We start from the raw sequence: 72,089 nt of genomic DNA, 5'->3' as shown, positions 1-72,089 counted from the left end.
CACAGGTCTGAACTCCATCCCTGCCTCCCTCCATCCCTCCATGAGAACTGGAATAGGATGGCAGGTGCTAGAGGTGAGAGGGCCAAGCAGAGGGAGCCCCAGAACCTGCATGCAGTAGGGCAATGGCTGAAGGGAAGAAGGTCTGTCTGCCCTTTGTTGAGTTAGTAGGGAGCCTGGCTTTCCCCAGGCAGCAGAAAGTCCAGGAATCTGCCCTTTCACGAGCCTAAACTATCCCCAGAAGAGCCTGACCATATGTCCCTGCAAAAAACACAGCTTGCTCTACCACAGAGCAGATGTTCCTGAGGGCTGAGCCATTTTAGTAGTCAATGGGCAGCCATAAATCATCAGCTAGAGCCACACAGAGGCTCCAGGGGAAGTGAGGCCACTTGGCTTGAGCCCCAGCATGAGAACTAGGTGTGAGCCCTGTTTGAGCCAGTGCACAGGTGTCAACCCAGATGGGGAAGGATGGGCAGGGCTCCTTCCCAAGCCAGTTCAGAGCTCAGGCTGCAGCCAACTTCCATGACCAGACATCCTGAGTCTGGGGCAACGGGAACCAGCCAGGGTCCCATTCACCTGCTTCAGTGGGCAGTCTGGAAAAAGAGCTCCATGCCCACTCCTTCCTACCCTCCTGCCCTCTTCTCCCCTTACAGTCCCTACTGAGGTTCTTCCCCAGGCACAAGGTGGCGAGCCCAGACAAAAAATGGGCCCCAAAACTTCAGGCCATTTCAGGAAGCCCAGGGAGCCAGCTGCCTAGGGAACAGCCTTCTCCAATGTCACCCCCTCAGACCTCCCAAGTGCAGCCTTCCCCATTTCTGACCTGGACCAGACACCAGATATCCAGCCATCCTCCATGCTGAGGCTCTGGTGACGTCCTCTCTAAACCGAGTCTCCACCCATGATACCCTCTGCTGAGTCTGGAGTTCAGCACAGAGAACTCCACAAACTCCAGAAGCCTTTAGGGCCAGTTCTCCAAAGTTTTAGAGAACAAGGTAAGCCTCAGAGAGGGGCTATGGGGTAATCACACCCTGGCCATTTGTCAGGAGGACAAAGTGGGAAATCAACGAGGACTTGACAGGGAGGGGAGTGTAACTAAAATTTTAAAAGAATTTAAATGCTGGGCTTATTAAATCCATAAAAAGATACCAAAATAAAAGTTTCAGCAGAAGAGCCTACAAAATAAAATTTGGCACCACTGTGAGCATGAGACCAGTCCCAATGTGCAAACCTCCAACAGTGAATGTTCCAGAACAAACTGCACCACCCTGGAACCTTTGGGCAGATCAGTAATACAGGAAGGTGACAGAGTTGTGGGGAAGGGCTCAGGATTTCTATGGAGAGAGCCATGGATGAGCTGTGATCTCACCCCTCTCCCACTTGGGGTTACCTTCTAAGCCAAGTCTGGTGAGAAGGGGCTTCTGGGAATTCCTCAGAAGCCTTCACTATGGCTCTGGCCTAAAGCCAATCTGGAAGACAGGAACCCAGTGCATGAGTCACTCCCAAGAAAGCAGAGATGCACTTGGCCTGGTGGAGGTGGATGCATCGAAATCCGGAAAGGAGCACATCATGACCCCAGGGACCGAGATATTAGCCCTGGAGAGAGGCATCAGTGGGGATGTCTTGCAAAAGCTGTCAAAGGAGTGTGCCTAAGGAGCTGAGAGGACCTACCCACCCACAAGAAGACAGGGGTGATGCAAGACCACCGAGGACTGTCTAAGGCAAGCGTCCCCAAACTTTTTACACAGGGGGCCAGTTCACCGGCCCTCAGACCGTTGGAGGGCCGCCACATACTGTGCTCCTCTCACTGACCACCAATGAAAGAGGTGCCCCTTCCTGAAGTGCAGCAGAGGGCTGGATAAATGGCCTCAGGGGGCCGCATGTAGCTCGCGGGCCGTACTCTGGGGACGCCTGGTCTAAGGAGCTGCAAGCAGCCACGTACAGGGCCCGTCTGTGAACATAGGCAGAGACATGACAGACATTGCCTTGCCATCCACGACATGCTCAGTGGCACTGCATGATAATTTCCATGTGCTGCCCCTCATATGCAGTGCACAGGCCCAGGTGCCAAGCAAAATGTCAATAAGAGTACTTTGTTAACTCAGTGTTTCCCATTTCCGTCCATCTCCTCATGCTGACGTTTTGCCTTGGATTATTTGCACTTTTGATTTTCACCGAAGAAACCAGCACTTTGACCATACGCATAACAAAGTACTCAGAAGGATTAGATGATTTTTCACAAAGGGAAATAAGATCGTCTGGATCTAGGTTTCCTTTTCACGGTCCCTGTATACTAAAATACAGCCCTGGGTCAAGGGATCTGCAGATGGGAGCGTGCTGGGAATCTCTGAAGAACACACAGTGCCCAAAGAAGAGAGTGCCCTGCACACCCAGAGAGCAGAAATCCACGTGGGGCCTTCCCTAATTCCTCTTCTCCTCTCTGCTGCTTCTCATCCCTCCCACCACCTCCCTCCCACTGCCAGCTCAGGGGCATCCCACCTAACACTCACTCAAACCCAGGGAGGAGAGGAGAGTGAAATCTAGTTCCAAATGTTTATGAGCATCTTGCATTGGACATTGCCATTTCTGAACCGAGATTAGGGACTTAAAGATGTACTTGATGTTTCCTTCTAGGGTGTGCAGGCAATACTGCACCCACTGAATCATTTTAAAGGAACAGTGAGACAGAAAAAAAATATAAAATTACATTTTGATCATGCCATGAGCAGTATGCCCTCAAAGTTATCTAGTACAGAGGCTGTGGTGGTTAATTTTATGTGTCACCATGACTAGGCTAAGGAATACTCAGACAGCTGGTGAAACATTATTTCTGGATACATCTGTGAGGGTGTTTCCCAAAGAAATTAGCAATGGAAGCAGTAGACTGGGTAAAGAGGATAGGCCCTCACCAATGTGGGCAGGTGCCATTCAATTCATCCATTGCGGAACCGAAAAAACCAAAAAGGCTGAGGAAGGGCAACTTTTCTCTCTTCCTTCTTGAGCTGGGATACCCATCTCCTCCGGTCCTTCAACATCATCTCCTGTGGTTCTCAGCTCTTCCTATTTGGACACTCCATATCTGAGTCTCCAGCTTGCAGGTGGCAGATCATGGGACTTCCTGGCTTCCATAATTGCATAAGTCAGTTACCATAATAAATCTCATATATTTATGACACAAATATAGAGATAATATCTATAGATATAGCTATAAATAGATATACCTATTTATGGATTATATTCATATTATATTATGGATATAGCTGTCTATCTATAGATATAGATATCTTAGCTATTGTAGCTATATCTATAGACAGATACATAGCCATAGATAGATAGATAGGTAGGTAGATAGATAGATAGATAGATTTTTTTCATGGATACATAGATATATAGGGTAGATAGAGACATAGGCTAGATAGATACATATATCCTATATATCTATTTATAGTATTTTTATATGTATCTACTTATAGATAGATTCATATATAGGATATGGATCTATAGATAGATGAATATAGGAGATATATATATATATATATATATATATATATATATATATATAAAATATCTGTATCCTATATCTATCTATCCATAAATGGCTATATCTATAGATATCCTATATATAAATCTATCCATAAATAGCCATATCTATAGGTATCATATACATATATATTATACATACATATATTTTATATATATATATGTATTCATAAATAGCTATATATTTACAGATGTTTATGGATGGCTATCTACCATGGGTTCTATTTTTCTGGAGAACCCTGACTAACACAGAGGCTGTGTATTGAGCACTTACCATGTACCAAGCATTTCCTCTGCAGCCGATTATTGTTACCTTCACTTCATAGCTGAGGAAGCTGAAAAGGTTAAAGAATCCTCCAGGTGACCCACAATTACAACTGGAGAAGCTGAGGTTGAACTAGCATGTCTCTAATCCAAAGTCCTTGTTCTTCCTCTCCTCAAATTCAACACAATTCTTTCTGCCTGTGGGTTCATCTCAGATTCTAAAACACAGAAATGGGAATCAGGGAGGACTCCCTTGTTTGTTCACATATAGCTAAATTTCCTAGCGACTTGTAAAATCTGCAATTCATGTCTGCAGCACTAGCACAAGCCCCAGGTGTGGCCCAAGGAGAACAATCGGGCCCTCGGCTCCCCGCAGCCCAAGCCCCTTCCCCGGAAGGAGCAGGCCTCACACAGACAATAGTGTGCAAGGGAGCTCTCAGCCCCACAGGCACAGAGATGTGAAGTAGGAAGAGTTTTCCTTTTTGGTCTTAACCACATGCTCTGCAGTCAGACTGCACTTTAAAGTCAGTATCAGATTGGTGGTGCTGGTCAAGGTCCAAGACAAATGTGTGATGTTTGTTTTTAAACCAGGCCTCCTAAGCTGCAAACCCTGCAAGGGAAACACCTCCTTTTACAGGCATTCATGGGCACTGCCAGACAGCTCCTTACATGAAGGAAGATTTTTCTTTTCTAGAAACATTTCAGAGACTCGGGGATACAAACTAAGTCAAGTACAAGTTTGAGTGGCCTGTTCAAAACAAGTCTAATTTCCTGTGAGGCAAACAGATAGGGCAGATCTCATCCACAGGAGAGATTGGAAGAAGGGTAGAGATGGCCCTCAGATCCTGGGCACATCTTGACCCTCTAATATCTTCCTGGAATAGTGGCATCCTGACAGGTGCCAAGGATCACAGCAAGGAGGATTCTGGCCAAGCCACGTAACTCCTTTAGTCAATAACCCATTAGCAAGCCAGCAGCCGGCCAGGCCTCCCACCTAGAAAACACAGTGATGAGAATCTTGGGCTTTGAATCAGATGCAGGTTCAGAGCACAGCCCTGCCCTCACCATCCGTAGTGCTCTTAGTAACCTTCTTACCAAGACCCAGTTTCCTGACCTGTAAATTCGGGGCAATGGCAATGCCAAAGAGGCTGATTGTGAGGATGTAATGAGATAACATTCGTAAAGCAGCCTGCACAGTTCCTGGCTATTAAATCTTAATATTAAGTGTTAAACACATGTACACTTAATAAAGTATAAAAATAATTATGCTGTTTTATGATAGTCTTGGGGGAAAAATTAAATTAAAAAATTATAAAGCTTCCCTTCCCCCAGGATTCCAAGCCCTAATTTAGATCATTGTGATAACTTTTGTGAAGTTTCAAAAGGAGTGCTGAATTTACACTTTATGGAAAATATGGTAGTCATACTTTTTCCTATTCCTCCCACTAAGTACAACTAAAAGCCCTGAGTACTCTGTGTGAAACAAACACAAGAGAACTCTGAAGCTGGAAAGAAAAAGGCAGATCAGCTAGGAATCTTAGGACCCAAGATCATCAGTGGTGAGCAACCTGGGCTTTCTTTTTGCTTCAACTATACCACAGTTGGAACTGAAGAATACAGCCAACAGAAAAGAAGACAGGCAAGCCCCACACAAAGCCCTGCTCTCTCTAGCCCAAGGAAAGGAGCAGCCTAGCAAGACCAAACAATTTTAGAAAATAACTCTTCTACTCCAGCCAAACATCACAGAAAAAACTGTAACCCCCCTCACACCCACACTAGCAAAGGCCAGAAGAGAGCTACTCTCCACCAGTCTCACCAGACTGAAATCAAGAACCCCGCAGGGTGCAGTCACAGAAGGCCAAGAAAGAAGTTGGGACTTTTATTTTCATTGGATAATTACAAGACACACTCCCTCAGAGTGTAGGTGGAGACCAAAAAGAGACCTAGAATTCACATCCACGTAGCAATAATGAGATGCCCCTCCCTCATTGTGCAGAGTTTTATGTCAGAGCAGGCAATATGGAAAGCAGTAACAAGGCATTCCTACCCCTCCCAGATAAAAGGTGAGGAGCTGAATATCCCACCCCGATTCAGCCATAATGAGGATCCCTCTGAATTAGTCCATACTCACACTACTGTGAAGGAATATCAAAGAATGGGTAATTTATAAAGGAAAGAGGTTTAATTCACTCACAGTTCCACATTGCTGGGGAGGCCCCAGGAAACTTATGATAGTAGCAGAAGGCAAAGGAGAAGCAGGCACCTTACCTTCTTCACAGGGTGGTGGGACAGAGGGAGTGCAAGTAGGGGAAATGACAGGTGCTTATAAAACCACTGGATCTCATGAGACTCATTCACTATCATGAAAAGAGCATGGGGAAACCCACCCTCATGATCCAATTATCCCCACTCGGTCCTGTCCATGACATGTGAGGATTATGAAGATTATAATTCAAGATGAGATTTTGGGTGTTGACACATCCAAACCATATCACCCTCTCTCAGGTGTCCTTGGTGGTCAAGTGAGCAACCAGGTCTTCTGCTTCCACATGGCAATAATTAAATGCCCTTCTCCTGCTGGAATAGTGTTTAAGAAGTGTATTAGTCAGTTCTAACACTGCTATAAAAAAACTACCTGAGACTAAGTAATTTACAAAAAGAAGAGTTTTAATTGACTCACAGTTCCACAGGCTGTACAGGAGGCATAGCTGGATAGGTCTCAGGAAACTTACGATCATGGCAGAGGGGTGAAGGGAAAGCAAATAAGTCTTCTCGTGGTGGCGTGAGAGACAGTGAAAAAATAAGTGCTACACACTTTCAAACAACTGGATCATATGAGAACGCACCCACTATCATGAGAACAACAAGGGAGAAACAGGGTCCATGAACCAATCACCTCCTACCAGGCCCCTCCCACAATATTAAGGATTACAGTTCAACATGAGATTTGGGTGGGGACACATAGCCAAACCGTACCATTCCACCCTGGCCCCTCCTAAATCTCATGTCCTTCTCACATTTCAAAACACAATCATGCCTTCCCAACAATCCCCCAAGTCTCACCTCATTTCAGCATTAACTCAAAAGTCCAAGTCCAAAGTCCCATCTGAGACAAGGCAAGTCCCTTCCACCTATGAGCCTGTAAAATCAAAAACGAATTAGCTATTTCCAAGATATAAAGTGGGTGCAGGCATTGGGTAAATGCTCCCATTCCAAAAGGGAGAAATGGGCCAAAACAAAGGAGCCCCATGAAAGTCCAAAACCCAGCAGAGCAGTCATTAAATCTTGAAGCTCCAAAATAATCTCCTTTGACTCCATGGCTCACATCCAGGCCACACCGGCACAGGCCCCTCGCCTACACTGAGGTTTATAATTCCACATGAGATTTGGGTGGGGACACAGAGCCAAAAAATATCAAGGGGGAGAAAAGCTGAAACAAGATTTAAATAACATCTAGAGTTTCAAAATATAATATTCAAAATGTACAAGTTTTAATTAAAAATCACTCATCATACAAGAAACCAGAAAACAAGCTGAATGGAAAAGACAATTTGCAGACCAACACTAACATAATAAAGATGTTAGAATTGTCTGACAAAGCTTTTAAAACAGCCATCATAAAAATACTTTAATGAACAATTCATGAGCAGGCTTCAGACAAATGAAAAAAAAAAAAGGAAAGTGTAAGTAAAGAAATAAAAAGTTAAAGGAAAGAAATGATACATTTGTGTATCTTTCTAGAAGGTAAAAAGCCAAATGGAAACTTTAGAACAGAAAAATAAAACAACTGATTTGATGTACTCAACAGTGTAATAGAGGGAGAGAATCAGTGAACCTGACGACAGAACAATAAAAAAAAAATCATAACAACAGAGAGAAAACAGACTGAAAAAAAATGGACAGAGGCTTAAGGACATGTAGATTTTTAATACACAACAACAACAAAAAAAATCTAAAACTCATATCATCAGAGTCCTGAAAGGAGAGGAGAAAGACCACAGGGCTGGAAAAAGCTTTTCAAATTTAGCAAAAGACAGCAACATGCAGAAAAGAAAGTGAAGAAACCTGAAAAGGTGAAAAGGATAAACACAAAGCAATCTGCATCAAACACATTAGAAAAAAACTTCTGCACACTAAAACAAAGAAAATACCCCAAAAGAGAAAAATGACACTTTACATAGAGAAGAACAATTTGAATGATGGTGTATTCTCACTAGATACCAAGAAGGCCATGAGGAAACGGCTTAACATTTTTCAAGTGCTGAAAGAAAAGAATTGTCAAGCAAAAATCTATATCCAACAAAAATAGCCTTCTGAAATGAATGGAAAATGAAGACATCTCAGATGAAAACTGACATACCTTGCCACCAATAGGACCATAAAAGATTGGCTAAAAGAAGTTCTCCAAGCAGAAAGGAAATGACAAAAGAAGGAATCTCATAACATCAGCAAGGAAAAACAATGAAAAGAATAAAAATAGGGGTAAATATAATATAATGTTTGACAGATTAAGCAAAAATTCTAACACTGACGTGATTCTAAATGTATGTAGAGAAAAGATTTAATACACATATAATATAAATGAAGAAGGGTTAAGGTATATAAAAGGAGATTTCTACAAGCCACTTAGACTGATAAAATGATGACATCATTAGACTCTTGTAAGTTATTTATGTATTATTATATTACATTGTGTGCATATGCACACAATGTAATATCCGGAGCAACGACTAAGAATCCTATATTCAAAATACTATAGATATATCAAAATGGAATTATAGACAAAAAAAAAAATATGTTCAGGTAACCCACAAGAAGGCAGATAAAAGAAAACAGAAAGACTAAAATGAGAGGAATAAATAAATAAATAAATAAATAAATAAAATGACCGATTTAAGCCTAAATATATCAATAATTCTATTAAATGTAAATGGCCTAAATATACCAATTAAAAGACATATTGGCAGAGTGGATTTAAAACATGACCCAACTGCATGTTATTTACAACATACTTCAAATATAACAATATAGGCAGATTTAAAGTAGAAAAATGAAAAAAATATGCGTCATGCAAATAATCAAAGAAAGCATAACTGGTTACATTAATATCAAATAAAGTAAACATCAGAGCAAAGAAAATTGCCAGAGACAGACAAGGACATTATATAATAATAAAAGGACGTTATATAATAATAATTATTATTAGTTATAAATGTGTACGCAGGCCAGGTGTGGCAGCTGACACCTGTAATACCAGCGCTTTGGGAATCTAAGGCTAGAGGATGTCTCAAGCTCAGGAATTCAAGACCAGCCTGGGCAACATACAGAGACTCCACCCCCATCTCTACAAAAAGTTTAAGAATTAGCTGGGCATGAAATAGTTGTAGTCACAGCTATTCAGGAGGCTAAGGTGGAAAGACCACATGAGCCCAGGAGTTCAAGGCTGAAGTGAGCTATGATTGCACCACTGCACCCCAGACTGGGCAACAGAGTGAGATCAGAATGTCTCTAAAAATAAATAAATGAATAAATGCATATGCACCAAACAACAGAGCTTCAAAATACGTGAAGAAAAAAAACTGATAGAACTGAAGGGAGAAATAAACAAATTTACAATTACAGTTGGTGACTTCAACACTCTCTTTCAACAACTAATAGAAAAACTAGACAGAAAGTCAGCAAAAATAAAAAAGAATTTAACGCCACCATAACCAAATGGAAGCTAATTGACATTTATTTATAAGACACTTCCCTCAACAAAAACAGAATGTACATTCTTTTCAAGTGTTTACAGAACACACATCAAGATAAATCATATCCTAGGAAAACAAACCTTGACAAATTTCTTTAATTTAAATGATACAGACTCTATTCTCCAACAACAATAAAAATCAAACTAGAAACCAATAACAGAAAAATAATAGGAGAATAAATAATTCATTTCTAAATAATCTAGAAGTCAAAGAGAAAGTCTCAGGAAATGTTTTTAAAGACATTGAACTGAATGAAAATGAAAATGTAACATCAAAATTTGTGGGACACAAAGCAGTGCTTTGAGAACAATTTATAGAATTAGAAAAATAAAAGTCTTGAATCAATAATCTAAGTTCTCACCTCAAAAAAAACCCAGTGGGAAAAAAAGAGCAAAATAAACCCAAAGCAAGTGGAAGGAAGGAAATAATAAAGGGAAGAGCAAAAATCAATGAAATCAAAAACAATAAAAAATTAAAAATTAATAAAACAAAAAAGAGCTTATTTGAAAAGATCAATAAAATTGACCAATTTTTTTTCTTTGAGATGGAGTCTTACTCTGTCACCAGTCTAGAGTCTAGTGGCATGATCTCAGTTCACTGCAACCTCTACCTCCCAAGTTCAAACAGTTCTCCAGCCTCAGCCTTCCAAGTAGCTAGGACTACAGGTATGCACCATCACATCCAGCCAATTTTTGTATTTTTAGTAGAGATGGGTTTCACCATGTTAGCCAGTATGGTCTTGATCTCTTGACCTCATGATCTGCCCATCTTGGCCTCCCAAAGTGCTGGGATTACAGGTGTGAGCCACCACACCTGGCAAAATTGACAAATATTTAAGAAGACTGAAAAAGAAAATACAAATAAATAATATAAAGAATGAAACACAGGATGTCATTACAGAGCCCACAGATATCAGGAGAATAACATAGGAATATTGCAAACAACTCTTCTTACATAAATTTAAGTTAGAAGAAATAAATCAGTTTTTTGAAAGACACAAACTCATAACTCACACAATATGAGATAAGTAATTTGAATAATCCTATTAACTATTAACAAAATTAAATTTGTAACTTTAAAATTCCAAAAGAGAAATGTCCAGGCCCAGATGGTTTCACTACTGCATTCTACCAAACATGTAAAGAAAAATTAACACCAATTCTATACAGTCTCTTACAAACAGCATAGAAGTAGAAAACACTTCTCAATTCATATAAAGTAGTTAGCATTACATTGATACCCAAACCAGGAAAGGACAGTACAGAAAAAAAAAAAAAAAAAAAAAAAAAACTACACACCAGTATTCATCATGAAAATAAATGCCAATATCCTTAGCCAAATATTATCAAACAGTACATTATGTCTGACTATCCAGAAAAAATTACAAGGTGTACTAAAAGACAGTAAAAATAGTTTGAAGAGACAGATGAAGCATCAGAACAGATTTAGAATATGGCAGGGATGATGAAATTTTCAGACCAGGAATTGGAAACAACCACGATTAATATAAAGGGGCTTCCAAAAGTTCTTGAAGGCTGGGCATGCTGGCTTATGCCTTTAATCCCAGCTCTTTGGGACATTCGAGTGTGTATATCACTTGAGCCAGGAATTTGAGACAAGCCTGGGCAACATGGTGAAACCCTATCTCTACAAAAAAGAAAATTAGCTGGGCATGATGGTATGCACCTATGGTCCAAGCTACTCAGGGGTAGAGGGCTGAAGTGGGTGGATCGATTGAGCCTGGGAGGCAGAGGTTGCAGTGAGCCAAAATCGTGCCACTACACTCCAACCTGGGCAACAGACCGAGAGCTCATTAAAAAAAAAGAAAGAAAAGAAAAAAGTTTATGAAAAATATATATTAAGAAAAAACCATGAATGAATTTCAAAGTTGTCTACACCAAAATAAACTTGTACTAACCTGTAATAACATGTCTGAACAAGACCTAGTTTCAGGCACTAAAAAGGATAAGACATCAATTAGAAAAGAGCCCCTATCACAGCAACATGAAACTCTGCTCAAATTAAAGCAAGAATGAACATCGCATTTACAGTGGAGTTTATGTGAAAGAATGATGAAATCATTGAGGCTTTATAAAAGGTTGTAGGGACATCTCCTCAAATAAATCAGCAGTTTACAAATGGATAACTTGATAAAGAAAGAAATGATGTTGAAGATGAAGCCCACAGCAGCAGAGCATTCACATTAATTGTGAGGAATAAAATGTATCTTGTTTGTGCCTTAATTGAAGAGGACTGACAATTAATAGCACAAATAATAGCCAACACCATAGGCATTTCAGCCTACACAATTCTGACTGAAAAATTAAGGTCGATCACACATTCCACTCAACAGGTTTCAAAACCATTGCACCCAGATCAGCTGCAGACAACTGCAGTGCTTTCAATGGAAGTTTTAAACAAGTGGGATTAAGATCCCAAAATATTTATTCAAATAATTGTAACAGGACATGAAACATGGCTTTATCAGTATGATCCTGAAGACAAAGCCCAGTCAAACCAATGGCTACCAAGAAGTGGAAGTGTGCCAGTCAAAGCAGAAGCAGACTAGTTAAGGGCAAAAGTCATGGCAACCATTTTTTGGGATGCTCAAGGCATTTTTCTTGTTGACTTTCTGGTTGGCCAAAGAACAATAAGATCTGCTTATTATGAGAGTGTTTGGAGTTAGCCAAAGCCTTCAGCAGAAAAAGGCCCCAGGAAAGCTCACGCAGAGAGTCATTCTCCACCACAGCAAAGTTCCTGCTCATTCTTCTTATCAGACAAGGGAAACTTTGTGAGAGTTTCAGTGGAAAGTTATTAGGCATCCATCTTACTGTTCTGAACTTGGTTTCTTCTGACTTTTTTTGTTTTCTAATCTTAAAAAGTCTTTAAAAGGCATCCATTTTTCTTCAGTTAATAATGTAAAAAAGACTGCATTGATCTGGATAAATTCTCAGGATGCTCAGTTCTTTAGGTATGAACTAAATGGCTAGTATCATTACTTACAAAAGTGTCTCAAACTTGATCAACACTGAAAAATAAAGTCTATCTTTTTATTTTTGCCTTTTAATTCCATTTTCCACAAACTTGTTGAAGTCTCATCACACAGTAGAGACTCTCATGGATAAAATAAATAGCATGCCAGAACAGATGGGTAGTACCAGCAGAGAGACAGAAATTCTTAGAAAGAATCAAAAATGCTAAAAATCAAAACTACCATAACAGAAGGGAAGAATACCTTTGATGGGCTCATCAGTAGACTGGACACAGTGAAGAAAGAATCTCTGAGCTTGAGGATATCTCAGTAGAAATTTCCAAAACAAAAAAGCAAAGAGAAAAAACGACTGAGAAGCAAAACACAATAGAATATCCAAGAACTGTGGGACTACAAAAGGTGTAACATATGTGAGATGGAACACCAGAAGGAGAATGAAGAAAGGAAAGAATAGATTAAATATTTGAAGTAATAATGACTTAAAATTACCTCCAAATTAGTGACACCAAAATTCAGATCTAGGAAGCTCAGAAAATACCATGAGGATAAATAACAAAAACTATGCCTAGGCATGTCATATCCAAATTGCAGAAAATCAACTATAAGGTTAACATCTTGAAAGAAACCAGAGGAAAAAACATCTTACCTATAGAGAAGAAAAGATAAGAATTATATCTGAGCTCTCCTCAGAAACTTCTTAGAATAAAATGTACTGAGATGTTTAAAGTGTTGAGAGAAAAAAACACCAACCTAGAATTCTGTACTCTGTGAAATTATCCTTCAATAGTGGAGGAAAAATATAGACTTTCTCAAACAAACAGAAATTGAAAGAATTTGTTGTCAGTAGACCTGCCTGCAAAAAAAGTTTTAAAATTTTTTTCAGATTGGGAGGCCAAGGCAGGCAGATCATCTAAGGTTGGGAGTTAGAGACCAACCTGACCAATATGGAGAAACCCTGTCTCTACTAAAAATACAAAAAATTAGCCGGGTATGGTGGTGCATGCCTGTAATACTAGATACTCAGGAGGCTGAGGCAGGAGAATCACTTGAACCTGGGAGGTAGAGGTTGTGGTGAGCCAAGATTGCACCATTGCACTCCAGCCTAGGCAACAAGAGCGAAATGCCATCTCAAAAACTATATACACATATTTCAGAAAGAAGGATAATTATATATAGAACAGAAACTCAGATTTACAAAAAGAAAGGAGAATCATCACAGAAGAAACAGGTGAAGGTAAAGTAAAAACTTTCATTTTTCTTATTCTTATTAATCTTACAGATAACGGTTTGTTCCAAATGATAATAGCAACAATGTATTTGATTATGTATGCATATGTGTGTACATTTTAATATATATTATATGTTACATTTATAATATATGTTTTTATAAGAAAAATTAATAACAGGAATGATACAAGAAATGGGAGGAAAGAATTTTTCTTACTACAAGGTACTTGTCCTACCTGTGAAGCAGTATGGTATTATTTGGAAGAGGACTTGGATTAGTTGTAATGTATATGACAACTCTAGGGATACCACTAAAAAAAAAAAAAAAATTTAAGCATAACCTATGCTAAGAAATGAGAGTAGGTGGAATTATATAAAATGCCCAATTAAAACCACAAAAGACAGAGTGGAAGGCAAAAATAGGACCAAAGAACAAGGGTAGTAAATAGAATATAGTAGCAAATAGGATAGGTATTAACCCAAGTACACCAATAATTAAACATCAATGACCTAAATATACCAATTAAAAGGCAGAGATTGGAGACTGCCAAAGTGGATGAAGAAACAATACATAACTATATGTTGTCTACAAGAAACCCACTTGAAATATAAAGATACATATATATTAAAAGTAAAAGGATTGAGAAAGATATACCAACACTAATCAGAAGAAAGCAAGAGTGGCTGTATTAATTTCAAGCAGAGCAGACTTCAGAGTAAGGAAAGTTGTGGGGGCTAAAGAGGGGCATTACATATGTAATATCAGAGTGTCAAAATCCATGAGGCAAAATCTGATGGACCACAAGGAGAATCAGACAAACCCACTATTATAGTTGGAGACCTCAATACACTTGTATCATACATGTATAGATCCAGAAGACAGAAAATCAACAAGGCTAAAGCCATAGTTGAATTCAACAGCACCATCAATCAACTGGACATCTATGACATTTACTGATATCTACAACAGCAAAATATACACTCTTCTCAAACATAGAAGAGCATTCACCAAGACAGATCAAATTCTGGGCTGCAAACAAAGTTTAACAAATTTAAAAATGAAATCATACACTGTATGTTCTCAGTCTGTAATGAAATTGAACTAAAAATCAGTAACAAAATAATAGGTGAAAAATCCCAAAACACTTGATACTTAGAGGTTAAATGACACACTTCATTTTTTTGTTGTTGTCGTTGTTTGTTTGTTTGTTTGTTTTATGGAGTTTTGCTTTTGTTGCCCAGGCAATGGCATCATCTCGGCTCACCACAACCTCTGCTTCCTGGGTTCAAGCAATTCACCTGCCTCAGCCTCTGTGCCCCACACCCAGTAGCTGAGATTACAGGGTAATCAATTTTGATTGATCAAGGGTATCAATTTTTGTATTTTTAGTAAAGATAGGGTTTCACCATGTTGACCAGGCTGGTCTTGGACTCCTGACCTCAGGACCTCAGGTGATCCACCCACCTCAACCTCCCAAAGTGCTGGGATTACAGGTGTGAGCCACTGCACCTGGCCTACAACACACTTCTTATCAAAATGTGTGGAATGCAGTGAAAAAAGTGCTTAGATGAAAACTTATAGCATTGAATGCATATATCTAAAAAGAAAAAAATGCAAAAATAAATAAGATATCACCTTAGGAAACTGGGAAAGGAAGACCAAATTAAATCCAAAGTAAGCAGAAGAAAATAAATAATAAAAAATTAGAGTGGAAATATATGGAATTGAAAGCATAAAATCAATCTTTAAAAACAAACAAAACCAAAAGCTGGGTTTTTTTTTTTTTTAAGATCAATAAAATCAATAAGCCACCAGTCAAGATAAATAAGAATAGAGAAGAGAGACGATCCAAGATGGCCAAATAGGAACAGCTCTGGAGTACGGTTCCCAGTGAGAACACAGAGGGCTAGTGATTACTGCATTTCCAAATGAATTTTTACTGCCCACAGACCAGGAGATTCCCAGGTAGAAAAGCACCACAAGTCTCCAGCATGCCTGTTTCAGCTGGTGCAGCGGGTCTCCACACAAAAACTCGCACAAATATGGGCACCATTTCAACTCGTGCCTGGAACACCTGGGAGACAGAGTTGCCTATTCAACTGAAAAAAAGGGGGCTGACAAAGGGAGCCACGTGATCTGGCTCAGTGGGTCCCACCCCCACAAAGACCAGCAGTCTTAAATGTTAGAGATTAAGAGTTTCACAGGAAGCAAAGCTGGACCCAGGAAGGTTCAGCTCTGTGGGGGGAAGGGTGTCCACCATTACCAAGGCAGTCCACCACTACCAAGGCAGTCTGCCATTACAGAGACAGCTTGCCATTACCAAGGCAGTTCTAACTATGCCTCTATAAACAAAACTGCAAGGAAGTTCACATAGCAGCTGGGCAGAGCCCGCAGCAACTCACTAATGCCTCTGCTGGCAGACTGTGACTAAGCTACCTCCACACTGGGCAGGGCATCTCTGAAAAAAGGCAGCACATCAGGAACTTATAAATAAAGCCCCACGTTCCCAGGACAGAGCACCTGCAAAAAAAAAAAAAAAAAAAAAAAAAAAAGTGGCTATGAGTTTTGCTGCAGCAGACTTAAATGTACCTGCCCAGCAGCTCTGAATGGAACAACAGAGCTCATAGCTCAACACCTGAGCTCCTATAAGGAACAAACTATCTCCTCAAGCAGCTCCCTGACCCTGATATATCCCATAAAGAGACACCCCATAAAGGAGAGCTCAGCTGACATCTGGCAGGTATCCTTCTGGGACAAAGATAACAGAAGAAGAAACTGGCAGCAACCCTTACTGTTCTGCAGCTGCCACAGTAATCCCCAGGCAAGCAGGGTCTGTAGTGGACCTCCAGCAGTCCTACAGCAGAGGGGGCTGTTAGAAGGAAAACTTAAAAAACAGAAAGAAACAATGTCATCATCAACAAAAAGGATGTCCACTCAGAGACCACATCTGAAAGTCACCAACTACAAAGACCACAGGTTGATAAATCCACAAAGATGGGAAGAAACCAGTGCAGAAAGGATTAAAACACCCAAAACCAGAATGCCTCTCCTCCTCCAATGGATCACAACTCCTCACAGGAAGTGAACAAGGCTGGATGGAGAATGAGTCTGATGAATTGACAGAAACAGTCTTCAGAAAGTGGGTAATAACAAACTTCTCTGAGCTAAAAGAACATGTTCTAACCAAATGCAAAGAAACTAAGAACCTTGAAAAAAGATTTGATGAAATGCTAATGAGAATAAACAGCTTAGAGAAGAATATAAATGAATTGATGGAGCTGAAAAACACAACACAAGAACTTTGCAAAGCATACACAAGTTTCAATAGCCAAATCAACCAAGCAGAAGGATACCAGAGATTGAAGATAAACTCAATGAAATAAAATGAGAAGGCAAGATTAGAGAAAAAAAGAGTAAAAAGAAATGAACGAAGCCTCCAAGAAATAGGGGATTATGTGAAAAGACCTAATCTACATTTGATAGGTGTACCTGAATGTAACAGAGAGAATGAATCCAAGCTGGAAAACACTCTTCAGGATATTATCCAGGAGAACTTCCCCAGTCTAGCAAGGTAGACCAATATTCAAGCCCAGGAAATACAGAGAACACCACAAAGATATTCCTCAAGAAGAGCAACCCCAAGGCACATAATTGTCAGATTCACCAGGGTTGAAATGAAAGAAAGATTGCTAAGTGCAGCTAGAGAGAAAGGTCAGGTTACCCACAAATGGAAGCCCATCAGACTTACAGTGGATCTCTCAGCAGAAACCCTACAAGCCAGAAGAAAGTGGGGGCCAATATTCAACATCCTTAAAGAAAAGAACTTTCAACCTAGAATTTCATATCCAGCCAAACTAAGCTTCATAAGGGAAGGAGAAATAAAATCCTTTATGAACAAGCAATTATTAAAGATTTCATCACCACCAGGCCTGCATTACAAGAGCTCCTGAAAGAAGCACTAAACATAGAAAGGAACAACCAGTACCAGCCACTCCAAAAATGTGCCAAATGGTAAAGAGTATCAACTCAATGAAGAAACTGCGTAAACTAATGAGTGAAACAACCAGCTAGCATCAAAATTGCAGGATAAAATTCACATATGACAATATTAACCTTAAATGTAAATGGGCTAAATGCCTCAATCAAGAGACACAGTCTGGGATATGGGATAAAAAGTCAAAACCCACTGGTGTGCTGTATCCAGGAAACCCATCTCACATGCAAGGATACACATAGGCTCAAAATAAAGTGATGGAGGAAGATTTACCAAGCAAATGAAGAGAAAAAAAAAAAAGCAGGAGTTGCAATCCTAGTCCCTGATAAAATAGACTTTAAACCAACAAAGATCAAAAGAGACAAAGAAGGGCATTATGTAATGGTAAAAGGATCAATGCAACAAGAAGAGCTAATGATTCTAAATATATATGTGTCCAATACAGGAGCACCCAGATACATAAAGCAAGTTCTTAATGACCTAAACAGAGACTTCGACTCCCACACAATAATAGTGGGAGACTAACACTCCAATGTCAATATTAGACAGATCAACGAGACAGAAAATTAACAAGGATATCCAGGATTTGAACTCAGATCTGAATAAAGCAGTCTTAATAGACATTTACAGAACTCTCCACCCCAAATCCACAGAATATACATTCTTCTCAGCACCACAGCACACCTCTCTAAAATTAACCATATAACTGGAAGTAAATCACTCCTCAGCAAATACAAAAGAATGGAAATCATAACAAACAACCTCTCAGACCACAGCGCAATCAAATTAGTGCTCAAGGTTAAGAAACTAACTCAGAATGGCACAACTTCATGGAAACTGAACACCTGGTTCTTGAATGTTGACTGGATAAACAATGAAATGAAGGCAAAAATAAAGATGTTCTTCGAAACCAACGAGAATGAAGACACAACGTACCAGAATCTCTGGTATACATTTAAAGTAGTATCTAGAGGGAAATTTATAGCAATAAATGCCCACATGAGAAGCAAGGAAAGATCTAAAATTGACACCCTATCATCAAAATTGAAAGAGCTAGAGGAGCAAGATCAAAAGAAACTCAAAAGCTAGCAGATGACAAGAATTAACTAAGATCAGAGCAGAACTAAAAGTGACAGAGACACAAAAAAAAACCTTCAAAAAATTAATAAATCCAGGAGCTAGTTTTTTGAAAAGATCAGCAAAATAGACAGACCACTAGCCAGATAAGTAAAAAAGAAAAGAGAGAAGAATCAAATAGATGCAATAAAAAACGATAAAGGGATATCACCGATTCCACAGAAATACAAACTACCATCAGAGATTACTACAAAAACTCCATGCATATAAACCAGTAAACCTGGAAGAAGTGGATACATTCCTGGACACTTGCACCCTCCCAAGCCTAAACCAGGAAGAAGTCAAAACTCTGAATAGACCAATAACAAGGGCTGAAGTTGAGACAGCAATTAATAGCTTACCAACCAAAAAAAGTCCAGGTCCAGATGGGTTCACAGCGGAATTCTACCTGATATACAAAGAGCAGCTGGTACCACTCCTCCTGAAACTATTCCAAACAATCCAAAAAGAGAGAATCCTTCCCAAATCATTTTATGAGTCCAACATCATCCTGGTACCAAAACCCAGCAGAGACTCAACAAGAAAAGAAAACTTCAGGCCAATATCCATGATGAGCATAGATGCAAAAATCTTCTATAAAACACTGGTAAACTGATTGCAACAGCACATCAAAAACTTATCCACCAAGATCGAGTAGGATTTATCCTGGGGACGCAAGGCTGGTTCACCATACACAAGTCTATAAACATAATTCACCACATAAACGGAACCAAAGACAAAAACCACATGATTATCTCAACTGATGCAGAGAAGGCCTTTAACAAAATTCAGCAGCCCTTTATGCTAAAAACTCTCAATAAACTAAGTATCAATGGAACATATCTCAAAATAATAAAAGCTATTTACAACAAACCCACAGACAATATCATACTGAATGGCAAAAACTGGAAGCATTCCCTTTGAAATCTGGCAGTAGACAAAGATGCCCTCTCTCACCACTCCTATTCAATATAGTATTGGAAGTTCTAGCCAGAACAATCAGGCAAGAAAAAGAAACAAAGGGTATTCAATTAGGAAAGGAGGAAGCCAAATTGTCCTTATCTGCAGACAACATGATTGTATATTTAGAAAACCCCATGGTCTCAGCCCAAAATCTCCTGAAACTCATAAGCAACTTCAGCAAAGTCTCAGGATACAAAATCAGTGTGCTGAAATCACAAGCATTCATATACACCAATAACAGACTAACAAAGAGCCAAATCATGAGCAAATTCCCATTCACAATTGCTACAAAGAGAATAAAATACCTAGGAATACAACTAACAAAGGATGTAAAGGACCCCTTCAAGGAGAACTACAAACCACTACTCAAGAATATGAGAGAACACAAACAGATGGAGAAACATTCTATGCTCATGGTTAGGAAGAATCATTATTGTGAAAATGGCCATACCGCCCAAAATAATTTACAGATTCAACACTATCCCCATCGAGCTACCTATGACTCTCTTCACAGAACTGGAGAAAAAAAAAACCTTAAACTTCGTATGGAATGAAAAGAGAGCCTGCATAGCCAAGTCAGTTCTAAGCAAAAAGAATAAAGCTGGAGGCATCACGCTACCAGACATCAAACTATGCTACAAGGCTACAGTAATCAAAACACCATGGTACTGGTACCAAAACAGAGATATAGACCAATGGAACAGAACAGAGACCTTGGAGGCAATGCCACACATCTACAACCATCTCAACTTTGACAAACTGGACAAAAACAAACAATGGGGAAAGGATTCCCTGTTTGATAAATGGTGTTGGGAAAACTGGCTAGCCATGTGCAGAAAGCAGAAACTGCACCCCTTTCTGACACCTTACACTAAAATTAACTCCAGATGGATTAAGGACTTAAACATAAGGTCTAACACCACAAAAACCCTAAAAGAAAATCTAAGCAAAACCATTCAGGACATAGGCATATGTAGGACTTCATGATTAAAACACCAAAAGCATTGGCAACAAAAGCCAAAATAGGCAAATGGGATCTAATTAAACTCCAGAGCTTCTGCACAGCAAAAGAAACAATCATTAGAGTGAACCAGCAACCAACAGAATGGGAAAAAAAGTTTTGCAATCTACCTATCTGACAAAGGGCTAATGTCCAGAATCTACAAAGAACTGAAGAAGATTTACAAGAAAAAAACAAACCCATTCAAAAGTGGGCAAAGGATATGAACAGACACTTTTCAAAAGAAGATATAAATGAAGCCAAAAAACTTATGAAAAAATGCTCCTCACCACTGGTCATTAGAGAAATGCAAATCAAAACCACATTGAGATACCATCTCACACCAGTTAGAATGGCGATCATTAAAAAATCTGGAGACAACAGATGCTGGAGACGATGTGGGGAAATAGAAATACTTTTACGCTGTTGGTTTAAGTGTAAATTAGTTAAACCATTGTGGAAGATAGTGTGGTAATTCCTCAAGGACCTAGAAACAGAAATTCCATTTGACCCAGCAATCCCATTACTGGGTATATATCCAAAAGACTATAAATCATTCTATTATAAAGGCACATGCACACGTATTTTTGCTGCAGCACTGTTTACAATAGCAAAGACCTGGAACCAACCCAAATGCCCATCAATGATAGACTGGACAGGGAAAATGTGGCACATATACACCATGGAATACTATGCAATCATAAAAAACTATGAGTTTGTGTCCTTTGGTAGGGACATGGACGAACCTGGAAACCATCCTTCTCAGCAAACTGACACAAGAACAGAACATCAGACACCACAGGTTCTCACTCATAGGTGGCTGTTGAACAATGAGAACACATGGACACAGGGAAGGGAGCATCACACACTGGGATTTGTTGGGGCAGACTAGGCGAGGGACAGCATGGGGTAGGGAGTTTGGGACAACAGGGGAGAAATGCCGGATATAGGTGATGGGGATGGAGGCAGCAAACCACATTGCCATGTACGTACCTATGCAACAATCCTGCATATTCTTCACATGCACCCCAGAACCTAAAGTGCAATAAAATATATATATTAAAAAAGAAAAAAAAAGAAAAGAGAGAGGACAGAAGTTACTCATATAAAAAATGAGAAAGGGACTAACACTACAGATCACATGGACATTAAAAGGATAGCAAAGGAATGCTATGAACAACTTTATGCCCGCAAGTTTGCTAACCTTGAGGAAATGCATCAATATCTTTTAAAAATGCAATCTGTCAAAACTCACACAAAAAGAAATAAACATTCTGAATTGACTTATATTTATTAAAGAATCGAATTAACAATGAATATCCTTTCAAAACAGAAAGAACTAGGTCCACCTGAGTTTGCTGGTGAATTCTCCTAAACATTTAAGAAAAAAATTGTATCAATTCTCTGCAATTTCTCCCATAAGGTAGAATCAGAGGGAATAATTCATTCCTAATTCATGCTGTGAGGCCATCATCACCCTAACACAAAAACAAGACAAAGATGTTAAAAGAAAAGAAAACTACAGGCCAATATCTCTTATAAACACAAACACAAAAAATCTCAACAAAATATTAGCAAATCAAATCCAACAATGCATAAAAAGAAAATACACCAGATAAGATTCATCCCAAGTATGCAAGGATGATTCAACATCTGAAACTCAATTAACATAATCTGTCACATTGACAAGATAAAAATGAAAAATCACATAATCACATCAATAGACACAGAAAAAAGCATTTTACAAAATTCAACGCAATTCATGATAAAGACTCTCAGCAAACTAGAAATAGAGGGAAATTTCCTCAGCTTGATTAAAAAAATGCAAATGAAAAAACTACAGATAAGATCATACTTAATGAGGAGAAACTCAACACTTTCCCACTAAGATCAACAACAAGGCAAGAATGTCCCCTCTCCCCACTCCTTTTCAACATTGTACTGGAAGCCTTAGATAATCCAATGAGATCAGAAAAAGGAAATAAAATGTATACTGATTAGGAAGGAAGAAATAAAACTGTCTTTGTTCCCAGTTGTAACATGATTGTCTATGCAGAAAATCCAAAAGCGTTGACCAGAAAAACCCACCTAAGTGATTAAGCAAGGTTGTAGGAATCAAGGTTACCATACGAAAGTCAATCACTTTCCTATTTACCAGCAATGAACAAGTGGAATTTGAAATTTAAAACACAATGCCATTTACATTGGCACCCAAAATAATGAAATACTTAGGTATAAACCCACCAAAATATGCGCAAGAGCAATATGAAAATAAAGACCTACAAACCTCTAATGAAGGAAGTCAAAGAAAAACTAAACAAATGGAGAGATGTTCCACATTCATGGATAGGAAGACCCAACACTGTGGAGACATCAGCTCTTCCTAACTTGATCTACAGACTCAGTGCAATCCCAATCAAAACCCAGCATGTTATTTTGTGAAAATCAACATGCTAATTCTAAAGGTTATATGGAGAAGCAAGAGACCCAGAGTAGCCAACACAACATTGAAAGAGAACAAAGTCAGAGAACTGACACTACCCAACTCTAAAACTTCCTATAAAGCTCCAGTGATCAGAAGAGTGTTACATTGATGGGAAATAGACAAATAAGTGAATGAAATGGGATACGGACATCAGACATAGAGCCTCATAAAAAATGGTCAACTGACCTTTGACAGAGGAGGAAAGGTAATAGAATGGAACCAATACATTCCTTTTAACAAATGATGCTGGAATGACTGGACATCCACATGAAAAGAAAAATGAATCTAGATATGAACTTTAAACTCCTCATAAAACTTCACTCAAAATGGACCATAGATCTAAATGTTAAATGCAAAATCAGAAAATTCCTAGAAGTATATAAAAGAAAATCTAAATGACCTTGGATATGGTCATGTCCTTTTAGATATTACATCAAGGGCATGATCTGTGAAAGAAACAATTGATAAGCTAGACTTCGTTAAAATTCAAAACTGCTTTGCAAAATACACTGTTGAGAGAATGAGAAGACAAGCCACAGACTGGGAGGAATATTCACAGAAGATATATCTGATAAAGGACTACCATGTAAAATACGTAAAGAACTCTTAAAACTCAACAATTTAAAAAATGAACAACTCAATTTAAAAAGGGCCAAAGACCAGAAAGAACATCTCAGCACCAAAAATATACGGATAGAAAATAAGATATGAAAAATGTTTTACATCATATATCATCAGAGAAATGCAAATTAAAACAACAATGAGATATCACTACACACCTCCTAGAATGGCCTAAATCCAGAATGCTAATAACACCAAATGCTGGCAAGCCTTAGCTGGTTCTTCAATGCTGCCTTAAATTATCTGAGGTCCTTCAGTGGCCTCCATGAATTTCCTCCATTTTACATTAAGTTAGCTCAAGACAATTATTGTCCGTTACAAGTAAAAAAGTACTGCCCCAAATATCAAGGCTTGGGCTCTGTCAGTTTAAATACCATTAATTCAGTACAGTCATGAGTTGCTTAATAACGAAGGTACATTCTGAGAAATACATTACTAGGCTATTTCATCACTGTGCAAACATCCTAGAGTGTACTTACACAAACCTACATGCCTAGGCTCTAGGGTAAAGCCTATTGCTTTGAGGCTATAAACCTGGACAGCATGTTGCTGCACTGAATACTATAGGCAACTGTAACACAATGGTTAGTATTTATGCATCTAAACATATCTAAACATGGAATAAGTACTGTAAAAATACGGTATTAAAGATGTTTTTAATGGTACACCTGCATAGAGCACTTACCATGAATGAAGTCTGCGGTACTGGAACTTACTCTGGGTGAGTCAGTGAGTGAGTGAATGTGAAGGCCTAGGATAATACTGAACATACTGCAGGCTTTATAAACACTGTATACTTAGGCTACACTGGATTTTTTTAATTTTTTTCTTTCTTCAACAATAAATTAAACTTGGCTTATTACAACTTTTTTACTTTATAAACTTTTTTATTAACTTTTTAGTTCTTTTGTAGTAACACTTAGCTTAAAACACAAAAACATTGTTCAGCTGTACCAAAATATTTTTTCTTTATGTTCTTATTCTATAAGCTTTTTGTATTATTTTTTGACTTTTTAAATTTTTTTGTTAAAAACTAAGACATGAACACACACATCATTAGCCTAGGTCTACACAGGGTCAGAATCATCAATATCACTCTCTTCCACCTCCACAGCTCGTCCGGCAGCACGTCTTCAGGGACAGTAACAGGCATGGAGCTGTCATCTCCTATGACGACAATGTCTTCTTCTGGATACCTCCTGAAGGACCTGCTTGCCTGAGACTGATTTACAGTAAACTTTTTTTGATAAGTAGAAGGACTATACTCTTAACAATAAAAAGCATAGTATAGTAAATTCGTAAGCCAGCAACATCGTCGTTTCTCATGATTATTAAGCACTAATCACCGTACGTTATTGTATGTGCTAGATTTTTATTCAACTGGCAGTGCAATAGGTTGGTTTACACCAGCATTATAACAAACACCTGAGTAATGCTTTGCACTGCAACGTTCAGAGGGCAACGTCACAAGACAATAGGAATTTGTCAGCCCCTTTACAATCTTATGAGACCACAATTGAACATGCGGACTCTCGTTCAATGAAAACTTGTTATGCAGTGCATGACTTTAGTTGTCACCTAAGAACAAATTTACTCCAGCCTTCACTTGTTCTAAAGCCTTTGACAGGGGGCGGAGGGGAAGGGTGGGAAACAGAAGGGATGATTAAAATAGTAAAAATGTCAAGCCTCTAATCCCAGCATTTTGGGAGGCCAAGGTGGGTGGATCGCCTGAGGTCAGAATTTCGGTACCAGCCTGGCCAACATGGTGAAACCCCGTCTCTACTAAAAAAAAAAAAAAAAAATACAAATATTAGCTGGGTGTGGTGGCACAAGCCTGTAGTCCCAGTTACTTGGGAGGGTGAGGCAGGAGAATCCCTTGAATCCAGGAGGTGGAGGTTGCGGTGAGCCAAGATTGTGCCACTGCACTCCAGCCTGGGTGACAGAGCCAGATGCCATTTAAAAAAAAAAAAATAGTAAAACTGTCCAACTAAGTGAATAAAGAAAATCTCCCTCCCTCTGTCTTGATTTCATCCTCTGTCAAATGGGGACAACAGTAAGAATAAAAGATCCATATGTCCACTTGTTCCTCTCCTAGGATCAGTGTAAATGTCAACCATCTTCACAGTCTGTCCTCATTTCTTATCTTCAACCTACTCCTTCCTCCCCTCAACTTCAATAAATTTCATCTGAAACATTCATTCCCACACTTTTTATCTTGTGTTTTAATTAGACAAGCACTCTGATATTCCCTGTTAAACTGTAAATTCCCAAAAGGCAAAAGTGTGTGTTTTATCTTCATTGGTCCACAGAGGCTAGTATGTTACAAATAAACTGGGAAGTGAGCATTTGTTAGAAGAACAAATCAATAATAAATTAAGATGAGATATGAGGAAGCCCTTTTAAAAGCAGAAAGCATAAACTATAAAGTTTCCATGCCCTGCATATACGTAAGGTCTGATTCTCATCTTGGGCTAGCACTTTAACCCCTGTGGGTTTCTCACCAATAAGGGTCTCTGGACATGGGTCACAGGGAAGGCGCAGTTGTATTCTATTTGCTTTTGGTTTTAATTTCCCACTCTTAAGCTTAAAGAAATGAAAGTGAAGGGTGAGTACAATAAAATCTCCATGCCCATAAAGATAAAAAGGAGAAACTACAAATTATAAAGGAAATGGGGGAGATAAGTTAACTGGAATCACAGGTAAAACAGTTACTTAGTTGAGCCCTCAATTTAGCACTAAGCTTCCTGGTAGCCAAGGCAAAAAGCAAAACACGATGGTGTTCATAGTTTTTATTGTTAGAAAAAGAGATTATACCGCTTATCATAAAACACACACCCTTCCCCGAGCTGCCTTCTAGAGGGAATTATGGTGTCATTTCTTTAAAAAGGCCAGTAAATGTCACCATGGGCAGCATCCTCTGCTGTACCATGACAGAGTCAGTGAGGCCGCTGAAGAGCTTCTAATCTAGAGGAGCCCTGCTTCTGGGAAAGGGCCAGGAAGGACTTGCAGTAAGGAGCTAGGCCCCAGCCAACACCCAGCACCAAGCAGCTGCAGAAACTGGCCAGTCACATCATTATTTAATGTTGGCTGATTAGATGTAGGAACATGCCTGCCTAAAACAACTATTTTCAACCTGGCATGAGGTGGGGCTGTCCTCTCTGACAATACTTTGCCATTGAATTGAGGTCTTTACTAAAACAGATCATGACTCCTGAGAGCAAAGCACCGGCCACAATAAAACATAAGAACATAGGTTTCCTGTTTACTGCGGCAGAGAGGCACGTGATAAATTCATCTAAAAGGTCATCAACTGTTTGTAAGTTTTAAAAGGACAGTATTAGACAGGGAACGGGGGGCACGATGTTGAGGAAACAGCAGCAGCAGAGAGTGGGGGCTGCTTGAATCAGGGTGATGAGCGCCTGGTCTCTGGTTGTTCAATTCTCTCTGCTTTTGTATCTTTCAGTGTTGTATGAAAATGTCTTAAAACATTTCTTCTGCAGGCTTCTGAATATAGAAAGTGCTCTGGGCTCTGTGAAGCACTAACCGGGAATTACCAACTGCTCATGGCTGCCAGTGATTCTCCATGAGGCCCCACGTGGTTTTTCCAAGTTCACACATAGGCCTTGCCCTCCAGTCCTGACTGAGGGCACCCTGTGACCCCATGGATTTTGAATAATCCCAGAAGCATCTTCAACAATGAGTCAATTGTTCCCATTCCAGTGGCCAGGCTTAGCTCCCTCCATGCCTGCAATAAGAAACTTTGACCCTCAGTGGAGGTAGGGACTAGGGGTAGAACAGGGGCTCTGGCCCTCTCTAGGGTTGGGGACACAGAGTGGAGTGCTGGCCCTATGGACTGGTGGGTCTGGAATGGGAAGAAGGGAAGAAGGAAAGAAAAGGAGCAGGAACAAACAGAAAGGAGGAAACCAGAGGCCTAGGAAAGCCAAGGCCTCTCGCCTGGCAGACAGACGAGTTAGCTTTACAGCAGGGACTGCAGACACCATGGCATGAAGAGATGGCTCAGCCAAAGAGGAGCCTGTTGCTGCAGAGTCTGGGGCGGAGGTGGGGCTTCAGCGTGCTGGAGATGAATGGCTGTGACCCGGGAGTGAGGGGCCAATGAGGGGTGAACCCTCCCTCCAGAGCCAAGTTCAGAGATGTTGCCCACGCAGATCCCTGAGCTTGAGTATGCTGTTACAACTTAGTTCCACAGCGACTGGTCCAAGAAAGGGGTATGCCAGGACCAGAGGCTAAAAAGAGAGCACAGATCTGTCCCTGAGCTAGGCAGCCCCTGCCCGGAGCAGCAGCCGGCTTTGCCGTTTCCTCCCTTAGAAGAAAGCAGAAAGAGAACATGCTTTGATTGTCCTCAGACAAACACTGTGTTGAGTAAAGAGATAAGCTCAGGCTGGGTTGGTTCAGCCATCCCCAGGCAAGGGAAGTGACACTTCATATTTCCAACATGAACGTCCCAGCTGGGCTGGGTCTCCTACCCGGCAGAAAGCTGAAAGCCTGGGGCCCAGCACGAGAGGGGTGATCTACTGTGACCCGTGACAGCTGCAGCTGAGGCCCCTTTCTCTACCAGAGGGCCTGCGTGTCCAGAGCTTGTAAGATCCAACCCAGAAAGAGCCAGGTCCCCACCGAGGGGACTTGGGGGCTGACGCTCAAGGAGGTGCCCCCTTCCTCCTGGGGGGCGTTGGAAAAGTGACCTTGCTGGAAGGAACGTTGTCCTCTAAGAAGCTGCCTGAGTAACACAAGACAAGAGAGGCAGGAAGGGAGAAGGTTTGGGAGGCTCAGGAGGACTCCCTTTCCTGTGTCTACACACCCTGACAGCTGTTGCCCTCATCTGCACTGCACGCCTGGATGACAAGGACGCCAGAAACTCAGTGTTCTGCATGCCCTCGCCAAGCCTGTCAGCCAGGTACTGCCATTCCCTCCCTTTACAGAGGAGGCCAAAGCACCAGAGGAGCGACCATCACTGGAGAACATGCATAGTTCGCAGGGCCTGTAACTGGGGTTTGGACCTGGATCCTTGAGCTGAATCTCTGTACCTCAGCCTCACTCCCCAGATGTCCACCGCCTCCGACCGTGCACCCCTGCACGGTAGGACGCTGCCCTCGAGGCTCTCCCTGAGCTGGTTTCCCTTGATGGTGGGGTCCACCCAGGCCAGGGAGCCCCTCCCTCAGTCTCTGCTTCTGCGGCCCTTCTTGTGACCCTTTCCCCAGACTCCTCCCACCTCCCCACCGCTGGCACAAAGCCTGCAAGTATATGTTCCTCTCTCCTCATCTCTCACTGAGAAAGCCAATCCCACAAGACATCTTCCAAAGGAAAGAATAAAAAGAAGAAATAAAATAGTCCCCCATGCCTAGCCCAAATATTCTTTTTATTTCTTATTTTCAAGCTGAGCTTGCCAAGTCAATCTCTTCTGGTGAAGCAGAGGACTCAGGCGCAGCCATGGCCCAGGCAGGCTCTAGGATGCAGCAGCGAGCAGATGCCATCAAGGATGGACATGCACTGTGGACATACACCATGGGCACACAGACGGGGGACCTGGCCCACACATGAGACCAAGAGTACAGGGCCCAGGACAGGCCAGCACCATCACTACTCAGGTAGTGGTCACAGTGTCGCTAACCAAGTGTCACTGTGGGCTGCCAGGGACCCACAGAGAAAACTGTCAAGACCCAGAGACAAAGGACAAGAATCTACAGGTGCCTTTCAGAAATAATCCTTGCCACAGGGAAGCAAGTGCCAAAAAGAAGCCAATCTCTTGGGTGGGGACAATAACCTAAGAAGCTGTCCCTTGTCTCTGTGGCAAAGCTGTAAAGAAGCTCTTGGTCATCAAAAAGGAATAGCGAGGAGGAAACCTGTCAGACTCCCTCCTGGTGTTGCAGACAACACCTAGCCATGACAGGTATTCCTGTCTGCTTCTAGAGCTGTCTGGAATGAGCCAGTCTCTGCATGGCTTCAGGACATGTCCCTTAAGTAATTCTTCTTATATCTATAATTCCTGAGCTGCCTTCCAAATTTAATTTTCCAGGTAAAGTTTATTACAAAAGAGAGGTAAATATAACAACAAAAATATTGCTGTGTTGAATTCTTACTAAGATCTGCTTTACAAACATTTCCTCATTAAGCTGTCGCAACGCCTCTCTGAGTTAGGGTTATTTTACACACAAAGCTGTATCTGCCTACTGTTTTAATTATAAGTAATCATTAGTCCAACTACTTTTATTCCTCACCCCTCAGCATGTTTCAGTGCAGTGCCTTGCATAATCAGTAGACTCTCAATTATTTGTTCAATTTAATTGAACAAGGTTTAACAACACTCTGGGAATAGGAACACCACACTTCTTAACATAAATTGCCTATGAGAGCTTTCTTCCTTTTCAATTGCCTTTTCATGATAATAAAAATAGCTAATATTCATTGGTCTTATTAGGCACAAAGCACTGTGCCAGTGAATGAATTCTGTTCATTATCTGATCTGACTATCATTAAAATCTTATTATTTTCCCCATTATTAATGCAGAAACAGAGGTCTACAGAAACCCTTAAAAAACAGCAAAGTCAGAATCTGAGCCTGTATTCAAATTAAAAGTCAAACAATGTGACTCCAGGTGTGTGCTCTTCATCACTAAGCTAATATCAAAAATAAAACATACAATGAAAGAAATTCATACAATAAAGAAATGGAGGGAAATCACCAGAGTTCATTCCTACACCGCCACATCCCTATCACCAGCATGTCCCCCACTTTCTCAAGTTTTCCACTGTTAAACATTCAGTATATATCCTTCCACATGTTTTTGGTATATATATATATATATATATATATATATATATATATATATATATATGTAGGTTACATACATAACTGTTTTCAAAATGGTATCATACTTATTATACTGATCTGAAATTTATTTATTTTTAACCATTCTAGGCACCTATTCATGAGTATAGTTAGCTTGTTATGAACTTAATTGTGACCTCCCCAAAATTCATATGTTGAAGTCCTAACCCCCAACACCTTAGAATGTAACTGTATTGGGAGACAGATTTGAAAGAGGTAATTAAATTAAAATGAGATAATTAGGGCGGACCATAATCTGGTGTCCTTATAAGAAAAAGTGATTAAGACACAGACACGCACAGAGGGAAGACCATGAGAAAACACAGGGGAAGACAGCCATCTACAAGCCAAGGAGAGGCCTCAAGAGAAACCAGCCCTGCCGACACCTTGATCTTGGACTTCCAGCCTGCGGAATTGAGAAAACCCATTTCTGTTATGTGAACCCTCCAGTCTGTGACACTTGTTATGGCAGCCCTGGACAACTAGTACATAGCTCTGCCTTATTTCTTTTTAACTGCCACAGAGAATTCCATTTTATAAACATTCTATGACTGATTTACATAGTTCTCTTTTTAGTAGCTTTCTAAATCCTCTCTCTCTTTCCTTCTCTCTTGCTTTCTTTCTTCCTTCCTCCCCTTCTTCCCTTTCTTTTATCTTTCTTCTCTCATCTTTCTCCATTACAAACAATACTGGACTGAGCATTCCTATAGATGTTATTTTGCATATTCATGAAGGAGTGTTTTCAGAGGTTAGGTTCATAAAAGAGTTCTCATGTTAAATATGAAGCATATCTTATAAGTCAATGTAAGTCATGTTGCCTGGAAGCTTTGAGTTTTGCAAGCATACAGTTTGTTAAATAATTCATCATGGTTCTTTTCCTGTACTAAACTGTCTTCCTGTCCTCCTTTCTATGTTGCCTGTTGTTTGTTTGTTTTTTAAATGAATTGAATTTGACCTTTTTGAGAGAAGAAGAAGAGGAGGAGAAGGAGGAGGAGGAAGAAGAAGAACAAGAACAAGAACAAGAGGAGGAGGAGGAGGAGGAGGAGGAGGAGGAGGAGGAGGAGGAGGAGGAGGAGGAGGAGGAGGAGGAGGAGGAGGAGGAAAGAGTCATTCACATACCTGACTCTAGAAAATGACAGAACCTTCAACTCCAGAGAAGTCAACGAGCCTATTTTGTCTCCAGTTTCAGTTTAGGATGAATTATCTCTTGAGTTCCCTAAGCGATTCCTTAAACTTGTAGAGACCAACCTAGGAAGTCATATGACTGTCATTGCTACATATGTCATTGGTGTCATTGCTAAATCCCTCCAATCCCAGTTCTGAGTGGAGACTGGCAGTGGCATGGCAGTGCTGGAGAGTTCTCCATAGTTGGCTTCAAAGAGCTCAACCCATTAATGCAGAGATGCGTTACTGGCACTAGGCATATAAATCTATACTTCTCTCTCCTCTCATTTCTCTTACCTGAAAAAGTGAATACCACAGGATTTCAGAATACTATTCCCTTGCTTAGAAACTAGACTCTCCATTGTCAAGGCTTACCATGAAGCCCCAACTTTCTGGGCAGAACTGAAGCCCCCTGCAAGCCTGATTCTGCACCCTCTCCCCCACCACCTCTCAGGCACAGCGCCACTGCTCCAGGCTGGCTACTTCCTCCCCTGCAGAGAGGCTTCAGCTGTCCCTGCCTCGTGCCTTTGTTCAGATCAGCTGTACCATGTCAGCATTAGACTGTGAGCTCTCAGAGTGCATATTCTTTGTCTTATATTCCATTATTTCTGGAATATATTGAGAAAATAATAAACTATTGAAAAGAAAGAAGGAAGAGAAAAAGAACAGGGAAAGACACAGTCCTGTGTCAAGGCGAAAACTCCCATAAGTTCCTCTGCACCTCTCATGGCCCTCTTATCCAGCCTCCAAATCCGACCTGTGATTTCCTTTCCTGTTTCAACTCCTCCTCTCCGTAAAACTTTTTGGACTACTCTGTACTCTTTATTTACCTCCCAAGTGTATGCACAGTCCCCTGACCTGGACTATAGACCCTTCAAGGACATGGCCAATGCTTTGTGTTTCTTTCTTACTCCTCCAAGCATACGTCCAATTGGTAGTTATTGAACTAAGCTGAAAATACTATGAACCACCCAACCCGCTCTTCTCTGACAGTTGAGACAGAAACTTGCCTATTGAGAATCTCCGTGAGATCAGAGGCCCAGGAGGAACCATCTTACCGTCTCTAGCCCTAAACCTATCAAACCAGTTGTCACTTACCAACTTTTATAAACATCAGTTTCTTAATCTGCAATATGGGGATAATAATAGAATGTAATTCAAGTTCCTATGAGGACAGATAACTTATGGAAACACTTGAACCTATAAACACATATGACATGACACAACATACAATTCCTTAAGAGTGCCTGGGTGTTGAGAACCCTCCCCCTTGGCAACAGCAGCCTTCTTTTTATCCCACCTTCCACTAGGAGCTGAGGTCTCTTTCCCCAAGGCCCAGTACGAGGAAAACGCAGTGAAGAGAGCTACCCACCGGGCGGCAGTGCAGTGTTCAAAATGGATTTTATTTGCTAGGGATGGGCATGACAAGTACAGGGAAGAAAAAGAAATATTAAGTATCAGTTTTGTGGTCGCTGACATCTAAAACTACTTTAAAAGTCAAGAGGAGCTCAGGAAACTTCAGTAGATAATCTATATACTGAAATTTTGCAAATGTTTATTTCCCTTTGGAAGGCTGCCTACCAATGGAAGAGCAGGAAGACATTCCTTGGGTGAGGAATTTCCAAATAGGAGTGGGGAAGCATGGAAATGTTTGAAGTATACAGTCAAAAGACACATCTCCTTTTGTTTCACATGAAGTGGCAGACAAATTTTTTTTAATCCCCTTGGAGCTGAGATTTTCAATTTATGGAATCAATGTGTCTTAGAGCTTGAAAGGCAATGTGTCATTTATGATCAAGTTCAATGCCTCATCTAACAAACAGGGAAATGAACACCCAGAACACCAGAGTGACCTTATGCAAATGGCCCAGTGCTAAGAGTCTAGGCAGAAGCCTGGGTCTCCTGTCTCCCCGGGCTGTGATTGTCCAGGCCACCTTGTCCATGTTTAAATAAGAAATAAGGTGACCTTTGAAGAAATAAGACAAAAGTGAACTTGCCAAGACATAGTCCCCTGGACTCATGGGAACTAGGAGAAACTTTCCCATTCAGCAGTTAGGTATTTATCTGATTTCAAAGGCAGTCTATATATGCAAACTTTCCTGGAATGTTAGGGAAAAAAATAGCAGTGGCCTAAACCATTAGAATCTCTGTGTCAGATAGAGATCAGACAACAAGGAAATTTAGCCAGATTGCTTCAGGAAGCTTTTCTTGCCCCGGTATAACACATAAAATAAACCCCTCATTCAGAAGAGCTTTATTTTTTGTCAGCCTGAGTCCAGTCCACTTGCCAATCCAGTCCACAGCATGTTACACATTAAAGCCATAGGCTTTCTTATGGGTAACATATGTTGCTGAGACATGTGGAGCCATAATATCTCGTAATCCAGTGATACTGTCCCTAGAGTTAATATAACTCCACTAACATGTGTTTCTGCTATTCCCATCCTGAGATACCAGTATTGAAATATATTATGTACAATGTACAGTTAATTGAAAGATACAGGGGGTATATTAAAAAATAAATCCATTTCTATGACCTCTGCTGACATACATTTGAAATACCATATCATTGCTTTCACTCTAGTGTACATGAACTATCTGTGTTGGTTGTTCTGGTCTCTATTTTTTCCTTTCACTCACCCAGGTCTTCTTGGCGCCATGCTAACCACCTAACACTAAGGCTGGAGTTTGAGGGATGTGACGCTGGGAACTAAGGCAGAGAGTAAGGAGGCGTGGTTGGAAGTGAGAGCAATAGGAGAAAGTATCAGTCATCTTGTCCCTCTGGATCCTGGCAGTACCATATTTTAGAAACTTAATCCCAAGAGGAAGTCAAGTGTCTCTGCCTCTCCCTTGTCCTTGTTTCATGGTCATAACCATGTGTCAAGGAATGGCCTCATTTTATACTTCTTTTGTAAAGCGAAGAAGTCATGAGACGGAAAATATTAATCTGCATTTCCTCTGACACTTCTTTTATTGTCATCCTCTGCACAAAGCTAGCACTCAAGACCAGCTCATACTTCTCCTATATATTTCTAGAATTTATGTCATCCTCTCCAATCCACTTACACTGCCAGGCTTTCATGGTCTTAAATCTGGATTATTGCAGGAGACTCTTACTTGGTCTTTCTGCCAACACTTTTCCTATCCCAGCCCATGCTTACTACCAGCTCACTGGAGTGGTGAGCTGACTACAGTCTGATTTGAAGTCTTCCAATGGCTCTCTACTGCCTGTCAAACAAAGCAAAAACTCCCTAATGAGACACAGAAGGCCCTCCATGATCAGACCCCAGCCCAGCCCAGCCCAGGCTTCAAGCCCACCACTCTTCTCCCATGCATTCTACAGTCCAGCCATATCAAGTTGTTTTCATTCCTGACCTCCATGCCATTTCACATGCTGGTCACACTTCCAGGAATCTCCTTATCTACCCAGCACATTCTATTCATTCTTTAAAACACAGCTCAAGAGTACCATTTCCTCTGACTCCTTCCCAGGTCCACTCAAAGTGATTCCTGCAATTGCTTCTTACGTAATTCCCATAGATCTATAAGCATACCTCTGTTAGAGCATTTCTCATGCTCCATCACAATCATTTTCTCATGTCTGTCTCCACCAAAAAAAAAAAAAAAAATTCTCTCTTGAGTAGAGCAAGTGGTTCATTCTACAATTTATTCAGTAAATACACAGCTTGGAGTCCTGATGCTGCCATTTACAAGTTGGGGGAACATCTAAAGGTCCCTAACATCTTTGGCCCTCAGCTTCCTGATACACATGGAGGGGCAGAGATAGAATATAATTCATAATATTGTTATGAACAATAAATAAGATAAGAGAAGTAAAGCCCTTAACATAATGCTCATATACAGTTAATGCTGGGTGGTGGCTATTATCATTATATGATTACCGTGTGCCAAGCACTTAGTGCAAGGACAATTAAAGCCTGCCCTAGAGGTCCTTAGGGTGTAGCTAAAGAGACAGACAAGCAATTAGCTCAATATCAGAAGACGCAGAGGGTGCCATGGGAGCTCAAGATGGGGCACGTGCTGTTGCTAAATGTCACACCTGAAGGAAAGATTGAAAGTGGATGAATCTGAAACAAGGGAAACTAGGTACAGACTGCGGACATACTCCAGTGAGACGTGATGCTGGCCTGCCCTACAGCAGCAGCAATGGGAAGGAAGAAAGGGGCCGAGTTTGAAGACGTCCTGGAAGTGGAATCAAGTCATGTGACTGGATGAATAATGAGATGTTTTGGGGGGATCCATGTGGGGTTAGTGGGGAATCTGCGAGGGCACAGGTGGGCAGGAGGGTTCCGTAGGCAGATGCAGGATCCATTGATATGTTGGTTTTAACTGAGCAGTGAGAGAGCACGTGATCCCCAAGGAAAGCATATGAAATGCATGAGCCAAGCAGGGGCTGCGAGGAGCAGCAGCACTGCGGAGGTTGTGAAGGTCAAACAGGACCATGGACACAGACAGCACGGTGCCCGCACTGAGGAGTGTCCCCATAGTTCCAGTGAAGACAGGCTCCTCCATCCGTCTTGGTTTGGTGTGTGTTCCCCAGAAAGCCTCCATGTCACAAGTATTCATTAACCACTGACTGGGTCCCAAGCCCTGGACTCCAGGTGCTGTGTGGAACTGCAGCTTCGGAACCAGGTTCGCATGCACTGCAGTCTCAGCCCAGGGAGGGTGCTTGGAGAGGCCATGTTATCCTCCTAAACACATTCCCAGAGCACTCTCCAAGGCTCTTTTCTCAAAATGGTCAACAACAACAAAACCACATCAGGAGTATCTGCTCAATGACCCATGGCAGAGGTGGGAGGTGCTCTCTGCTGAGACCAGAATCCCAGTCCCTGAGGTCTTCTGAACTATTGGTCTGAAGTCTGGGACAGCAGTGGCTTAAGCCCCATCTGGGACTGTGGGACTGTGGCCAGGAACAGGAACAGTGAATGATACAAAGGCAATTCCTTATAACAACGTAGGAGGGCAGCTAAAAATCTCATCAAATTCCAGCCATTCACCGTGGCAATAGTTTTACCCTTTTCCCAAATCCAGTTTTTCACAGGGAGATTCCCTCCTCTCTTCGTCTCCCTCTATCTTACTCCTTCTGCCAAAATTGTTCTCCTTTGGAAACACAGAGTTGTTTCTTCCTTGGAATGCCTTGGGAGGTCAGGAACTCTTATCTCCTCCTTCACAACATTCTGGTCAGTGCTTGGAATGTGACTTACGTTACTGACCACGGCTCAGGAGAGCAAAACAAAGGCAGGGCGGCCCAGTGGAGCAGGAAGGGGTGGGCCTGGAGGGAGGGGAAGGTGAGGGCTGAGTTTCTGGCTGCCCTCTCCCTCCCCAGTTTCATGCTTGGAAGCAGCAAACATTTCATTGCAACCTTCTCACAGCTGCTGCGGGCTGAGGGGTGACATCGTGGCAGTGGTGTCTGAAGAGCCTGAAGGGGGATGTTCTGCATTTCTGTGATTTGTTGCTGGGATTGCAGGCTTCAGGGCTGACTCACCCATGAGGGCTGGACACAAGCCAAGGGGCGACGGAAAGACGCCTGGGTCACACGCGCTGCCCTTGGCCACGCCAGCTCAGCTTGCTGGGGGCTGGCCAGGGCTCACTGGGCAGGCGGAGCATGACCCAGGGGTCAACACCTTTTTGCAATGATCAAGGCTTTCTCTCACTGGGGCAAGAATACATTCCCCTCCCGAGGATGGATTGCAAAGCAAATTGTTCCTGCCTCTCTTCAAAGACCAGCAAGTTTAGGAAACTTCTCCCTTCTCCAGAAACTAGAAAATGCAGGCAAGTTTGTTGCCCCATACATACCCCATTGCCTTACCGGGAGCTCTTCTGAGCCTCCAGGCCCCACTGCAGTTGGGACCAGCGTCTTCCGCTTCCTCTTTAATTTACTGATCCCCAAATTAGCCCAAGGGACCTTTTCCTTAGAAATGTTTTACTGGCAATTGCTTTAATGGAAAACAAAAAGGATTACAAAAATAACCCCAGGAATATGACAACATTTTGAGCAATTTTAGAAAGATCTTGCAAGTGTTGACCTCCAGCTTAGACATTACCAGGCCCCTGCGAGTCCCTTCTGAACCTTCCGCTACCTCATAAACTCATGCAGCCCTTTCTGGCTAGTTCCTCCTTCTTCCAGAACCTTCTGTCAAGGGCTGAAACTTTGTCCAACCCCCCACATCCCTCACCCACGTGCCTGAAGGGGTAGCTCTCCCAGCTCATGAGGAAGTCATTCCCCATGGCCTTGGCCTGCTGAAAAGTCAACAGGAGAAACTCCTTCGTCTCTGAACCCCAAACTGAAAACAAACCATCAGCTAGCAAAGTCTAAACCATAACTGGGCCTGGAAACCCAGACTGCTAAAGCTGGAAGTGCCCAATAGAACACCGAACCTACCCTTCTTGCTTTGCAGGTAGGAAATGAAAATTCCAAGAAAGGATCTCAGACCTGCAACCAAACAGGTTTCTCGATGTCCTTCACAACGCGTCGCACCTCTCCAATGCCTGCATATCTGCTAAAATTTCCAAACCAAAACAGAACTAGGAAGAGAGAGACACTCTCCAAAGAGAATGACCCTTTCCCTCAGGACACTTGGGTTTCCTCCTAAGGCAGGAAGCTGGAAGCCCACAGGACAGGGCCCCTCTGCCCTCTTGTGTGCCTCACCCTGTGTCACCTACACACAGCCCCAGAGCTTCTCTCAAGCCCTCCTCACACCCTGCCCCACCAGCCCCCAGGACTGGGCCTTCTGCTTGCCTGCTACAAGGCCCCTGTCCCCATTTAAAAGAGCTGCTGCCTCATCCTTCAGTCTGTTTCATCGTCCCACCCTCTGAGGGGTTTTCCCTGACCGCTCTCCCACACTCAGGCTCCTTCTTCTTCCTTTTCTTAGCTCCTTCTCTCTGAAAAAGGTCAAATGTAATCAAACGCCCACACCCAAGCTCCCACTCTTAGCATCGGTTGGTTTCTCCTTCACATGAAGCATGATCTGTCACAACTCTGCAGTTGCTGACTTGAGCTCTGCCTCCCCAGCTAACCTGGGAGCTGCACAGGACCCGGTGTGCCTGTCAAGATCACCGCTGTCTCCATAGCTCCTAGCACCACGGCTGGCACAAGCTGGGGGTTCTGTGGATGTGAGGAATGCATGCATGAATGAGAAGCAGTCCAGAGGCATGACACAGATTTTAAATACTTACAGCTTTATTAGGAGTAGGCTGTGGTCGCCTCAGCCGCCAGTTCCCCTGTATACACAGTATACACAGCCCAGCCAGCACCCAGGTCCTTCCATCCTTCTGCAGTACATAGAATGCAAAAGAACCAAACACAACGGCAGGGAGGGAGGGTCTACCGATGAGTGTCAGTGTCTAGTGCTTCCGGGAGCCAACTGCCAGGCTAAGGATGCTGAAGTCCCTCAGACTGTCATCAGCTCCTGCCAGACCCCACTCCAGCATGACGAGGTCCGTAAGAGTGTTTGAGCCAGACTCCTCCAATCAGTGCAAGCAATGGGCAAAGGAGGCTAGGGAATCCTGAGCCCAAAGCCGTATTGGTCCACCTCCCACTGAAGAAGCTGTTGGGGCTTTCAGAATGTTCCTCTTCTGTAGACAGGAGATACCACTGTAACTTTACTCCATCGCCAGAAACCTGGGCCTCGAGTCTAGCCTCTGCTCCACCCTGGAGAGCGTGGTTGGATTAAGGAAAGAGTCAAAGGCAAGCAAGACAAACTCTCTAGGTTGTCTTGGTCGTGCTTCTTTTAAACAGGGAAAGAAGAAAAAAGAGAAAACAGCACAACAGATAAAAGCACCGAGGCCTGGCTTGTGTCAGGAGCCAGAGTGGCTGTCCTTCCTTGAAATGGCTTGTCAAGTGACAGATGGCAAAAGCCACTCTGCTCTCCTGGAGGCCAGCCTCCTACCGAGGGCACCTGTCTTCCCACCCACCCTCTCCCCTGCCATCCTGCACAGCCCCCGTGCCACCCTCTCGTCTTCAAGGAGGGAATGCACCAAGCGCAGGGCGTAGTGCTGTCGTCGGCTAGCAAGGATCTGCTTCTGCCTGGCACCCTGGTCCCTTTTGTCCCTGGAGCCCCACAGTGCTCACAGAGGGGGTTCCTCTTCACTCAGTCCTTCAGGGGTGACTCCAGCCCTGCCTCAGAGACTGGGACCTCCTCTGCCCCTGCATGAACTCTGTCCGAGGGCTCCAGCCCCACGTTAAACCCGGGTGAGAACATCATCCCAGAGGCTTCACTGGCTGGCTACTTGGTTTGTGGATTCTGACTATTAGGGAAACCCACATAAAAGAACTGAACTTCTCTCCCCCAGGAAGACACATGCTTTGATCTTAGCTCAAGTTCTCCACTGAGGTCCTGGATTCATCACCTACACTCAGAAGCAAAATGTCCTGTGTACACAGTAGGGCATCTGAACCTTCAAGAAACACCCAGCTTAGCCAAAGAAGCTCTAACCCCAAAGTATCTCCCCACTTGGAGCTATAGGAAATGCCTGTTTCTATTTCCTGACATGTCTATAAGACAAACAGGTCTCCAGCAGTTCATACTAGTGGCTACCAGGCCCCCTGGGTCAATCATTGATTCTTGGTGCCTCCGGAAAGCCACTCCCAAGGAGTCTGAAGAAAGAGGCCCTACCTTCGGCTTTGGAGCCCCAGTAGGGGTTGAGGATATGGGGAGCAGGCCTCATCCCGGTGGCTGGACAGCTCAGTCTCCAAAGACTGAGTGTGGTGGAAGACCAGGTCACCACTGTCCCAGGGGAGGGACACGGCTGGGTTCCCAGTGAGCATAATCTGAGGTAGCAAACAGTGGAGAAGCGAAGGCCTGGGGATGCAGCGTGACAAGCCCAGGGAAGACAGCAGTAGCTGTTGGAATGAAGACGAGTTTACAGGCACACAGGTGTTCAGCACCTAGCCCTCCTAGGCACATCCCACCCCTCACAGTGGGTGCAGGACTGTGGCCACTGTCAGGGCTCTCTGAGATGACACAGACCCTCTACTGACAGCCTGCGTATATGTGCCTCTGTGGAGGAGGAAGCCATCAGAACTGCAGCCTCCTCCTCCCTATCCCAGGGTGACATCCCCCAAAGCCAGGCCCAGAGCTCAGCACCAACCCCAGCCCAATGACAGCAGAACCTCCAGAACTTTCCCAAAACTCCCTGCATCAGCCAGAGACTCCATCACCCCTAGCAAGTGTCAACACCTTTCTGTAATGGCCGGCTCCATCCTGAAGAAGACGGCAGGCTCCTTACTGACTTTCTCCCATACCCGCAGAGCCTCAGACGACACTTCCATGGCAGCCCTCCCACTGGTCCTACCCCCTGCACATCGGAGGGAGGAGAGGCTGCTTCTGTAAGGGAGGGCCAAGAGTGCAGGATGAAAAACCTCAGGACTCCCCGTGCACATCCACACCCTCCAAGGTGGAGTGGCCAGGCTCCAGGGGCCCTAATCTCACTCTCCCCATGGCTTCTGCCCAGCCCCAGCCAGCTTTTACTGCTTAGTCCATGTCAGTCCGAAAAGAAAAGTGGGCTAAAAGCACCGTGAAAACCCTGCCTTGTTCAGACACGGCTCAGAGCCCATGGGGCCACCTGAGGGTGCCAAGCTGCTGGGATATGGCTCTTCCAGCAGCCTGTGGCCTCCCTTCCGGGGGCCAGGGTCCCTGAAGTTCTGCCTGGAAGGTGCTTATCCTCGAAGTCCCTTGGAAATTGGGCCTCAGCACCTTCTGCCCGGCACCTGCACCTCAAAGCCTCTCCCCACAACCAGCCTGAGGAGCGGGGCCTGAGGTAGACTGCGCGGGAGTTCCTGGGCTTCCCTCTGCCCAGTCCAGGGAGGAGGAGGGAACCTCTCGCCCTAGCTCATGGTCTTTGTCCCTGGATGTGGGTGACATCGTGGCGTGAGCCCCTGGCCACCGTCCTCTGCCCACTGCTCCAGCTGGCAGAACACTGGCACATCAGTGGGGTGGAGAGTGAGGGGGAGAAAGGGATGACCCCACTCAGCACGGCCTCAAGACACAGAAGTCCAGCTCCTGGGGCTTGCGGCGCGGGTTGCACTGGTCCCGGGCCAGCAGCCGGCCTCCGTGGCCCACGCACTTCAGTGGGCGCCTCTTAAATCCCCGGCCGCAGCTCTTGGAGCAGGGTGACCAGGCGCTGACCTCCCACGTGGGGCAGGGCCCCCCGCAGGTTTGCGTCTCCACGGGCCGGTGGGCTGCATCGCAGGCAGGGACAGCGTGCTGCCCCGGGGAGCCCCGGCAGTCCACCACCCGCTTCTGCAGGCCGCTGCCGCAGCTCACAGAACACGGCCCCCAGCTGCCCGCCACCCAGCGTGCAGGGGGTCTGTGGTCCGGCTGCTCCACCTGGTTGGAGAGGCTGAGGACGCTGTTGTGCAGAACGGAGGGGGGCCGGGGGTCCTTGGGATGGGAGGACTTGTCCTCCCGAGGCTCTTTGGGCAGATAGAAGGAGTAGCGGACCCGGGGCGGCGTCATCTTCCCCACGGAGAGGACCTCCACTGTCAGCGGCTCCAGGATGGGCCGGGAAGCCTGCAGGCTCTCCACCGCCGTGCCCGTGCCGCTGTATCGCAGCAGGCTGCCCTTCACCGCCAGGTCCCGCTCCACTGCCGACACCACGAAGTGCCCGTTGAGCAGGTACTTGCCTTGGCTGTTCTTCAGAGCTAGGTAGTTGTCATCCCCAATCAGCCCCTTGTAGCCGCGCTGGCGGATGTCGATGCTTGAGGCGCCTGCGGGGATGGCCACCACGAAATTGTAGCCATGCCTGGGGTGGGAAAGGGGGGTGTGCATTAGGCAGAAGCCTGGACCTAAGGACCTCACGCTTCAGGATCTGTTTTCCTCAGTAAACCTAGCTTTCAGTGACTTCTGGCATGAGAGTAAACGCACAGGTTTTGGAGTCAGAGAGATCCCTGCCCCTTGGCGACTGGTACTGAATAAATTACTGAGCTTCTCCAAGCCTCACATCCTCACCTGTAAAGTGGAGCTCAGAATTCCGTACACCTCATTGAATTGCAGGAGGACTGAGTCCACCAAAGCACGTAGCATGGTGCCTGGCACACCCCAAGGATGTACAGACATCCACCATGAGGAGGAGGCAGGGGAGGAAGAAAGTCCACCTCCCGGAGCCTGAGGCTGGGAGCTCAATGCACTGAGAGGACACTGATCCTGGAGGCAGGGACACAGATCCAGCCCAGCTCATATGCCAACTCCTCATGATTTTAAGCAAGCCAGGGTTCTAGTGTCCTCATCTGCATAATGAGTGGGTTCAGCTAAATGATTTCTACAGCTCCTTCCAGCTCCAACAAGCTGTGAAAGGAACATCTGCCATTTAACCAGTGAAGTGAGCCTGGGGTATGTACCTCCCGCTCCCCACGTGGCCTCCCCATCACAGGTCCCTGCAAAGCACAGCCTGGAACACCATCTGTCCCAGGTGCCTGAGCTCCCAGAGATGGGGCTGGGCATCCTCCCTGCACATCACCACCCAGGGGCTCAGGAGAGGTTGTCGTGTCCAGGGGCACAGTCAGGGCTCCAGGACAGCCATCTAGGCCTTTCCATCACCAATCCCTGGACTCCCAAATTTTCTGGGCCAACCATAATCCCCACCCCCAAATGGGACCTCAGGTGCCCTGCCCCCTCTTCTTCCAGAACGTGGATCAGGGCTTTCCAAGGAGCATGTGTTTAACCTCAGGCAGCTCAAGCTGGGGGGCCCAGATTCTGGAGTTGGGACTAGATGCCCAGGGGTTGCCCAAGACATGAAGGCTCCTTCAGTCTCAGCCACTCACTTGCTGTCTCTTGGCAGTTTATTGCCATTCTCACCTCATTCTAATCCCCAAGGTCAGGGCCTCAAGCCCAGGGAGAGGCTGGCAGCTGTCACATTCAGCCTCATCAAGGCAAAAGAGTAGTGGGCATTTATTATGCACGAGGTACAATGCTAACTATGTTACTTGGACTAACTCCCTTATTCCTCAAAAAAGCACACATGAAATAGCATATGCACTTTACAAGTGGGGACATCTAGAAGCCTGGAGTTTGAGTTCACTTGCCCAAGGTCATCCAGAAAATGGGTAACTGCTATCTGAATCCTACCGGTCTTACTCTAGAACACTATACAGACTCTGTCTAACAATTCTGCCCACCTTCCTAAATAGCATCTCCTGTTAAGTGGATCTTCCCCCAGCATTCATCTTTGCTGAGAGAATGAATGAATGAGTGGCTGAACAAGTGAGTGAAGAAACAGCAGCCCCAGAAGAGTATGAGTGGTTTCTGTAGCAAGGGTACTGGCTGGATGTGACATTTACCCCAGTCTAACCCAAGCTTCCAATGCCTGGGGAAATTCCACCTCCCTCCCTTTGCTGCCTGGCAGCACCTTCCAGGGCCCAGAACTCACATGGGCTTGGTGAAGAGTCCTGTCACCTTCTTGCAGCTCTTATTGTCTCCCCCACACACCCCACACTTGTCGAACCTCTTCTTGGAGCCCAGGTTCCCATCGCAGCCGGCCTTGATGCACTTGCCTTGGACACAGATGGAGGTGGAGTCAGGAGAGCACAGCGTGCCGTCCACCACCTGCAGCGCCCCGGGAGGGGAAAAAGAAGGAAGAGCAGAACATCTCAGACGATGCTCCCCTGAAGACCTGGTCCCTACTTTGTTCTCAGGCCCCCAGCTCACTCACCTTGGGTGCCAGCACATAGAAGTAGCCAGTGCCATTGGCTCGGCAGATGAGCTTGCACTTGTCACGGGGAGACACGCCTGAGTACTTGGGCACCCATGCCACGGCCAGAGTGAGCCGGTTGGTGCTGTGGTTGTAGCCATTGAAAGCCTCACACTGCTCCTCCCGGAAGCTCTTTCCGGAGGCTAGGAGGAAGAAGCATAAGAAAGAAGTTGAAGGGAAGAGCAAAGGCTGGTGCAAAGGACAAGCCTCCCTCCCAGCCTGGCATGGCTCTCAGAGCCCTTCCCACCCTCATCACCAAAGCTTCAACCTCTCCACATCTCAAAGCACTAAAGCAGACTAGGCCCTGAGGACCCAGGGCACAGATGAAAACACATCTCCTGAGCAATGCGCCACCTTCTCCAGTAACCCAGCCTCACACTCCCTCTAGCTTGCAAACTATTTTCAGAATAATGTTACTCAGTGCATAAAACAAATTATATAGATTTATGACAATACCAATTACATCTGCTACACAACTATCAATATATTTTGAAACAAGTCTGTCATACATACATGCTTTTTTGTTAATGTATTAAATATGATTCAGGGCCTGGCACAGTGGCTCATGCCTATAATTCCAGCACTTTGGGAGGCCAAGACAGGCAGATCACCAGAGGTCAGGGGTTCAAGACCAGCCTGACAAACATGGTGAAACCCCACATATACTAAAAGCACAAAAATTAGCCAGGCATGGTGGCAGGCACCTGTAATCCCAGCTACTCAGGAGGCTGAGTTGGGAGAATCACTTGAACCTGGGAGGCGAAAGTTGCAGAGAGCAGAAATTGCACCACTGCACTCTAGCCTGGGCAACAAAGTGAGTGAGACTCTGTCTCAAAAAAAAAAAAAAAAGTATACACACACACACACACACACACACACACACACATATATATATGACTCAGGAATGAACTTGATAACGACTGTAATTTTGAAGTAAGGATAAGCTTAAACAGCACTTTGACAATTCTGCAACAACCAAAATGTCATTTGAAAATATCTATGATTCCTACTAATGACAAAATCACAGTATTTCTGCTACTATTGTAGTTTTGTTGCCTAACTGAAAGAAATACTAAATTTTAGAAGGAAAAGTTACTTAAGACAAATGCTAATTTCTATATGAAAGAAAGAGTAAGTGTTAGATTGAAACAAAACAATAGAGATGTGATTTGTTTCCCCAGCAAGTTCCTGAGCTCTGTACTCCTGCTTACAAAGACGGGCGGGGCAGACCTCAGCAAAGAAGACGGCTCGTGTCTCATTCCCATCATCCGTTTAGTCTCCCAGACTAAACATCAAGAAAGAAACACCTTTGCCAAAGGTGAATTGAACGAGGAATGACCCCAAGAGGAATCTGTACCACTCCACTTGCTGGCTTTGTCCTGAAGCCCCTTTGTCATTAATAAGAATCCATGATAGAAATACTAGACTACCTGAATTACCTGTATACCCAATTACCTCGAGGCCATGCATTATGTGGAGTAGGGGTGGGGGGGGGGACCTCTGGCCTCACCTCCCCTGCGCCCAGGCCACCGCTGCTCTCCCCACCTCACCTGAGCTGGGGCAGGGCTCCAGGTTGCAGGATCGGTATTTCACCCTTACTCCCTCGCAGTACTTGCCCCCGTTGGCAGGGGTGGGGTTGGTGCACTGCCTCCTGGCCAGCTGCACGCCCCCACCACATGTGCGTGAGCAGGGGCCGTAGGGCTCCCATTTGGCCCAGGAACCATCCACCTGTGAGGAAGAGCCTGTTACACTTCTTGTTGGATCCAAGTGCCACACCCAGCCCCTTAGCCCACAGAAAAGCTACAGTGTACAGCCTCCAAGTTCTCATCCCACCTTCCCGGAATGAAATTTGTGTTGTATCATGAAGGAAAAAACAATAAGCAAATGGCCAGTGTACACCAAGCCCACCCAACATTCCAACCAATTAATTCGCAAACAACAATTGCTCCCAAGTGCAAAGAAGGCTTCGTAAAAGAGAGGCCTCTTTGGGCAGTGGAGTGAGACAGACCTATTTTCCTTTCTTTTTTTTGAGGTGGAGTCTCCCTCTTTTGCCCATGCTAGAGCGCAATGGCACAATTTCGGCTCACTGCAACTTCCACCTCCCAGGTTCAAGTGATTCTCCTGCCCTAGCTTCCCGATTAACTGGGATTACAGGTGCCCGCTACCATGCTTGGCTAATTTTTTTTTTAATAGAGATGGGGTTTCACCATGTTGGCCAGGCTGGTCTCCAACTTCCAACCTCAAGTGATTCACCCATCTCAGCCTCACAAAGTGCTGGGATTATAGGCGTGAGCTACTGAGCCTAGTCAGACCTATTCTGGACCAACTGCACCCACACTATACCACCCTAGTGGGCTTGAGCAATGGCAAACCCTCCTTAGCTTTCCGGTGCTTCACTTGCAAAAATGGGGCCGATAACACTAATACTCGGGCCTGAGCTCAGGTGGATGACAGAAGCAGCCTAAGACAATTCCCAGAACCACACTGGCCCTGGCAGAAGTTCAGAGATTCCTCTTATCTCACAGCTTGAGGGGATTCAAAGAAAAAAACAAAAAAAGGTTCCCTTTGTTTGTCTTAGTGCATTCACAGGCATCTCTAAGGCACGGCCATCCCCCAGCCTTGTGGATAAAAAATGTCGCCATAGATATTTGAATGTTTTTATTCCTTTGTGTTTTATAATTCAGACTTTACTCCAGACCAAACTGATCTTAACCTCGATCAGGGGCTGTATTAGAGAAAGTTTCACCATGAACCATTCTAATGTTTCTGTTAAGAAGAGGTCAAGATAAGACACTATTAAGCAATCTAAAACGCGATTTGGCTTTGGGGCGAATTGTGCAGTGCTTCGGCGGGCTTTTCTTTTTTTGCTTTCTTTTTTTTTAGTTTTTTTAACAGGGTAGAAAGGGGATAAAACTCATAGTGGTCATGATGTTTTCCTTAGAATGACAGTGAAATGAGTTTGGACCCTCTGAGCACACATCAGCTGAGCAATAGAGGAAGCGGCCCCACTGTCCTCACCTGGAATTAAAACTCCGCCACTGCCCTTCCACACAGTGCCTAACTCACATGGAACTAGGCAGAAGCTGGCTGCATGTAACAGAAACACTTTAACCTGTGTACATATCCAGCATATTTATTCACTTTGTCCTTTTGTCAGATTTTTCTTGTTTCATTGTGTCAACATGTCTGTTTGATCCTATTCCAAAAAAACCACCACCACCACCCTCCTTCAACCTTGCTTTGGCCTCAAACTACTCAAACTCGAGCCTCACTCGTTCCATCCTTTCACTCCCTGAGACAGTCACCCACGTTTGCTCTTCCCACATACTCCTCAGAGCATCGCACTGTGGGTTGTGTCCCCATCACACCCCGGGAGCTGCCCTCTCAAAAGCCATCTGAAGACTGAAAGGCCTGTGCATAGGTCTCGTGATCTCCAAGTCTTCTTCAGCATGTAGCATTGTTCCTGCAGCTTCTGAAACAATGCTACCTGGTTTTTATTTGGTTTCCTTGCTTCCTATTCGTAGAACAAGTGTTGACTCTGCTCCTGCTCTGTGCATTCACTCATTCCCTCACCAAACACTTGTGGAAGTCCCTGCCCTCAGAGCAATTCCTCCCTACTGGGGAGACAGACAATAAAAATGAATCCGTGAACAGCGCTGGGTGGCTTCAAAGTAGCTGGTAGGGAGGAGTTGGGAAGGGCTGCTCTGGATTATGAGGGTCCCTGAAGGAAGCACAGGTGGCGTAAACCATGCAGACATCAGGGAAAGGAAATTCCAAGCAGAGGGATCAAGTGCACAGGCCCTGAGTGGGGATGAGCCTGGAGTACGCCAGCGTCTTCGGGGCTGGCAAGGCAGTGAGAAATGGACTCACTCATTCTGAGCTAGGGCAAGGCCCCTAAAGGTTGCCAAGCAGAGAACTGGCATAACCTAAGGTGCATTTCAAAAGAGGTGCCATGGTGGAAATCATCTGTAAGGAGTAGGATCAGAAGCTAGGAGACCAGTTAGAGGCAACTGCAATAATCCAGGGGACAGGGGGTGGTGGCTGGGACCAGGGTAGGAGCAGACGAAGTGGTAAGAAATGATCCGGGATCTGTCTTGAAGATAGTGGCCACAGGGACTGTGGAGACACAGGGTGTGAAGCATGTGAGAGAAATAGGGTTAGAGCTTGAGCAACCGGAATGTGGATTTACCAGCACAGCTCCAGGGGAGCTGACCAGGAGCTCTGTCTCACAGACCCATGTATAAGATGCTTATCAGGTGTGCAATGGACATGTCCAGATTCCCTTAGAGATGCAAGTCTGCAGTTCAGGAGCCAGGGCTAGGCTGAAGATGCAAATCTGGAGTCTTCAAGCTACAAATGGTATTTAAAGCCATGGTCTAGATCAAGCGTCCCCAAACTACAGCCCGCGGGCCGCATGCGGCCCCCTGAGGCCATTTATCCAGCCCCCGCCACACTTCAGGAAGGGGCACCTCTTTCATTGGTGGTCAGTGAGAGGAGCACAGCATGTGGTGGCCCTCCAACGGTTTGAGGGACAGTGAACTGGCCCCCTGTGTAAAAAGTTTGGGGACGCCTGGTCTAGATGAATCGGCGAAGAGACTGAGGGTGGATGGTGAAGAGAGAAAGGACTGAGTGTTGAAGCACTCCAAACTTAGAAAATGAGAGTGCAAAGAAGAAGCAGTCAGGGTGATGAGAGGGGCAGCGAGGGGAGGAGGAGAACCAGGAGGCAGTGGAGACCGTGTTCTGGGGGCCAGAGCTCTGGGCTGCCACTAATGCTGCTAGCCGGCTGGGCGATGGGAGGGAAGGTAACAGTCACTGACCGTGGTATGCAGGCCATTTGGTGGCCTTAATAAGAGTTGTTTTGGAGAAATGATGGCAGCGAACGCCTGTTTGGAATGGGCCGCAGAGAGAAGTGGGAAGACAGAATTGGAGACAGCAAGCGTGTACAACTCCTTTAGGGAACTTGCTGGAAAGGGAGTCAGAGAAACAGACCACAGAGGAAGTAGGATCATAAGAAGTTTCGTTTCCGATGGGAGAAATTACAACAAATTTGTATTCTAAAAGGCATGATTCAGCTCAAGATTGGGAAACACTGGCACTGCAGGAAAGAGAAGTCATCAGCCATGTCCTTTACAGGCAAGAGGGGACAGGGTCCCGGTGCAAAGCACACAGTTTGGCCTCAGATCAGAGCAGGGACAACTCAGCCACTGTAAAGCGGGCCTATGGAGAGCAGGTGCAAGAAGCAGGTCGGACAGTGGCTGGAAGTTCCCTTCTGATTATTTGATTTTTTTTCCCCTTAGGGAAATGAGAAGAAAGGTCATCGGTGAAGGTTGAAAATGAGAAAGAAAGAGTTGGTAGTGGGAGGAGAGAGGTGATGGTGGCTGTGCACTAATGGTTTAGGAGGCTGGGAGAGTTAGCCAACTGGGGAAACGAAATGTGTGACTCCTGGGCAGCATTCTGGGCCCACCTAAGTTTCCAGGTCATCAAATTATTTTACTTTTTTTCTTTTTCTTCCCTCCACCCCTCCCCTTGAGATGGGATCTCGTTCTGTCACCCAGGTTGGAGTACAGTGGTGTGATCATGGCTCAATGCAACCTCCGCCTCCTGTGTTCAAGTGATCCTTCTGCCTCAACCTCCTGAGTAGCTGGAACTACAGGCATATGCCATTACCTCCCACTAATTTTTGTATTTTTTGTAGAGATGGGCTTTTGCCATGTTGCCCAGGCTGGTCTCAAACTCCCGAACTCAAAGGATCCTCCCACCTCAGCCCCGCAAAGTGCTGAGATTACAAGTATGAGCCACTGTATCCAACTCAGGTCATGAATTTAAACTGAGACCGGTGAGCACAATTGCATGTTTTTCTCCAACCATAGTCACCTGTGCAAGCACAACTGAATGTGTGAGTGAGTTGGACGCAACCCAGTTGGTGGCTTATCCAAGTATGTCTGATACAGAGACAGGGGCAAGGGAGTCAAAAGCGTATGCGAGGAAGTGATTTCAACAATGGACCATGGAATTTCAGCTCACTAAGGAGGTGGTGAGGGTAAAAGAAGGGTGAGGCATGATGGGAAGGTTGTCACAGCAATGGACTGTAGGCCCAGATGGGATTGAGGAACTGCTGGAATCCAAAACCCAGAGGGAGTAATCTGGGAAGACAGGGCCTTGGTGGTAAGAATGGGGTTCCTGAAACAGATCTGTGGGAGCTGCAGTGATATGTAAGATATGCTTTATTATCTGACCTTGCCCAATGAGAGCACTGACTTCCATAAAGGTTTCACGGAAGGTTTCAGTTAAAACGCAGTGACCAAGGGATTATTTAGGAAAGAGGTTGAGGAGGTGGTAGATCTTACTGATGACAGACTGAGAACTCCAGAAAGTGCGGAAGGATGGTGCTTCTCAGGCAGCATTTTCTCCATCCAATATTATCTCAACTTCTCTCTGCATCCTCCAGCCTCATCTTCCCAAGAGGAGGCACTGGCCACATATTGCCTGTCCTCAGAACCTTCTAGTGACTGGCAATCAAGGTGACTGCCATCTAGCCCCAAATGACCTTCCTGAAAACGGTTCCCATAGAGTCCTCAGCTACCACAGCCTTTTAGGTCACTCTGACCCGCCCAGGACCTCCCATCTCCCTGCCTTGCTCTGCTTCTCTTTATGGGGATCCTACCCTATCCCTGAGGCTCTCTTCAAATCCAACCTCCTCCTCAAAGTTTTCTCAGTCCCCTCTCATCATCATCAATCTCCTGACCCCTACCCCGCCCTGTGACACTTTTGTGTCATTTTCATCCTTCTGTCCTTCCACATAACACGCACTTCTCTGCCTCTTGTATTACGTTTCCAGCTTCCCCACTTGACTGTGAGCTCTCTGAGGCATGGCCTGTGTTTTATTTATTTTTCTGATCACTATAGTATCTTACACAGTTCCCTAAACACAGTGGGTTGTTGCCTAGCAAGCAGTTGAAGGTTTCGTGAGATACGTTATCCCCAGAACACAGAAAAGGATTCCAAATAACATATTCATCTCAGGGCAATTGATCAGGTGCTTGGTGGATGCTTTTTTGTGGCATTGCCTCTGTGCCCAGAAAATTTGTACCAAGTCCTCCCCGAGCTGAGAACTGGGGACGTGGAGGGACAGTCAGCTCCAGGATCCAGGAAGAAGACAGATCTTTTATTCCTGCCGGGAAAAGTACAAAGCCCTCTCCTATCCCCAAAACGAGACCTGAAGAAGATAAAGCTACTATATTCAGAGACTATTTGGGATTCTGAATGTGTTCTGGTTTGGTTGCTATTCCTATTTATCAAGAAGGAAAACAAGTATTGTTCAATTTTGTTTCTGCTAAAGAAAAACAACAATTGCAACAGAAATGGGGGCTTTGCTTCATTGCAGCTCTGAGCCCTGTTCCTACACATGGTCCCCAGCTCCCTGGATGTGGAACACACTGGGAAAGAGTGGATGAGGGAAGCAAGAGAGGAGCCAGTGAGTGAGCCGCTCCTAACACCAGGTGTTCAGCTTTCAGCCCAGAGCTCCTCCCCAGGTAAGACGAGGCCTGGAGCTCAGGACTGAGACCCCACCTCCTGCTGAGGACTTTTCCCCATGTGTCTGAGGCCTCACCAAGTCCTCTGACCTGCCATAGCTTTTGTCTCCCATCTTAGAGTCCAGAAGGCGATAGGACCGTATAGAAGGCAGGGAAGGCACAGCTCAGCAATGCAACAGTGATGGTCCCATGGCCAGTCTGTGATGGGCAGCTTCCTTAGTGAAGACCAAGGGCAGGGGAGGGCTCCAGGTCTCCATCCCTTTTCTCCCAGCAGCCCCCGAGCATGGCTCCAGCACTCACTCACCTTGTGCTTATTGAGGTTGTGTCTCTCCACACAAGCCCCTTTGAGGCAGAACCTGCCATCGCCACAGCTGGTGCCGTCAGCCCAGGGGAAGTGGCGGGTCTGGCACACCATCTGCCCTTTGGCCTTCCCAGTGCACCACAGCTTGGTGCAGTACTGCATGTAAGGACAGGGCTTGGAGCCCACACCAAAGGCCAGCTCACACTGCTGGCTCAGGGTGTAGCTGGTACCCGGCAGATCCTCGGGCAGGGAGATGGGCTTGCTGGGTTGGTCCAGGAGGCAGTCACCTGCAGAAAGCCAAGGGCGTTCGTTAGGATGAGCTGGGAAGGTGAGGTTTGGCTAGCCCAGAATCTGAATGGTAAGGGGAGAATTAACCAAGGGCAGCTGGAATGCACTCATGTCAGAGCCCAGTTCCAAGGGGCCATGACACCTTAGGTGCAGAGGATGGAGAGGTGGGCACTCCCACCAGCACCAGCAGCAAAGCCTCCTCCAAGGTGGCCCCATTCCCCTCCCACTGCCCTGGCTCACCGTGCCCGCTGTCCAGGAAGTCGGTGATGATGGCAGCACTGCAGGCTGACCAGGGGTTGGCGCGGTCAATCTGGATGAGGGTAGGGGACATCATGTGGTTGGCTCGGAGCTTCCCAAACACCTCCTCACAGACTTTCACATTGTCATGGGGCATGTTGAACACGTGGCCTGTGGGTGAGGCAAGAGGACTGAGAGGGCAGGAGGAAGGACCAGGGGGTTGGAGGGAGAAATGGGGCAGGGGAGCTAGAAAGCCTGTGTCAGCGTTCAGGCTGGTCACTGCCTCCTATCGACAGACTGCTTTTGGATGTCCTTGAGATCATGTTCTTGTGTTTTCTGTCCCCTCCATCAGGCTGTTGGCTCCCTGACAATAGAGTGTACTACCTCCTTGTCATTAACATGGTGTCCCCACAGTCTCTAAGTGCTGAGACACCCTGCCAAGGGGCTCAGATCATGTCACTGGCCAGCAGGGCTGGGGTGATCGGAAAAAGTAAAACAAAGCTGCTTCTAAGGCTTGCTGTGCCCTAAGAAGGGATCATAAGGCTTCAGAACACAAAAGGGCAAAGACACACATCTCCCACCCTCCAGGGCATCCCAGGCAAACCCAGAAGACCCCAGGAGGAGCTTATCCAGCCTCACCCAGCTCGTGGGCAGTGGTGAAGGCTGAGGGAAGCCCATCGTCCTCGATGACCGAGCAGCTTCTCTTGGGGTCGCACATGGTGCCCACATCAGCCATGCCCAAGGTGTCGCAGGTGGTGGCTCCACACAGGTCCTGCCAGGGGAGAAGCAGAAGCCAGCCTGAAGTTAGAGACAGTGACAGAGGGACCTGAAGGGAAGAAATGGCATCCTATGGGACATTCCAGCTCATCTCATTCCAACCTCGCCAGGCCCAGCACCTTCCAGTGGGCGCTTGTTCCTAGGGGGTTGTGGGGCTGTTCACAGAATAAACCCAGGCTGACGGAGGAGACCAGGAAGAGCTCTGTGGCTCACCAAAAAGACTTTGCCCAAACCCTATGCAGGGAGGTCCTCTGGGAGGAAATTAAGAGGTACCAAATTAAACTACAAGGGCCACCACTTTATAGACAGACAGCCCTCCAGACCAGAAAAACGGTGACTCCCATAGCCAGAGGAGGCTCACTGAGGCAAGGGAGGAAGCCAGTCCCATTCCCACACAGAGGCAGCTTCGAGCAGCCTCAGTCTTTGCTGGGCTGCCTCTTGGCCAACCATGAATTAAGTTCAGATTCTCAGCCAGAGGGCTGCCAGCCAAGGACCCACCCATGCCAGCGATTTGGCTGCCTTAGACTGGGAGGAATCAGTGAGGTGGACCCAAGCCCCCATCCAGACACAGTTCCATTGGCTACAGAAGCTCAAGGAAGCACAGGCTCAGTGGCTGCTAGGAAGAAAGATACATGAAATGGAGAGATGGCCACCTAAGCAGGAAGGTCTCTTGTTTTGCACTGAAGCTTAACTTGGCTGCAGAAGCTAGGGTCTCCAGCAGCAAACTGAAAGGAAGTATTCCCAGGGGACACAGAAAGGCAGGATAGGGATTCCGAGGTGGATATTTCAAAGAATTTACTGAGCATCACAAGCCAGAAACACTTCAAGATACCTTAAGAGCCCAAGAATTGGAAATAGGATAAGACATTTGTATACATTCTGCTCCTCTTAAGAAAACGTGTGGTGGGCTGGGTGCAGTGGCTCATGCCTGTAATTCCAGCACTTTGGGAGGCCGAGAATCATCTGAGGTCAGGAGTTCAAGACCAGCCTGGCCAACAAGGCAAAACCCTGTCTCTATTAAAAATACAAAAATTAGCTGGGCATGTTGGTGGGCACCTGTAATACCAGCTACTAGGGAGGCTGAGGCAGGAGAATCACTTGAACCTGGGAGGCAGAGGTTGCAGTGAGCTGAGATTGCAACATTGCGCTCCAGCCTGGGTGACAAGAGCAAAACTCCATCTCAAAAAAAAAGGGGGGGGGTGTTGAATCAGTGATGCTGGTTCTCTCTTCATTACATCGCTGCCTTCAATACATAAGGCATTCTTCATTTCACAGGAAGCTACTGCATCACCTCATTTAATCCTCACAATAGGCTTAAGATGCAGAATATTACCATATCTATTTGTCAAAGGTGGAAACTAGGCGCAAGCCCACAGTTCATCAGAGCCATGATGTATTAAATGCTGACACCGCATGCACTGTGCACGCATGACCCTCTTTAATCCTCACAACATCCCGCTGAAATAACAACTGCTACTACCACCTTCCACAGGCAAAGAAGCATGTGTCCGTATGCCCCTGCCTGTGTATGCAAGTCCACGTGTGCATCTGTGTACATGCTGGCAAGGGGCAAAGGTGGGCAGCGGCACAGTGCATGGAGCCAGGAGCCAGGGGGCATGGGAGGAAAAGCAGTCAGAGTACAGAAAATCAGCAAAATTTAATCCAAAGCACCCAGAAGTTTACCACCTGAGCAGTCAAACTTGGCTTCCCACGGTCAGGTGATAGTCACACCTCCTAATGAGTGAACAGTTATTCCGAGGGTGACCGGCCTGAACCCTGGTGCACCAGAGGCAGTGACGTGTGCCCTGCACACCCGGCCAGGTCGGCCGCCTATGCTTGCTGGAAGCACTTCCACTTCTGGGAGCCCCAGGGAGGACTTCTCTTCCCATATTCTTTCCTCTTCAAAGACTCACTCTCCCAGAAGCTTTCCCTTCCCAAGAGCTCTGAAACCTAGAAAACAACCACTGTCAAAACTTGGGAGGGGCCCAGGTGTAGCAGCTCGGGCCTGTAATCCCAGCACTTTAGGATACCAAGGCAGGCGGATCGCTTGAGTCCAGGAGTTTAAGATGAGGCTGAGAAACATAGTAAGACTCCATCTCTACAAAATATAAACAAAATTAGCCAGGTATGATGGTGCACAGCTGTCATCCCAGTTACTCAGGAGGCTGAGGTGTGAGGATCACTTGAGCCTGGGAGGGTAAGGCTTCTACAGTGACCCATGATCATGCCACTGCACTCCAGCCTGGGTGACATAGCAGGACCCTGTCAAAAAAAAAAAAAAAAAAACCTTGGGAAGGGACCTTCACCAGACCAGCAGACCAGCAGTTTAAGCAATTTAGAGAATGTGACAGCTGAGGAACATGGATCAGCGTGCGAACTGGGGAGAAGCGGGCCAAGATGAGGAGGGAAGGGATGAAGGCTCTTGCAGGGGCATAGTGAAGGATGCAGGTGTAGGAGACGTGCAGTGTGGGACCCAGCAAGGCTAGCGCTCTGGACATTCTAGCCCAGCAGTTGCAGCCTGTGGGGGCAGGCACCTCTCCTTGCCTCTAGGCTGCCTGCACACTCACTACTGGCCTGTGTGAGAGGGACAGGGCACAGGAATAAGAAGCAAGAAGCCTGGATTCTGGTCTTGGCCCCATCACTAAGTAGATGTGTGACTTTATCCAAGTCCTCTCTCTCTCTTCAGGGCCTTGGTTTCCTGCTCCGGGGAAGGGCCAACTTTCAACTAGATCTGAATCAACCAGCACTTTCAGCCTCTGCTCCTTCCCCACTCCCAGACCATGCAGCCCCTTCTGGCCCTGTAGGTTATAAAAGGAACTCACAGAATGACATGTTTTTAGAAACCCAAGGAACATCTTGTCTACTGACCCAAGTCACGTAGTTGATAGCACTCGCCCTCAGAAAAGTGAAAGTCACCCGTGTGGAAACTCAGAGTCCTGTTCCCAACCCTGCTCTTCAGAAATGCCTAGAGCAGGCAGGATGCGGTGGTTTGTGCCTGTAATCCTAGCACTTTGGAAGGCCAAGGCGGAAGGATCACTTGAGGCCAGGAGGCCAAGACCAGCCTGGGCAGCATAACAAGACTCCATGTGTACAAAAATTAAAAGGAAAGAAAAGAAAGAAGGAAAGAAGGAAGGAGGGAAGGAAAAGAAAAAGAAAGATAAAGAAGAGAGAGAGAAAGAAAAGGGAGGAAGGAAGAAAAGAAACTCCTAGACCAGATTGAATGCTCAGACTGGGATGTCGAGGGCGTCTGGAACTCAGCCACCCTGCAGCCGCCTCTGTGGCTGGGAAGTCCTTACGGCCAAAAGCCTCCTTCCTCCTAAGGAGGGTGGATTTTCTCTGGAGCAAAGACATGCAGCTGCAGGCCCTTCTTGGCCAGGAGCAACCTGTTCTTTCCATCAAGAAGTCCCGGTTTCCCTGGATCAAACAAGAAGAACAAGGAAAGAGCCGGCAAATTTCCTGAGGGTAAGAGTGGCTCTGGGAGCAGCCATCCCGCAGTAACCAGCATCTTCACTATGGGAAGACACAGCTGTGTGGGGTCAGAAGCTCTGCCTGTCCTCCTCCCCGCCCCGGCAGGGACTGAGTGAAGAACCACTGGGCCTTTGCACTTTGAACGCCTACGAGTCCTTGCACAGGGGCCCAGCAGTACCTCATTTGTGGCATCAAATATCTCCACCCTTCTGGAATGAACTCAGAGGTACTCAAACCGCCTTAACCTCTTCAGCTCAAGCGCTTGTCTCCAAAAAACAGGAGCTGTTCTGCCTTCTTCCTCCTAGATGGTGTAGGCATTCCTAACCCAGCCCCTACCTGCCTCTTATTGCCAGCATTTGGCCATTCCTCTTAGTAGCTGCAGCTGCTTTTCCAGATGATCCTGGAATTATCTTGGCCAGGAACCTAATCCTCCTGGACTGTTATTTTCTAACTGTCCCTTCTTATAAAATAATTTAGGACGAGAGCCACAACTTAAATAAATAAACAAGGATAAAAGCTGGCAGTGGCTTGTTTACCAGTGTCGGTCTGTACACCCCTCCACCAGCTGCCTTCCCTGAGAACCTCCTTCCTACCTCCTCTCATTTCCCAGGCAGGTACCAAGATGCTCAATGTTTTCCAGCAATACAAAGAGAAAGGGATGCACAAAAATCAAGTATATTAACTTTTTTTTTTTGAGACTGAGTCTCGCTCTATTGCCCAGGCTGGAGTACAGTGGCATGATCTCAGCTCACTGCAACCTCCACCTCCCGGGTTCAAGCATCTCATGCCTCAGCCTCCCGAGTAGCTGGGATTACAGGCATGCACCACCACTCACCCGGCTAATTTTTGTATTTTTAGTAGAAACGGGGTTTCACCATGTTGGCTAGGTTGGTCTCGAACTCCTGGCCTCAAGTGATCCGCCTCCCTCAGCCTCCCAGAGTGCTGGAATCACAGGCGTGAGCCACCAGGCCCAGCCACACAGTAACATTTTTAATGTGGCAGAAGACATGTGCATTCTCATGTAGCAGACTTCCTGCTACCACTGAAGTTCTAGGCAGGAGAGCCACAGCTCACTTTTGTGGTTACATCATAGCATCCAGGCATTATGCTCACAAGGTGACTTGTGGGCTATTCTCTGATGTTGTAGATGAGGAAACTGAGGCCCAGTGACTTGAGATTATGCTCCCCAGTCCATGTGGCTATCAAGCGAAGAATGAGGTCCCAAATCCAGAGCTCTGTTCTTTGGTCTCAATCATGCATCTCTAGTTAGGAGACTATAATTACGGGTGAAAAGCACCCTGTGCTAATATTACTATGGTGCCTTTAATGTGTTTCCCATCTGAATCTCTGCCTGCATCACTGTATTTCCTTGTCCAGCCCAAAATCCATGTCTGTTTGTAATCCCCAGGGATGGGAGGGCCTTGCTTTGCTAGAAGTATAAAATCGAGCAATTCAGTGCCTTGGCAATGTGACTTAAGAATGTTAGTTACTTCTACTGGCAGATTCTGTTTCACTGGCATATAAATCCCTCCAGATGTACAAAATGGTATTATTGCAAGAGAATGAGGTAACCAAAACAACAATAATTACCTCAGTGAGGAAGAAGAGGAACCCCAAGCTTGCAAGAAGGCTAAATCTTCTATAAAAAATCGCTACATCAAGAGAAGGTGCCTACAAATAGAGTGAAAATAACTAACATTTACTGACTGGCAATTTGTGCCAGAGACTGTCACGAGAGCTTTACCCTTCCTTTGCTCATTTAATCCCCATAGCTTCAGGAGGAAGATGACATTATCTGGGTCCATCGTACAGAAGAGACCCAGAGAAGGTAAGTAACTAGGCCAGGGTCACACAGTAAGCCCAAGGTTAGACAGAGGAGAAGCAGACAGAGTAGGGTTGAAGTCCAGGCAGTGCAGGCAGCTGCAGGGTTGAGCTCTCACCATGACTTCCGGCTGCTTCTAGTGCACATCACACCAAGAATGGAAAGCCCCGCCCTATAGCTCAAGCAAGTGCTCCTTGACACTGAGTGGAGAGAGTCCTGGGGAAAGGGAGAGGTAGGATTAAGTGCAGAGAGTGCTCTAAGTGCACTGTCTGCACCGCCTCGCTGGTTGAGCAAGCAAGCCCCTGGCTCCTTACCCAACACCTGCATTGACACACTGACCCCATCCCTGCCCTGCCGTGCGCCCTGTCTGCTGACTCCAAGGTGAATCAAATGCACTCCTCTCTGGAGCCCCTCCTTTCTTCAGGGCAGAACCTCATGGCAAAGAGCCAAGACGAAATGCCAGAGGAATCTAAAACTCCCTCTCCCAACCCTATAGACTGACAGCCTCAAAAGCTGGATGAATGATCCCCAGGAAGGGAGGTGAGCTGCTGAAGCACCCAGAGCTACCAGCAGCCCTTGCACTTCTGTCTGCACTGTTCTTCCCAAAATCACCTACTGCACAGACAACTTGCAGGGACCCACGCAGGGGCTAACAGAGACTAAAGAAGTCCCTGCCTAGAAGGAGTTTACAGATCAGTGGGACTAGCAAATGCTGACATCCATAGCTTCCATACAAAAACAGGAGCAAGCGTGAAGGATACTTGCAAAGGCAATGGGACAGAACATTTTAAATCAGGACTAGCCAAACTTGAGTCTGGCAAGGGCTCTGTAGCTAATTATTCAACAAGAAGCATGTACTAAGTGACTACTAAGGTAGTGATGATAAAACTGCCATAATTGGGGACCTATTCTGGACCACTAAGTAACACTTACCTTTCCGACAGCCCTGTAAGTGAGGCACCATGTCATCAGCATTATCCTCCTTCTAAGGACGAGGAAAGTAAAGTCCAAGTAGCTGACTCATGCAATGTCCATTGCTAGAGCATTCAAGCCCCCGGATTCACACTCAGCTCTACCTGACTCCAAGCCTGTGTTCTTTCCATCATGCCACGTGATCGAGTCAAGGTGTCAAGGAAAGGTTAGGGGAAAATTCCGGGGGTGAGAGAGGACACAGAAAACTATAGAGAAGTTCAAAGGCAGGAGAGCAAGACCTAAAGAAAGAGAAAAACTCCCTTGCCTTTCTAACTAGACCAGCGGTTAAAAATAAAAGAAAAAGATTCCCTCCAACCTTCCTCCCCGATCTGCTGACATTAATATCAGTCAAACTCATTTGATGTAACTGAAGAGAGACAGCACTCATCCTGCAAGACAGGGAACCATCATATTCCACTCCTCCCTCTTCCTTCCCACTCCTTCCCTCCTCTCTCCCAGAAGGCATGGTGTTTCCAGTTAGTGGCCAAGAATAACAAATTATTAAATACTAAATCTACCAATGACCTCTCTCTCCTAATATCTTCCAAGGCCTGACTTCAAGAAAGATCCTAACAAAATCATGATCCTTTTCCATTGTACAGGGAGATACGTGTAACGTACGTCTCATCACTTCGTTATTGACTATTTTTAACGGAACACTAACTTTCACTGCCTTACGGCAAGTGCTTTTTCACCGAAAGAACTGGTGTCTGCTTCACATTTGGCTCAAGAATGCTCTTCCACTCTGCACAGTGTAGGACATCCCCAGTGAAACACAGTACTGCTCAAGGTCAACAGGAAGATAGCACCAAGCTCGGGGTTGGGAGAGGGGAAAAGTCAGAGCACAAAAGAAGAGAATAAGGGGGAAGAGAAAGACGGCAAAGATCCTGCCTGGATGGTCCCAAAAGAAGAAGGCTAGAGCATGGAAGAAGAGTGAGAAGAGAGGGAAAAGAGGTGGCATCAAATGATACTAAGAGGCAACAGGAAAAAAACAAAATGAAACAAAATAGGGTGCAGTGGATCACGCCTATATTCTCAGCACTTTGGGAGGCCAAGGCAAGCAAATTACTTGAGTCCAGGGGTTGGAGACCAGCCTGGGCAACACAGCAAGACCTCGTCTCCAAAACAAAAGAAAATATATTTTTAATTAGGCTGCGTGACACACACCTGTAGTCCCAGCTACTTGGGAGGCTGAAATGGGAAAGGCAGTGGACAATATTATAAGCAACTTTTTGTCAATGAATTCATAATTCAAATGACATGGAAACATTTCTTGAAGAATATAAATGACCAAAGCTCACTCGAGAAAAATAACTTCAATATATATCTGCTTTAAAAATGAAATTTTTAGTTAAAAGTGGTCTCACAAAGAATACGACAGAGGTCAGGCATAGTGGCTCACACCTGTAATCCCAAAACGTTGGGAGGCTGAGGCAGGAGGATCCCTTGAAGGGAGTTCATGATCAGCCTGGTTAACATAATGAGACCCTGTCTCTACAGAAACAAATGAGCTGGGCACAGTAGCACAGGCCTGTAGTCCAGCTACTCAGGAGGCTGAGGTGGGAGGATCGCTTGATCCCAGGAGTTCAAGGCTGCAGTAAGCTGACGCCACCACTGCTCCCCAGCCTGGGTGACAAAATGAGACCCTGTCTCTAAAAAATAAAGAAATCCATGAAAAGGCAGACAGAATAACCATAAAATACAAGTCCTAAAACAAAATAAATAAATAAATGAAGCAGCAGACCAGACACAGTGGCTCATGCCTGTAATCCCAGCACTTTGGGAGGCTGAGGTGGGCGGATCGCCTGAGGTCAGGAGTTTGAGAACAGCCCGGACAACATGGTGAAATCTTGTCTAAAAAAAAAAAAAAAAAAAAAAAAAAAAAAAAAAATCTAGAAATAAATGAAGAAGCAGACAGTAAAACCATAAACCACAAGTCCTTAAAAAAAAAAAAAATCAATCCAAAGGAGGAAAGGTCACAGATAGCAAAGCAGACAGTGAAATGGAGGAGAGAGCATCTGACGACATAGGAAGCAGCTCCCCTCTGCAGCCCCCACTCCCCTTCCTGCTCCCATCCCTTGGAGTGCTTCCTCAGCTTCGCATTCTGCATTCGGGAGAATGCCCCTCCTTCCCAACAGGGCTGGTCTGGCACTTAGTGCATCCTACTGAAATTAGTTGTTGTCGTGTAGGCTCCTATTACAAGGTGAATTCCTGGGGACCTGACGCCACCATTTTTTTTTTTTTTTTTTTTTTTTTTTTTTGAGATGGAGTCTCTGGAGTGCAGTTGGCGACATCTTGGCTCACCACAACCTCCGCCTTCCCAGTTCAGGCAATTCTCCTGCCTCAGCCTCCCCAAGTAGCTGGGACTACAGGCACGCACCATCATGCCCAGCTAATGTTTGTATTTTTAGTAGAGACGGGCTTCCACCAGTTGACCAGGATAGTTTTGATCTCCTAACCTCATGATCCGCCCGCAACGGCCTCCCAAAGTACTGGAATTACGGGTGTGAGCCACCGCGCCCGGCCTAGGCCACATTTTATTACTATTCGTGGCTCCAAAGCCCACGGGAGTACCTAGAAATAATAATAAATAATGCTCAAAAAGTACTAAAAGAGAGTACAAATAAATGAATGAAAGCCATTCTACCACAAAGGGTTACCCAAACGGCGGTTATTGGACCTAAAGACAGAGAAGTCTCGGGGAATGAGGGCCTACCAAGCCTCAGCATTAAATACCTGGCTCCTAACACCCAATGCAACAAGAAGCCAAAGAAACTTTTCTCCTCCTAGAAATAAATGAGAAAGACTCTGGCTCTAGTTCTTCACAGATTCTGGTTCCAGTCCTGTGCTGACCTCACCCTGCTGTTATGAGCCTGGAGACCGATCACTTTGCAAAATCAGATGTGCACTTTTCTCCATGAACTTATTCTGAATCTTTAAGTAAACTCCTCAAATTGTCAAAATAGTTCTTGTATAACCACTGTATTCTCCTTTCCGGACAGTTATGGTTTCTGGAGACCGCAGCTACCTTAATCTTAAAAAGAGCAGCAATTCTCTCCTGTTATTGAATACTGTACCTTCCCCAGAGAGTTCAGCACTGAGAAGATCCTGAGACTCTCAGAATGCAGTAGGCCCTGAAGTCTGAGCTAGTGAGGGGGTGGGGGAGAGGTGTTTAAAGTGTAAAGTACATACCTTGATGGCGGCCCTGCCAACACTGAAGCCCCACTCAGGATTTGCTCTCTAGAAGCCTAAGGGGAAGGCAGCTTCTAAAAGTCACATCTTGCACATCACTGCTTCTGACCCAGTGGTCATGCATCTTGTACCCATTATGCACGGACAACACAGCCCCCGGGGTGTTGAGCACACACCACTGAGAAATAGAAGCTGTCAAGCTGTTTGATTGCTTCTTCTTCAAAAGGCGGGCTCCTTCTGATGGCACGGTCCCTTTTCCCAGCAGGAGTTCTCTTCTTAGGGCTGACTCCAGAAACCAGCCTTCACCACTAGGCTGCAGAGACCGAGGTCTTTTGTTTTGGAGCCAATGAGTGACCTTCACTGGATCAGCCCAGGTAGTGGATGGGGCAACAGCTGCTTTGCCCATTAAGACATCCTGTTCGTGGCCTTTGCTTTATTTCAAACCCCAGCAGTCTAACTGCCGAGCAGGTCTGTGCGCAGAGGTCGAAGCCACCTCCTTTGCAGCTTCCCCATGAGTCAGGCAGTGCTTGCAAGGGCTGGGCAGTGGCAGCTCAACAGACTTCAGTTGGAAGAATGAGCACAAGGAAACAGACTCAGGCCAAATACTTCCCTAGAGAAACCAGGTGGTGGGAGGAGAAGAAGGCTGGGAAAGGAGGAAGTTCAACTCCAGGAAGGGGCTAGCTGTGCCAGATGGGTTACTATGGAAGACTCCAGCTCCAGCCTGTGTGCACCAGTCCAATTTGAGTAACCATTTGCAAACAGTGGAGCGTTAGAGCCCCAGAGGTAACCAAGGATTCCATGCCATCCCCAGAATGCTGTGGTTATGATAATAACCAAAAAAGAGCATGGCACAGATTCAAGTCACAGCCCCCCAATTCAGAAGAAGCAGCTCGCTTGGATGACCCTTCTCCTCCCAGCCTCCTGTATCTGAGAAATTTCGAGAATCCAAATACTCCGCATTACCCAATCACTCCAATACCTGTGAATCTAAATGTTCACAGTTACTGCTCCTTTGACACAGAATTATTTGACATAGAGTTTTTGCAAACGGCAGGGCTGCTTCCTGGTCTGGGTCCATCTTTCTAATCTCAGTACTCAGTTTCCTTCTAACTCTGCAGCTGGAATCTCCAAATACTCTCGACTAAGCTCACACCACTTCCACACCAGCAAGGGCAGACGCTGAAGCCCTGAAGTCAAGTGCGGTCATAGGAATTTTAGTGACTTGGGAGCATGAGCAACCGTGCCTGCTCTGCTCTGTAGTACACATCTGGGCTAACGGGTTACCCTCTGACAGCAAGGATACAGGAAAACTGGAAGGTTTTCCCAACTCAGCTCCAAGTGAAACTCCAAGTGAAACAGTCCCAGCTCCAGACGGGTGCCCTAACTGCACTGCCTGCTCAGAATGCTCTGGAAGCTTCTTGGGCCAGGCCCAGCAGAGAAGGTTGTAGGAGAAGCGGCAGTGAAGGAGGGATGCTCACAGTACTTTCTGGCCTGTCACTGCAACCCACAAAATATCTCAATGATTCCCTCCACCCCAATCCGGGCTTTCCAGGCCCAGTACAGAGAGAAGACAGCGTGTTACCCGAAAGAAATGCAGCAGGCGCTGACCTTGGATTACCTTCCAGTTCTACAACCCTTGAAAGGAGACCTCAGAAGGAGTCAGAGGAGACTCGGCCGCCCATGCGATAGGGGCGGGCGGCTTCCGCCCTCTCCAACACCTTCCTCAGAGCGTCTCCTATCGGCCTTGGACACAAACTGCGGCTCCGGGGCGGCAACTTCCTGGGTTCCGGCCCCTTGGCGCCTGATCCAGGAGGCGCTGATTGGCCGCGCCAGGCCAACACCTTCGGAAAGCGCAGGCTCTACTCCGATGGCCCAGATGCACGTGAGCCGCCGCTCCGCGGAGCCCAGGAGAGGTCTCTCCCTGGAAACTCCAGAGTTGGGAGTCGCAAGAGACCAATAAGGTTTAAACTCGGGGCATTGCACGATAAACAAAGGGGATTTGGAGTGCTAGGGAAGGTGACCCTAGCAGGGCTAGGGCTATCTGGGTGCAAAGTGACGGCGGATCAACTCACCTGCCTGGTGAAGAGGATGGCGGTGTCCCAGTACTCGGGGTGTTTGTCACTCACTTTGTTCAGCTTCTTCTGCCAGGCACAGAAGTTGCGCAGCGTCAGGGCAGCGTTGCCGGTGACCTTGGGCCCGGAGTCACGATCTCTGAGAAGCAGCACCTTGACCACAACGATGTTGATGGGGTTGAGGATGCTGGGATGGCGGTAGAGTCGCGCCGCCGTTGCCAGCAGCGTCAGCAGATAATGCTCCAGGTCCGCGCCGTGGAACTTGACCATTGACTCGTCCGCCACCACCAACGTCTCCACGTACCGCGGGATGGACACGAAGCGCTTGGCGCGCCCAGACCTGCGCCGGCTGCGACTCTCCCCCAAGCTCGCCCGCCGCGGCTTGTACGGGTCCAGGGCCCGCAGGATGGCGGGGTTCCAGCCCGAGGCCACCCCGCAGCGAGAGGTGGGGCCTCCGGAGGGCCCGCCCGGGACACCCCGGCGCTGGAGAAGGTGTGCGCCCTGGCTGTTGCGCTGCGCCGCCGGCGCGCTAGCGTTGGGCAGCGGGCTAATGACATACTCGGCCCCTCGGTAGCCAAAGGCTCCGCGGAGTCCCCCGCACAGGCTCACAGCGGCGAACGAGTCCGGCTCTGCGTTCACGTCCCCGGAGTAGAAGCAGCGTCGCAGCTCTGAAGAGCCCCGGGCGAGCCCCTGGAGGGGGACGCCCAGATGCTCAGTGGCAAAGGCGGGCGCCAAGAACTGAGCATCTGGCGTCAGGTGTAGGTAAAAGTCCTCCTGAAATGCTGTGATCTGAAAAATGAGCCCCTGATCCCCGGAGTCCTCGGGACCCCGCCAGTAGTAGTGGCGGCCGTTGATGTCCGGGTCCAGTCGTATGGGAACCACTACCTCCCGCTCTGGCTGAGAGCTTCCAGCGGTTCGCCCGGCGAAAGCCAGGGTTAGGATGCCCAGAAGCAGCATGGCGCCGGGCAGCGCACCGCCCGCTCTGGGAAGGGGCTGGGCCGGGCTCTCTGGCTGCGGACACGGTCTCGCTGCAGCCCGCACTCTGGAACCGCCAACGCTCCGGGACAGCCCGCAGCTCCCAGAAAGGAGAGCCACCGGAGGGAGGCTCCTCCCAGGGCTGCGAGCGTGCACCCGGCAGCCCGCGCTTCCTACCTGTGCCTTTGCAAGCAAAGCGCGCCCTGGGAGCTTAAGTACAATCGCTGTCAAGTGCAAGGACGAGGATTTGCAGCGCAGAACTAGCGGGAGGTGCGGGGCGGCTTCTCGCAGCCGCAGCCACTCGCAGCGCAGCAAGCCAGGCGCCGGACGAGCCTATTAAAGGCCCCCTTCTCTTTGGACTGCCCAGTCCGCGCCCCTCCCCTCACTCCCCTCACTCCCCTCCCAGCCTCCCAGAGCTCTCCGCCGCGAGCTTCCAGGGGCCACCGGAGAACTCGGTCCCGCCTCCAGAGCTGAGAGCCACTTGGCGGGGAGGGAGTGGCGTTGAGCTGAGGCAGGAGGCGTGGGCTGGCCCGAGAAACCGGCGCTTCAGTCTCAGTTGGCGTTTCGCGTTCGGTTATGCCCCACTGCCCCGACGCCTCAGTCGCTTTGACCCCTCGGACATGGTCCGCTCTCTGGGTCTTAGCCTTTATCTCAAGGCAGACCAGGTCAGCAGCTAGGAATGAAGACCCACCACTGAAGCCTCCCCAGGCCCACCTCATCCCTGCTGTTGCAACATCCCTGCTGTTTCTTAATCACAGAGTCCCCTAAAAGACCCAGAATCAACAACTCCCCCCGTAAATGTCCTGTTGGCAGAAGATAAGACAGGGGCATGGGAGCCCTTCTGGAACCCAGGACCGCCTACTCCCAAGGTCTGCCCTGGGCCCATGGCGAGCTGGATGGCCTGGGGCAAACTGTTCCGTTCTCAGGAATCTGGCCAGCCAGCTGTTAATCACAGACATTAGTAAAAAACTAAACACACTTACAATTATATATGTGTATACATATATATTTTCCCCCCACTTTGAGGCAGAGTCTCACTCTGTCACCCAGGCTGAGTGCAGTGGTGTGATCATGGCTCACTGCAGCCTCCAGGCTCCAGCTATCCTCCTACCTCGCTCTCTCCAGTAACTGTGACACCAGATGCACGATACTGCACGAGGCCAATTGTGTGTGTGTGTGTGTGTGTGTGTGTGTGTGTGTGTATGTGTGTGTGTGTTTGTGTGTACATGTGTGTATTTTTGCTAGACTGGATTTTGCCATGTTGCCCGGGCTGGTCTTAAACTCCTGAGCTCAAGCAATCCACCCACCTCAGCTTCCCAATGCTGGGACTACAGTTGTGAGCCACCATGCCTAGCCACAAAGCACATTTTTAAAAGGTAATAAGTGCTCAAAACACGTCACTTCCTAAATATTTGATAATAACCTTTGGTATTGAGCCACCAGAACCACCAACACTCCGAGACAGCCAGCAACTCCCAGAAGAGAGCAGAGTGAGGTGGAAATGTAGGGGAAATAGTACATGGTGTGCTCCCTGTATCTCCCCAGTCAGGGACATCGTAATGGCTTGAAATAGGTCCTGGTAGAAGTATTTACACCACCTGAATAGGCGAATCAGAGCCAGGGGTTTGGCCAGGTAGATGAGCCCTCGTTACACAGCTACTCGCCTAGCGGGGATGCGGACAGCAGATGCTGAGGCTGCAGGTACAGGAGGAAGAGGCCGTCATCCAGCAAGACAGTAGAAAAACCGGGCCAGGGTTCCTCCATGAAATTACCTCATTTGAGCCTTGACCAAACCCTGGACTGGGGACTGGCCTAGGAGACTGAGTGGGTATCAGGTGGAGAAGATACAATCGTACCTTATGTTACCATCTAGTTTGGAGAACAGCCTGAGGAACCTTTTAGGCTCTAGACCTCAAGATCTTTCTTACCTCTCCGCAGAATTGACTTCTTTCTCTAACAAGCAAGAAAGGCAAGGAGAGGAAGGAGGCTTGCCTAGTCTCTCCTGATACCTAGAAAATCTTTCTAGAGCCAAAGCGCTCTGAGTTGGGTTTGCAAGAGGGGAGAACCAAGAAGGGTGTTTGTGATGATTTTGAGCATAAAGGGGATGATGTGGGAGAATTTTGAAATTTTTTTAGGGAAGTGGCTGTTCAGGTAAACAACTCTATTGTCCAAGAAGAGAAAAAGCTGGGACTGGTCCATCAGCGAAGAGCACTTTTTGCCCATCGTCTTCTCCCCATAAAGGATCCACTCTTGGAAGCACCCCTGGGGCCTTGGAACATGAAGATGGCTCACATGCCCACAATTCTAGTGGGGCCGCTCCTTGACTGAGATGCAAGGAGATGAAATTCATTATGTGCATGAGTGAGAGATGGGTGTTTATACTCTGTAAATGAAAGGGAGAGTATGTGTATGGGAGGACTGTGTGTGAGAGAGGGAGTCCAAGTTTACAAAGGCCCTGTGTGTTTGAGCGTTCAAAGAAGGCCTGTAATTAAAGAGAAATGCAGACAACCACCAGGAATGATAAGTCATTTATTTGGGGCAAGCAATTGTTTTACTACACCCAGCAGTTTTAATGGTAGATTGCAAGGTTTCCAATGACATTTTACTTTCATTCCGATCAGTGGGTTCTGTCAAGGGCTGCAGCACATCAGTCAAGGTGGTAGGCCCAGGGAGAGGAAGTCCCCTTCCCACCTACTGCTCCCCCTGCCCCAATCACAGCCCAGCTTTTCCTACCCCTGAGCACAGAAGCTGGCCACGTAGATTTGCTCAAAGGGATTGGCATGTATTGCAGGCTTAATATGTGCTAAACATTGCACCAAGAGTTGTATGCACATTCTCGTATTTAATGCTTGACTGTCCTCTCTTGGGAACCTTTGGTTCCATCCAATCACTTTCACCAGGAGTTCCTAACTAGGAATTGAGGATGTGCGGATATGCCGAGCACTTGAGCAGAGGTGAGACTCAGGATGGGCACTCCACTTTTATCACTGATCTGATTCTCTGACTCTGCCTTTCCTCATCTATCAAAAGAGAAGGGATTACCCTCTCTCAGAGGTCTTCAGCCAGAGGACTACATCAGAAATCTGTGGTCTCGGTAATACCTAAGATAACAACCAGGTCAAATATTACATGACTGATTGAGGCCTTTGGAAGAGAACATAGTACAGTGGTTAAGAGGCCATGGTCAGAGGGCCTTGTGTACATGCCTCCACCAGATCTTAGCTGTGCAATCTTGGGTAAGTCGCTATACCTCCCTAAGTCTCGCTTTTCTCATTATTAAAATTGGGGTAAGAATTCTACCCATCTCCTGGACTAAATGAGTTAATATGTAATTCCAAAGTGTTTGGCAATGCTAGGTATATTTTTAAAGTTCCTTAAATATGATCTAACAGTACTGCTAATATTCTTATTTGCTATTATTATTGCTACTACTAGAGCTAGCCACCTCCACTAGGTCCTCCAAGCTGATTGCTGTCATCAGCTTCTGAAGTTTTCCGGGGACTGTCCTCTCCTGGCTCCGCTCGGGACCGTCCACATTGGCTCCACGTCCCACTTCCATAGTAGAACTTCACAACTGCCATGGCGTTCTCACTTCTCCTGCCCTCCGGGATCTTAAGATCCTTGGGAAATAAAAAGCAACTCCCTGTCAAGGTATGAAAATGAAAAGAAAAAAAAAGCAGCTCTTTCCCCAGAGAATGACTTGGGGCCCAGGCCATCTGACAGGTCTAAGACACCCAGCTTGACCTTTCTGTCCTTCACTAACTAGGCTGGCCTCTTCATGGCCTCCAGGTCTCAGCCCAAGAACAGCCCCCTCAGAGGGGCCTTCCCAGGCTGCCCAATCTAAGAAGCCCCACATCACACCCATGATTGCATATTTTGTCTCGTCCACTAGCATTTACCTCTCTCTCTCTCTATCTAAACATATTTTGCTCACTTTGATCTTTATTTTTCTCTTGACTGACTTCCCACCGTTAAAATGAGAGCATGATCTTCCCCGTCTCATTCACTGTTATATCTCCAAGGGCCTGACACAGTGCTAGGCTCACAGGAGTGCTCCACAGATACTGAGCAAATGAGTCAACCCAATTCTAATCCAGCTTGTTCACTCACTTACAGTCTGTAGAATTTTGGATGAGATACTTTATCTGCACAATGAAAATATGACTCTCTTGTACAGTAAGTGCCTGACATACTTCTCCCATAATTGTTTATTTCTGCATCTCTCTGACCAAAAATTTAGCCCAGCACCCTAGTCACCTAGCCCAGTACCCAGTCACCTAACCTAGTACCCTAGTCACCTAGCCCAGTACCTAAAGCTCATAGGTGTGAAAGCTGAGGTCCAGAGAGAGGAAGCTACTTGCCTAAGGCTACTCACCCAGCTTCTCTACTCATGTCATAAAATCATTTCTGTTTACTCTTCATCGGAAATCCTGGCTCTAGTGACATTCATTCGTTTCAGTGCTTCTGCTCAAAAGCTGTTCTTTCAGCATGCGCCTTTCCGTTATGTGCACCTTTCCTCCCATACGGAATGCCCTCTCATCCTCATCCAGCCTATATAACCCTCACCTCCTATAGGAAGCCACTTGATTTCACTCACACAGCTCTGGTTGCTCTTTTTTCTGTTAGTTCCTCTGGCAGATACGCATTCCATTTCCAGCATAGGCAGAGTGCATTTGAACTTGCTTGCCCTTTGATAATTGTGGTCATCCCTTTTCCAGAGACTGGGCTGCAGCCACATTTGCCTAGAAACTCACCAAAAGCAGGGCTTCCTTTCCTTTTATACCATTTTCCACGACAGCCCCCAGAGGAGGTGTTAACTGCCTGGCAGAGCCAGCTGGGTGCAGGAGGGTCCAGGTGGAAGATCAGCCCAAAAAGGTAACTCATCAGGCAGGAAGGAGGCAGCCACAGGGATTAGGTTTGGATTTCACTTCTTTTAGATCCTGATTATCCACCATCATCTGGGTCAAGGATGACTTCTGCCTACCTGGGAAATCGGGCATCCTGGAGGATTTCTTCAAAACAGGAGAAAATAATTAAGGAGAAAAACAGGGGGGAGGGAGAAGCACAATGATCTGGGCAAGATTTTAATGGGCAGAGAAATGACTTGGCAGAGTCTCCCAATTCCCCAGATTAGCTATTCTAAATCGTTGGCCTACCATGTTAGGATTTAAATCGGGTTTTATACAGCAGCATGAAAACAGATTTACAAATTGATGATGTTTTGAGCTTTAGGACTTCATCATTGTTTACCAAAGATCCCTAAAAATCCCAGATGTGTTTTAATCTGCTCCTCTTGGAATCTGTGCCACACAGGTGGGCAAAGGAGGCAAAGTATAGAAAGGCACAGGCTTCAAGAAGCCAGAAGCCCCCTGGAAGGCCCAGCAAGTGTTAAATGACTGAGCTGCCATCATCCACTGGCTTCCACAACCACCGGAGCTCTTGGCTGGTCTTCTCCCAGATACAGAGACAGCTGAAGCAGCTGGAGACTCATCTAAAGCCCCATGAATTATAGCCCTGGCCTTGGTTCATTCTTCATTACTCAGAGGAAATATTTAACTCTGTTTTTTCCTTCTTAGCCACCCATTCTGTTTTTGACTCTGGGGCTAAGCATTTAAGTAGAAATCTCTCTGGTGCTAACTCCTGTATTTGTACTCTGGGATACTAGGAAACTGGAGCAAAGGGTCTTGATTTGGCTTGAGCAAACTCAACAAACAATAGTTCCAGGCTGCCTCCTTTCACCCTGAATCCCCCTGAGACAGTCTTACATAACAGCCACCACCCCTAAAC

General features: G+C 45.8%; 1 protein-coding gene across 1 annotated transcript; it reads right to left on the bottom strand.

Moving 5' to 3' along the window:
- Positions 1 to 39,137: 39,137 nt before the first annotated feature.
- ADAMTS15 (ADAM metallopeptidase with thrombospondin type 1 motif 15) lies at positions 39,138 to 66,702 on the bottom strand. Its single transcript, XM_003923502.4, has 8 exons — positions 65,328 to 66,702; positions 53,664 to 53,796; positions 53,028 to 53,195; positions 52,503 to 52,786; positions 46,217 to 46,394; positions 44,628 to 44,809; positions 44,346 to 44,521; positions 39,138 to 42,722 (listed from the first exon to the last, which is right to left on the bottom strand). Exons 1-8 carry the CDS (start codon positions 66,282 to 66,284, stop codon positions 41,948 to 41,950), a joined length of 2,853 nt encoding a protein of 950 aa, XP_003923551.2. The 5' UTR covers positions 66,285 to 66,702; the 3' UTR covers positions 39,138 to 41,947.
- Between the last annotated feature and the right edge of the window lie 5,387 nt (positions 66,703 to 72,089).

The sequence above is a fragment of the Saimiri boliviensis genome, chromosome 6 (assembly GCF_048565385.1).
Source record: "Saimiri boliviensis isolate mSaiBol1 chromosome 6, mSaiBol1.pri, whole genome shotgun sequence".
NCBI lineage: Eukaryota > Metazoa > Chordata > Mammalia > Primates > Cebidae > Saimiri > Saimiri boliviensis.
The sequence above is the reverse complement of the archived record's forward strand: the minus strand, read 5'-3'. Positions and strand labels throughout refer to the sequence as shown.

Bases quoted from the DNA above. Each gene is read 5' to 3' on its own strand.
- ADAMTS15 (XM_003923502.4), bottom strand. From the start codon at position 66,284: ATGCTGCTTCTGGGCATCCTAACCCTGGCTTTCGCCGGGCGAACCGCT. The intron at 53,196-53,663 runs GTGAGGCTGGAT...CCTCACCCACAG, and splicing joins CACCACTGCCCACGAGCTGG to GCCACGTGTTCAACATGCCC. The intron at 46,395-52,502 runs GTGAGTGAGTGC...TCTTCCTCACAG, and splicing joins ACAACCTCAATAAGCACAAG to GTGGATGGTTCCTGGGCCAA.